This window comes from Polyodon spathula, chromosome 5 (assembly GCF_017654505.1).
Source record: "Polyodon spathula isolate WHYD16114869_AA chromosome 5, ASM1765450v1, whole genome shotgun sequence".
Classification (NCBI taxonomy): Eukaryota; Metazoa; Chordata; class Actinopteri; order Acipenseriformes; family Polyodontidae; genus Polyodon; species Polyodon spathula.
Window position 1 is genome coordinate 28,613,473 of NC_054538.1, and position 72,089 is coordinate 28,685,561.

General features: G+C 39.2%; 1 protein-coding gene and 1 pseudogene across 5 annotated transcripts; one reads left to right on the top strand and one right to left on the bottom strand.

Annotated features, from left to right (window-relative positions):
- Positions 1-1,323: 1,323 nt before the first annotated feature.
- LOC121315801 (tumor protein D53 homolog) lies at positions 1,324-47,477 on the top strand. Of its 5 annotated transcripts, XM_041250227.1 has the most exons (9): positions 1,324-1,456; positions 15,916-16,031; positions 16,963-17,111; positions 35,571-35,672; positions 39,078-39,110; positions 41,973-41,987; positions 44,583-44,621; positions 45,236-45,296; positions 45,871-47,477. In XM_041250227.1, exons 1-9 carry the CDS (start codon positions 1,438-1,440, stop codon positions 46,018-46,020), a joined length of 684 nt encoding a protein of 227 aa, XP_041106161.1. In that variant the 5' UTR covers positions 1,324-1,437; the 3' UTR covers positions 46,021-47,477. The 5 variants fall into 5 exon arrangements, with proteins under 5 accessions (XP_041106161.1, XP_041106163.1, XP_041106162.1 ...); XM_041250229.1 differs by lacking the exon at positions 44,583-44,621; XM_041250228.1 differs by lacking the exon at positions 39,078-39,110.
- Positions 47,478-48,311: 834 nt separating this feature from the next.
- Positions 48,312-51,812, bottom strand: LOC121315276 (annotated as a pseudogene).
- Positions 51,813-72,089: the final 20,277 nt, after the last annotated feature.

The following is a 72,089-nucleotide window of genomic DNA, read 5'->3' on the forward strand; positions in this document are numbered from 1 at the left end:
TTGTAAGCTACAGTATTCGTCTGTTTTCACCATGTTTAGGTGATTCAAAATGGTGACTCATCTTTTCTGTTTTTTGTCATTAACTGCTAGATAATCAATAGTGGTAATTATCTCTAAGTAATGACCACTGCAAAGGATGTTAAGGCTGTTAAAAACAAAATACATGTTTTGTGTATAACAGCATTTTTAAATTGTGTAACATATCTTGGAAATGGAATGTACTGTTTAAAGTGACATTCAAGATAACTTGTGTTTGTCCATACAGTGGCTGTGGGATAATGACTGCTCTACATGGATCCTGATATGCTGAGACGATCTGTGTGGTTTATAATATGCAATAGATAGTAAGCGTAACCATCATTTTTAATAAGTGGCAATATAATAAATTACCCAATAAATTGCCCTTACATTCATTTCAGTTGTCCACCACTCCCTTACATGGTCCTGCTCTTTGTAGTGTTCAGCAAAGTTTTTTGCTGTTGACCCAGCAACGTAAATGGCATTCTACAGTGTATGTATTGTACATAAACAGTTTATGTGGAAAGTCTATCGGTCTGGGCGGTTTATAGTGCAAATGTCAAAACAGCTAATGTTGTTTGTTTGTATAATTAAACCTCAAGATAGCATCAGTTGAAAGGTTCAGCTGCTTGAATGACATTAATGATAGGTTAAACCTGTATACATCAGTTATTATTAAACACCATGCATTACAATCACTGGCTGTATATCCCGTGTAACCATTATGTTCTTCTTCATCCTTCACTCAAGCCTGTAAATTAAATAAAATAATCATGTAAGCATTTAGCATAATATATATATATATATATATATATATATATATATATATATATATATATATATATATATATACACACACACACACACACACACACACACACACACACACACACACACACATTAAACTTTATTTATGTGGATTGCTGGGTTAATTATTCAATATACAATATTTATAGAAATGAGTAGGGTACTAATACTTAAAAGTAAAAAATAAATAAAAAAAATCATATCCAATAATTATTCCATACAATAGGTTAAAAAATAACCCTTTTAAATACATAATTTTCCTAAATAATTAAAACTTCATACAAATAAATACATAAATAACTCAAGGATAAAAATCTATTTCACTGCAGCTACTAGACGGACAATTTTCTTTGATAAAGTACAGTGCCTAATTCAAACGGTTATTGCAATCTTGCATGAGCGTGACTTCTTTGCATTGCTTGTTTCTGGTTTGTTGATGCAGTCTGTAGATCCACCCACTAGGGGCGGTCACGTGAATGACAACTCAGAAGTAAACAGGAGTCAGGGATAGAGGCTGGGGACAGCTGCTAGAAGGATTCGTTTCAATATATCTGCAGAAAAAGGAACAACATTTATCTAATAACAGGAACCATACACTGGGAAAACACTGAGATGGAGGCCAGGCAACAGGGTAAGATGCGTTACAAATTCAAAATGTTTTAAATAAACTTTTTTTTTTTTTTATTGCTGTTGTGCTAGCATGTCAAGTTTACAGTAACATATTTCCACCAACATATTTCCACCTACTTGTTTGCTGGCTCCAGCTCTCAATGTTAACTAGGTAATGTTTAGACATAAGTGTAGTTTTTACATCGTCTGATTTGATACATTATTATGGTGACATACAAGTTGCCGTGTTCTTGTTTTCTACCTGCGGTTACCGGTGTACGAATTTCATTTACTTTGTCGTAGGTTGTTATAACCTACACGCTAAAACCACATTGTTTTGCTGTATTTGTATTATTTCACTTAAATAAATATTTGGTATATTATGGCATTGTGTTTTTGTGTTCATATACAGTATTTCATAGATGCCAGTTGTTTCTTCTTGTGTAAGTCAGTACATTTCAAATGACGTTTTGTTCTCTTACAAATTAATGCAAAGACGCTTAAGATATTCTAATGATTCAGCAGATTTTTTGCTTTGCTTTGCGTTTTCTTTTCTTTTTTAATTGGAGGGGTCTCGTGCAACGGGAACATACTGAGAACAAATCCAGTTCTGTTCATCTTAAACGAATTAGGACATTTTAACCAATTAAACAACTTAAATCTGTAGGAATGTGATCATGTTCTCCTGACTTTTTGTGTGACTTTTTTTTTTTTTTTAACCCATCCCCCCGTCGTTTGTTTTCTGACACTGGCTAAAAGCATGGTATTCGAAGGAAATGTGGGTGCCAGGTTTTGTCATGTGGCTTATCCCATCTTGTGACTAGCAGTATTGCATTTTGTATGACTTTGTATCATAGACTAATGCAACATATTTGCATATGCTGGTATTGACCAATGATGGAATAACAGTATTTGCATACAGGTACCTGTTTATTAAATCAATCAGATACCATGCCATGGCCCAGGTTTTGCCAGATGTTCCAAAGAACACCCTTAAATTCCTGAAAATTGACAGAAAAAGGATTGAGTTGTGCTCCTATAACTTTTTAAAGTCACGTGTCCATGCCTGCTTAAGGCCAGTTTTCAGATTTTGTTTTAATTTAAGAGCTTGAATTTTAGCTCTTTTAGCTTCATGGGCCAGACTCTCTGGACTCTCTCCCAGCTTTAGTGCGTGCAGCTCCCACAGTCGCTCGCTTCAACTAAACTCTCAAGACTAAGCCTGATATCTGTAATTATCTGTTGTCTAAATTGCTATTTCAGGTTTTTCACTCCATCTTATTTGTATGATTCTGTATGATACACACATCCACAATGTTTAGAATTCACATCCTAGCCATGTATTATGCATTGTTCCTCACTGTCTTGTAAAGCGCTTTGTGATGGTGGTCCACTGTGAAAGGTGCTATATAAATAACGATTGATTGATTGATTGAATTGTGAAACATAGTAATAGCACGCAAAAGACAACCTTGACTGAATTTGACTTGCACACAGCCTGGATATGAAATTCCATGTATTTTAAAGCACTTTACCCATATTCTGAACAGATACCAGTTGCACTTATGAAACCCTCACTTCCACCTGATGACTTAGCAACCTATCATTTGAATCTATTCCATCTGTGCCTCTATGTTTCAGGAAAATGTGTTGGCAGCACAGCTTTTGCTCAACTTAGTCATATTAGAAGCATTTTACATGATCAACCATATCACACTGCTGTAATCTCTTCCATGCTGGTCTTCCATGATTTGCTTAGGACTGGTTGTTCAGGGATGGAAGCAGACTCACTTTGCATAGTAATTTGATCCATTCCATTCATGATGCTTACTGAGACACTCATAGGATGTTATTAATTGAAGCACTGTTTTTCTGAGCTTCACTAGCTTTTTGGTGTTCTTGTGGTCTTTTATGCTTACCACAGACATCATTCTTGCTCCCTTGTCCCACCATTAAAATCAGTCTTGCATAATTTACAGAAAATATGCCTTTTTCTAACGTTGCTTAGGATTATGTAAGAATATGTTGTTGTCCAAGAAACTGGAAATTTTCATCAATATTTTATTTTATTTATTTTACCGGGAGGACTTATCTCATGCAAAGTCATCATAGGTTGGCAAGTATGTGAGCTTGCCTCACACACTGAATGGAGGCCTACCACAGGGCTCCCCTGGGTCCTAAACCCTGCTCAGTAGAGATGGTGATAGCAGAAACCACACACCGTACATGACTTTTGCAGAAATTAAAGGTTTGTTAACATCAAGGGGTTTAACAGTAGAGTTTTGAGCAAAATATGGGAGAAATCTGTCCCAAGGGTTGTCTGGGAGAAGTGTTCAAAAAACAGAATAGTCCCGGCAATTAAGGGAGAGTTGACAGCTCCAATGCCCAATTGTATTATCATTACAAAATGTCCCCAGGTATGCTGCTTAACAACTGTAACACAGTGGGCAGGAATCACAAGATTAAGCAAACTAGAAAAAACATGCAAAAAGAAACAATGATGTTAAACAGCCTCGGTTTCAGACTGGGAGAAGCTTCTCCCTAAACAGGTGCTCCATCCCACCCCTTTAGGCTTTATGAGTATCAGTCAGCAACAGGAACTTTTTAATTGTGCTGATTGACACACCAGGAAAATGCCACTGACATAATGGCATGGTATTCCGGTAGCTTGCTGTTAATTAGTTATCCCTCACATTTACCTCAAGAGTCGTGGGCAGCAATTTACTATCCTTCCAGCACTGCCGGTATTAAACATAAATTAGGCCCTTTCATCATCTGGACTAACCGTCTACTTGGGAAAAGCAGGAGGAATACCCTAGACAATATATGACCAAACTATGGGACAGCCACCTTTAGCAATCATTATTTGAATTTGCTTGAGTAAAGCATTTTTTTATGATTTGGGAAGGGAGGTGCAGTTTCCGGTAATCAAGTGGCTAAGTTATAATTATATTCTTGCTTCTTCACTTAAAAAAATGAATGAATATATGTATGATTAAGTGACTTATGAGGGAGTCAGTCTGTAAGATTAATAGGGAGACTGCTGTAGTCCAGCATATCATCAGTGTATGTTGCCTTCTGTTTTCCTTTACATGATACAACTAAATTGAATGAATGCATAATTGTGCATGTTCTATTAATAGTCAGTGGGTTTTATTATTTGTCCCTTAAATGATGGGTCTTGTTTGTCTTGAGAAATCGGTTGCCTAGTAGCATAATTACAGATCCAAGCCAGTGAGGACACTTTCTTGGTATAAATCCTCAGGATTAATGTATGATAGACAGCATCTTATTTATTACCTGTAGTTATTTAACACAAATATTTTATTGACCAGTGCTTCTGTTATGGCACTATCAGAACCCATCAATGGAATGATTCAGTACAAAAAGAGGTGGTTAGAATAGCTAAGGATTTGAATAATGCAGTTTCATTGCAAGCATATTATGGAAGTAAAATATTAAGTACAATGAACACATTTATATCTGCATGACACCTCCACCTTATCCCCATCTCAGGGGATTTCACCCCCAGTGGGAAATATGTGTATATATACACTGAACAAAAATATAAACGCAGCATGCAACAATTTCAAAGATTTGACTGTGTTACAGTTCATATAAGGAAATCAGTCAACTGAAATAAATTCATTAGGCCCTAATCTATGGATTTCACATGACTGGGAATACAGATATGCATCTGTTGGTCACAGATCCCTTAAAAAGGTAGAGGCGTGGATCAGAAAACCAGTCAGTATCTGGTGTGACCACCATTTGCCTCATGCAGCATGACTCATCACCTTTACACTGAGTTGATCCCGCTGTTGATTGTGACCTGTTGAATGTTGTCCTTCTCCTCTTCAATTGCTGTGTGAAGTTGCTGGATATTGGCGGGAACTGGAACATGCTGTCGTACATGTCAATCCAGAGCATCCCAAACATGCTCAATGAGTGACATGTCTGGTGAGTATGCAGGCCATGGAAGAACTGAGACATTTTCAGCTTCCAGGAATTGTGTACAGATCCTTGCAACATGGAGCCGTGCATTATCATGCTGAAACACGAGGTGATGGCGGCGGATGAATGGCACAACAGTGGGCATCAGGATCTGGTCACGGTATTCAAATTGCCATCGATAAAATGTAATTGTGTTCGTTGTCCGTAGCTTATGCTTGCCCATACCATAACCCCAGCGCCACCATGGGGCACTCTGTTCACAACGTTGACAACGCTCGCCCACACGACGCCATACATGCTGTCTGCCATCTGCCCAGTACAGTTGAAACTGGGATTCATCCGTGAAGAGCACACTTCTCCAATGTGCTGAACTGCAGTCAGGTCAAGACCTTGGTGAAGATGACGAGCACGCAGATGAGCTTCCCTGATATGGTTTCTGACAGTTTGTGCAGAAATTCTTTGGTTGTGCAAACCCACAGTTTCATCAGCTGTCCGAGTGGCTGGTCTCAGATGATCCCGCAGGTGAAGAAGCCGGATGTGGAGGTCCTGGGCTGCCGTGATTACACGTGGTCTGCGGTTGTGAGGCCGATTGGACGTACTGCCAAATTCTCTAAAACAACGTTGGAGGTGGCTTATGGTAGAGAAATGAACGCTGAATTCTCTGGCAACAGCTCTGGTGGACATTCCTGCAGTAAGCATGCCAATTGCACGCTCCCGCAAAACTTGAGACATCTGTGGCATTGTGTTGTGTGACAAAACTGCACATTTTAGAGTGGCCTTTTATTGTCCCAAGCACAAGGTGCGCCTGTGTAATGATCTTGCTGTTTAATCAGCTTCCTGATATGCCACACCTGTCAGGTGGATGGATTATCTTGGCAAAGAAGAAATGCTCATTAACAGGGATGTAAACAAACTTGTGCACAGAATTTGAGAGAAATAAGCTTTTTGTGCATATGGAAAATTTCTGGGATGTTTTATTTCAGCTCATGAAACATGGGACCAACACTTTACATATTATATATATATATATATACAGTACTGTGCAAAAGTTTTAGGCAGGTGTGAAAAAATGCTGTAAAGTAAGAATGCTTTCAAAAATAAACATGTTAATAGTTTATATTTTTCAATTAACAAAATGCAAAGTGAGTGAACAGAAGAAAAATCTACATCAAATCAATATTTGGTGTGACCAGCAATAAAATTTGGTATAGTAGGTTGGTGATCGTCCAACCGCATTGTTCGTCCGACTCGTATGGTTTGCACGACATTTTTACATTGGTGATACACATCTGCCCCGGCCACTAAGTGTTGTTCTAGATGCTCTGAAGCGTTTTCTTCGCATGGTCCTGGCTTTTTTTTTGGTTGAAGAGACGACGAAGGTAGGTTGGCCCAAACATCTTGGAGAACTAACCACAGTTCTTCTGTGGATTTAGGCAGCCTCAGTTGCTTCTCTCTCTTCATGTAATCGCAGACAGACTCGATGATGTTGAGATCAGGGCTCTGTGGGGGTCATGCCATCACTTCCAGGACTCCTTGTTCTTCTTTACGCTGAAGATAGTTCTTAATGACTTTCGCTGTATGTTTGGGGTCGTTGTCATGCTGCAGAATAAATTTGGCCAATGAGGCCAATCAGATGCCTCCCTGATGGTATTGCATGATGGATAAGTATCTGCCTGTACATCTCAGCATTGAGGAGACCATTAATTCTGACCAAATCCCCAACTCCATTTGCAGAAATGCAGTCCCAAACTTGCAAGGAACCACTACCGTGCTTCACTGTTGCCTGCAGACAAATTTTGACTGTCCAGAGCACCTGCTGCCATTTTGCTGCACCCCAGTTCCTGTGTTTTCGTGCATAGTTGAGTCACTTAGCCTTGTTTCCACGTCGGAGATATGGCTTTTTGGCCGCAAGTCTTCCATGAAGGCCACTTCTGACCAGACTTCTCCAGACAGTAGATGGGTGTACCAGGGTCCTACTGTTTTCTGCCAATTCTGAGCTGATGGCACTGCTGGACATCTTCCGATTGCAAAGGGAAGTAAGCATGATGTGTCTTTCATTTGCTGCAGTAAGTTTCCTTGGCCGACTACTGCGTCTACGGTCCTCAACGTTGCCTGTTTCTTTGTGCTTCTTCAAAAGAGCTTGGACAGCACATCTGGAAACCCCTGTCTGCCTTGAAATTTCTGCCTGGGAGAGACCTTGCTGATGCAGTATAACTACCTTGTGTCTTGTTGCTGTGCTCAGTCTTGCCATGGTGTATGACTTTTGACAGTAAACTTCAGCAACCTCACCTTGTTAGCTGAGTTTGGCTGGTCCTCACCCAGTTTTATTCCTCCTACACAACTGTTTCTGTTTCAGTTAATGATTGTTTCAATCTACATATTGAATTGATGATCATTAGCACCTGTTTGGTATAATTGTTTAATCATACACCTGACTATATGCCTACAAAATCCCTGACTTTGTGCAAGTGTACCTAGAAGAATTGATGCTGTTTTGAAGGCAAAGGGTGGTCACACCAAATATGGATTTGATGTAGATTTTTCTTCTGTTCACTCACTTTGCATTTAGTTAATTGATAAATGTAATCTATTAACATGTCTATTTTTGAAAGCATTCTTACTTTACAGCATTTTTTTCATACCTGCCTAAACCTTTTGCACAGTACTGTGTAATCTATATATATATATATATATATATATATATATATATATATATATATATATATATATATATATATATATACAACATGTCAATGTCATGTGTAACACTGCTGTGTACACGTTAAAAAGATGAGATTTACTAATGCTCGTAGTTGCCAAAAAGAGAGGTTTCTCAGGAGCTTATACAGGAAAAGATGAGAAGATTTGTCGTAACTACGTATTTCTCCTCTGTACTTATTGCATTGAATAAGAGAGTTGAACTAACTGCCATATCAGCGCGTCAGTGAGCTAAAAGTCCCACACCGAAGGCTTCGTACATCATCTGCCTTGTTAGACCACTTTTTAAAACTTTTTATTTGCATTCCCTGCCTCAAGATGGCTTCCCATATACCCGTATGGACCTCTCAGAACTACATTTCCCATCATCCTCCTGCTCACTGGTAAAGCCATTTCAGTTACATATGTGAGCAGGAGGAGGATGGGAAATGTTGTTCTGAGAGGACAGTGTGGGTACATGGGAAGCCACCTTGAGGCAGGGAATGCAATTTAAAAGATTTAAAAAAATGGTCAAAATGTAAAAAACAATAAAACAATACACATACCTTATGTAAGCAGTTGTAGCAACACATGGGAACATGTAACACAATAAAATAAAAAGGTCCTTATGTGCCCTTTAGTCACTGTCAATTAAAATAAAATAAAGAAAAACATAAAAAACTAAATCGTCATATGGCATATAGGTCTGTGGTATTTTATATACATTCTTTTTCATTTCCGAGTTGGGACAGTGTCAGCCTGCCGTACTGTAGAATGCTTTATTGTTGTTTAATGGTTAGCCCTGTATAAAAGAAAGGGGGATGATGAAATCTTGCAATGAAAGTAAAAAAATAAAATTTTATAATACCCTGTATATTTGAAGCAATCAGTGAGGTGCACAAGAAAGACGGTTATGCTTTCATCACGGGATGTCAGCTTTCTGAAATTGAAAAAGAAACACAAAACAGTCTGAATTTTTTTTTTTTTTTTTTTTTTTTGTATGCTTTGGGTGCACCAGTTAAAAGGCCCAGAGTACACAAATCAGTTTTGAATCTGAGACACACAAATATTTCAGCCAGTTGCTTGAGGGAGGCATCATTTTTCAGTTCATTAAATGGGCGTACACTTCTGCTGTTCTAATTCCAGCCTAGCATAACTGAAAAACTACAGTATCTGTTCCCCTGGACACTTCTGAAAGACACTGTCTATTGTACTTGGGAATATGAAGTACCATATATTTTTAATGCAGTGACATGTTCCCCACTTACAGTATAATTAATTAAACTAATTTTTTGGTGCCAGTGAGACTGAAAGTGGTATACTTTAAAGGCAGAGTTTCTACCCCATCTGGCCTTGACAGTAGTTATCTAATCACATGTTTCATATCACAGTCCATTAATCCATTGCTTATGTAACCAGAAACCAGATTATTTTTTTGTATTACTAATAACACTTTGCATCACACTACATTCTATATTCTCATAGGAAACTGCTCTGTTTGACGTGTAATTTAACTGTTATTACCCCTGCTGTTGTAACGTTAACCAAAAAACAGACATTACAAAAAGAGCATCTCTTCACCTAAGTGACCATGACACATTTGTTCCCCTGCTCTGAGGCTAAGTACTATAAGAAAATTACATTAGCCTCATCTTCAGTCAAGTATATATATATATATAATATATAGATATATATCATATATATATATATATATAATCACTATATATATATATATATAGATACACACACACACACACACACACAGTGTCTATACAAAATGTCTACACCCCCTTAAACTTTTTTCACATTTTGTTGTGTCAGTGCCTCAGAGTTTCATGCATTTAACTGAGGATTTCCACTTATCTACACACCATACACACACACACACTGTTAAGAGGATGTCACAAAGACGGCCGGTGTGGGTGGCATCAGACCAGAAACAGGAAAATAAACAGAGAGGTGGAGTTTGGTTGAGCTGAGCGAATGCTTTTGCTCAGCATTTAATAAATAAACAGAACAGAAAATAAACAGTGGTAATAAACAGAAACACAAGGACACAGCACATGCAGCCAAAACAAAGACACAAACAAAACGGACTAATACTAAACAAAAATACGGTGAGCAGATATTTTCCTAATATTATTATGATTGCAATTACTAACTCCATCTCCTATCCCGTTCTCCACTCACCGAACACCCAACCCCGAGTGAATAAAACGTGCATCTTTTTTGTGGTATTTTACAGACCATTTTATATGTCATGAATACACTTAACCATATGACTGCTGCTGAATGTGCCAGGTAGGTCCTCCTTAAGTAATGCAAAAATATTTTCTACCCTCCTTTAAAATGTATTTATTTCCCATCAATGAACTTTAATTCATTGTTTTATTTAACTTGAAAAATGGTTTTAAGGTGGATTAAAACTCATATGTCGTTGGGAGGGGGGATTCTGAAGTGATTTTTATCCATAGCCATTCATACTGTACTATTACGGAAGCAAGTGTCTTAAACTGACAGCGATTAACTTCGTGAAACGCCGCACAGAGATGAAACACACTGACAATCCTAGTTGCTGTAGGTGTTAATTAGTAATAAATGTTAGTGTAAAATAAATCAATTCACTTTTAGGCCTTAAACGGAAAAATAATATAAGGGGTGGCAGTCAAGGGGTTAAAGAGTGTGGTTGTTCTGAGAGAACCCACTAGTCTGGTGGTTGAAATCACTTGGCTGTGTCTCAGGCCTCATTACGCACCCAGGTACAATTTTTTCTTATAAATCAGCTTTCAAAAAGTACAATACAATGCAATGTAGATTCAGACAATTTACTGACTTACTGAATGAAACATAACTTCAGTTGATTCAAAGGTCAGACATAATCATTAAATAAGCTCCAGAAAAATATAAGTGCTCAGGTATGTGTTTATACTAAAACAGTATTTCAACATTTAATCCAGGACAGAGTTCTGAAAGCAGGTCATGGTCAAACTTCATCTTTATTGTGACAAGCAACAGACCTGCCACAGTGACACAAAGCACACACTGGAAAAGACAAGCCTTTTTTTTTTCGCTCAAACAATGTACAAGAGGTACAGTGCATGGTCCTACCCACTGTTAAGGCCATACTGTCATTTTTTGTAAATCAAATTAAATAATAGCTGTAATAGAAAAGAAAATTCAATCATTTAATTTGGAATATTTCTGAAGTTTGGAGCAATAAAGAGAATAATAATAATATAAAGAGCAAGGTTTGCTGACAGTGGGGTTGTACAGTACAGTAATACACCTTAATCACACCTTCACCATCTTCTTGAAGAAAATCACATGAAGGTGCATTCTTATTTTATATGTTACAAGTGTTCGGTGGCCATTACGTCAAAATAAAACAAAAAAACTGACAAAAAGCTGATATTAACATATTTAATCTATTTGTGTAGATTCTGTTGCAATTTCAACATTTAGGGGGTGATGTAAGGATACACGCAAAGTGATTTTTGGGTGCAAACCCCCCATAATGCTGCCGTAACTCGTGTTTAGCATCTGAATTAAAGTCTGATTTTACCGGCCGCTAAAAATACGGCGTATGTAAAGAATGGTGTACACCTGGCATTCTGCACCCGATATGAAATTTGCATTTTGCCATCATTCTTTGTCATTGACATTCTAGGGGTGCTATAAGTATAGGCGCAGTGCAGATAATTGCAGATGCAAAATTCAGATTGCATTGCGGCCAGGCAGTTATTTTGCACCGCACCCTATGTAAGCTTAACAGCAATGCAAATTACTCAACACGCACAAATAATGATCCGCAATTATGATAATGAGGTTCTCAATGAGCGCATCTATCTATTTAGTCGAGTTAGGAGTACAGAGAGCAGTAGTCGCTGTATGACGTTTTGTGGAGCACGAAAATACAAACCAAAACAAATGCCAGAGGAAGGGCAGCAAAATCTTCTTGGTGCACTGAAAAGAAAAGTTTTTTGAGAAGGAGCTGAGAGTCCTTACAGCTGAGGTCATTCAGCCTGAAACAGAGTTGTTTGGAAAAGCCTTGACCAACATCAGTTATGCTAGTATCCTTAGGAAATGATACGTATTGGCCTGGTGGATTGGGCTATCCTTCCAGACATTCCAACTGCGGTGAAGGATAGTGGTCCCTACACTGATGCTGCGGTCAAGCTCATCCTTCAATTCAGCTGTTAGGTCAAGGCTGACCTGCAGAGTGAGACCGTAACGCTTTAGCAGCGCATCCTCCGTCACCCGAAACAAAATGACCCAGGGATTGAATATGCAGGGTCTTCTTTGTCTTGCCCTTCTCCTCCGAACGTGTTCCTATCTCAGCTCAACAAGAGCCATGTGTCACTGCATCAGGAAGTATACCACAGCAGCCACCCTGAAGCCAATGACAGGTCTCTGTAGGTGTGTGCTTGTATACAGCTCTTAATTACTTGCTTTTACAATAGTTTACAATTCATTGATTTCTTAGTCAAACGATTATAACATTATTAGCATACATGGTTAATATACTAATATCAATTATGGCTGATCACAAAGTGTCTACTTTGCATAGTATTTTCAGTACTCGTTTCTCGTTGTAATTGATCATTACAACTTCCCATTCAGAACGGAATCCAACATTCCAATAACTAATTTATAAAATTAGTTTTACCGTGTTAAATTAGTTTAGACGTGATCTAACAAAATAAGCAATATGTTATCAATATCAATTACTGGGGCAATGATCAAATTCTTTTCATTTGAGGTAAGTCCTTTGAGTTAAACATTTCAACAAACAAAATACATTTCCTACATACTCTAAAACAGGAAGTTATATTCTATTCATAGAACAATGTATCCACTATCTTGCTACAGTTAATTCCTTGAGTCATAAATTGTTTAATATTTATAAGTTGAAAATATCGATTTTCAACAAAAGAGTTAATCTTCTTTGGTGATGAACACTGCAGCTTCTTTCTCTGGATCTGAAGTTTACTGAAAGTAACAGAGACAGTCATTCTTGTCGTAGGATTGTGTTGCGTCGGCTCTCAGCAAACTATAGTTATTTCCAAAGGACATAGCTTGTTGATTTCCAATAGTCTTGCAACATTATCTTCAACTTGTTGGAAGGTTTCTGACTGGAAATAGTTCAGTTGATTAGAGGTAAACTCACAGTTTAAAGAGTGTGGCTAGTATGTGACCTTAGGCCCAGCTGCTGGCTATGCTTCAGTTTGTTTTGTGCAGCGGCATAGAAAGAAACAAAGACACTTTCTTAGAGCAAAGAGCTAGGACCATGTTCAAAGCTGATTTCAGCCTTCTCAGAACATGATTTTCACCAGTCTTCAGACCATAGATTCTCCCATATCTCCAGCGCACTTTCACATTGCTTTCTCCTAGCTTCAGAAACAGCTGAGCTTCCATTTCATTTCAGACCTCAGAACCACTTCTCTTCTTTGCTGGTCCCAGTCTTTTTTAATTAAGCCGCGACCCATCTTGGTCGAATTGGTTGAATTCATGGGCGGTGTTTAACATCATGCAACATTCTTAAACACTGGTTAGCTCATCTCGAAGCCACTCCTTAAAGGGGCCCACTGCTCATGATTGACAGTTCAACCAAATTTCCTTTGACTTGTCAAAAGGTGATTGACGGCTCACCCTTGTGTCGGTGTTTTATTAAATTATGCTAGAATGGCCTGTGCAGAGATCAGTTTGTGAGAATGCTAAATAATTGTTATGACTCATTTCCCTCTGACCAAGAGAAAAGGGGAAGAGAAAAAAAAAAACATTAACTTGCAACTGTCAAAACTAGTTTAAACTGTTTACTATCCAGCAAGTAATGTGATTTGATTGTCTTGTATGCTAAAGCGCCTTGTAAGAAGAGGTGTCAAGTTTTAGTATCGCTTAGTACCAGATCCCGCCCAATTCCATGCTCTTGACTTCATTTCAGTGCATTTCAATATAATTTTAATGGATTAATGATGGCAAAGTGTAAATTTGTTTAGCAGTTTACGGCTGCTAAACATCTTGGGTGTTTTGAACCCGCAAATCACTTTGCACGTATCCTTACATCACCCCCTCTGAGTGCCCGATCCACACTCTCAGTTAAATTATCTATTTAGCTATGCAGATGAGTAAGAACATGAATAAGGAAATGAATAAGATCATGAATAAGGAATTGGATAAGGAAATTAATAAGGAAATTAATAACAAAACTACTTTCACATCGTACTCGCCATGTAGAGTACAAAATATCACAATACTCCCCAGTAAAAGAAATCTCTGATTCCCAGTACTGAATCAACGATTCTAATGGTCATGAGGTACCAACATGATAAGTGCATTTGCTGCTAATAGTGTCCATTGGGGACGTGACTTGTAATTAAATGTATTTTTAATTTGAGAGCGCTTCAGTGAGCTGCTGCTTTTCGTCTGTGTGTGGGAGGGAGAGTGTTTGAGTGTGTTGCTTGTCAGATTGAAGCCATACAACAAAGGGAGAAACAGTTGATTTTACACAAACATATTATATATTTAATTGTACAGTCCGCCGGGTAGGTTCATGATGGAATAAACACTGTCTGTATTTCAGCCAGATTTCCAGGTTGACTGGAAAAAAAAACAGAAAACTGCTATAATATTGTATCTAGTCAGTGTATATACTAAGCTGGGGAAAGGAAAAGCGTTACACTTTTTTCGGGCAGGGTTGGGTCGGGTAAATAATTGTCGCATCGTGGCCAGGTCGCGTTGATTAATTTGGACCCGTGAAGACCTCCATAGTATTCTCAGCAATCATCTCCATACTTTCCAGACCATGGGTACTCACCTACAACAGGACCTGAACATGCCTGTTTCTTTTATGTATTTTTTACTTATTACTTTACCTACAATAATATATTCTGTGTGTTTCTCTTGTGTTTCTGCGTAGATTAATTACCATGATCTATTCCATAAAAAGATTTTCCAGGTAGAAACAGTATAAAAGCCATTTTATAAACTGTCATGCAAATTCTGGCAATATGGTAGATCGGTGCAAGGCAAAACATGTTATGATAATAATTTCTAATATTTATCAACTATGTAATTTTCGGAGATCACTGATGTGGCTGTTTGCCTTCAAATTCATGTGCAGCAATGTTCGTTGAAAATATTTCAGATAGTTTGTCCATCTCACTAAAGAAAATTATTATTACTTCATAATAATCCAGATTACTCCATTTCTCTGTTTTCACGTTGCACTGCTAAGGTCTTCTCTCATTGATCAACAACACAAAGTGACACAAAGCGAAATGGGCCGAGATTGTGACTCATGCCAAAATTAAATCTGATTAAAATGAAAGCTCGGCCAATCAACATGCAGTGATTATTTTGACATTAATGGTGGCCAATAGCAGCTAACAGAAACAAAAGCAGTATGAGGAAACAGAATGCAAGCAGCACAAACTGTGCTGAATGAAAGCGCATTTGAGAAACTTTGTGCTAGTGGACTGTGTGAGTGGATAGAAGGTATCCGCTTTGGATGAAAAGCAAATCAAATAAGTCCTGGTACCGGCATAACAATAAGTTCTGCTACTGAGTACCAGTGAGTACCGGCAGAATTTCACCCCTGGTTGACAGTGTAGCATGCAAGCGATACGCATTATCCAATAGATGTACTCTGTAACTGAATGTAGCTCTGTCTTGCATGCTATACACAGGGTGCACGCTATATTTAAAAAAAAAAAATAAATAAATAAAAAATGGTATGCAATATGTAGCATCTCTTTATGGAATTACATTTCCTGATGAAGAGTGACTTTGTGATTAAATGTTTTGGGTCACAAGGTGTTTATATTTTTTATTTAGGTCTGCTGGAGACACAACCTCTGCAAGAAGTAGATGAAGACATTGTAGCAGAGGTTGACCTGAGCAACAGTGTTTCTGATGAAGAAAGAGAAGAGATGCAAGTAGAGCTAGACAAGGTATGTGGTGAACTTTGGTATACTGTGGGGAGGGGAGGCATTGAGAGAAAAAGAAGGATTTTGCTATAAATGGTCGAAATTAGATTTCTTTTTTAAATTAATATAATGATATCAGAAATATTTCTAGAGTAATAATAATACTAGCCCCAGAGAAGAACTGGGTTTAGTATGCATATATGCTTTACTCATGAATATTTACATATTTTAACAATTTTAAACTTGGTATATTTCACAAAAGGTTATTTTCAAAACATTTACCCCTTTTTTTAATTTAGAATTGTTAACTGTTATTAACTGCATAATTCACTTGTGTTTCAAAGTTATTTCTAACACTCTGTCTTTAAAAATGAAGGTAGAATTAAAACACAATTGCATTTTTTTTTTTTTAGCTCTTTGTACAGTATCCTGATTTTCAGGTTTAATTAAATGCTCAAGCTGTCTATAAAAGTGAGTGCTATTTTGACAAGAACATGGCTAAGAAGAGTATATAATAAGTGCAGTTACTACAGTATAATTTCTCTACATTTCCATTTGTGGAATCATTGAGACTATGTTATATCCCTCGCCCAGTTTGTTATATTAAATTCTATAGCCGTGTTCTCCCTGTATTGTTAAAGGGCACAATATGTGCCTTTATCATTATGTCTCATATTTTTCAGTATTTTTGTGCTGTAGGCATTGCAGCTTAATTCAACTTTCTGTTGAAATAGCTTGCATTAAAAGCTAAAGAGGCTGATGTCTATACAACTGAAAAAATCATTTTCATTGAGCATTTTTAAACTTGCCAATTGTTGTAAGGAGCTGTACTTTAAGCTGACTCTATATTTGGTCAGTTCAGTATCTTATTCAGTATTCCTAATGTCAGTAAATTAGTAGTCTTAACAGTTGGTTATATTCTTTCAGCTTAACCCATCTGCTCTTTCCTTCCTAGCTAGAAGAGGAAATCGCCACATTGAGACAGGTTCTGGCTACCAAAGAGAAGCACCACGCTGAGTTAAAACAGAAACTCGGACTTAACCCACTAAGTGAATTCAGACAGAACTTTAGTAAAAGCTGGCATGAAATGCAGACCTCCATAGCGTAAGTACAGAACTTTTTACATGCAGCTGACATTATTATCTCTTAGGATTTCATAATAGCAAAACCAACAACAATACCAAAATATAAAGAGAAGTTAAAATACCAATGCTGACTGAGCATTAATTATTGTGAATGGTTAGTTATTTCAATAATGAGATGAAATATGTGAGGACAAGAAGGCAGATTGTAGGCCAATTGTCATTGGAAGGGTGGAAAGACTTTTACACCCTAAAACAAGTTGCTGAGGCACTGGTAGTGGGGATTTAGAGAGTCTGCAGGACAAGCTGTCAGTGCAGCAGAAAAAGTGAGTTGAATACAATAGTGTGGCAAAGTGGCTGGTAAGGGGAACAGGTGTAGTGGTGATGCGGTGCAGGAGTGATAACCTGACAACGGTGATTCGGTGAACAAGTGTTTATTGTGTCTTTTTCCAGGACTGGTGACCGTCAAATAATAAATCTCCGGCAATGCACAACAATGTGTAAAACACAGGGATGATGACAAACAAGGCACAGTCCTGAACACAAACAAAGGCACGGTCACCAGTCCTGGGTGAATGCAAACGTGCAGGTGCTCTGTGCAGTGGTGCTCCAGATAGTGCTTTCGTTGCGACAGCTCCAGAGGAGTGCTTTAACTGCGACAAAGAACAGACAATTACGGACAGACAGAAATAACACACAACACGTATAACACTTTCGTTTTCACTCTGAGAGCTCCTCTCTCAGTCTTTCTCTCTCCCACCGTTCAACCCAAATGAAGGAAAAGACCCTGGCCCCTATATGTACTCCCGCATGACATCTAGGTAAACGGTTGCAGCTGCCTTATTACTTGCAGCTGCCCCTCATTTACCTTTCAGGTCAATACAGTCTTACAACAGAGTCTCGCTTCTTTCCAGGCTGACCGACTTCCCGGTCCTGGAAACGAACTGTCAGGCCAGCCCTTCCAGATACTTCTCCTCCGGTTCTTTAGCGCCCTAACAGGTCAGGAGGGAGATTTATCACCAGAACTCATTGATTTTCTTTCACAGATAGCAAGGAACGATATATAATTACCAGCTTGACCTACCATGTTCTGATTGACTAGTGATTTAGAGTTTTAGTATGTCTCTTTTTTTTTTTTAGGGGATATAGTTTAATGAAAGTAGAAACCAATTAATGAACGAATAAAAAATAATAAAAAAAACAATAATGAACGTTTCTAAAATATGCACAATGCCAAGTGTGCCAGAGATTGTATTGAAAGGGAAAAATAAATAAAATATTACATTAGGACTATGGTCACGTTTACATAGCCTTTCTTTCAAATGCTTTCACAAACTCAATACTATAATATTGTGGGCATAATGAAAACATCTTTCTATATTATTATAACGTTCTATGAAATTATTCAACTAGATTGACATTATTATTACAGTATTCCATACATGCCAACAGTACCTATATGGTCGGGACAGCCTCGATTTCCTAGCAGATGTCCTGCATCACGGTGCATAGCAAGAAAGTGCCGATATTTACCCATAGAAAAAATAAATAAAATTCTTGTGAAAAGGATGGCTGCAGGGGTGGCGTCAGACCAGGGAAATGAAACCAAAACAAGGATTGGCGTGGCAAAACTGAGACGCTTAGTGCTTTTATTAAATAATAAAACAAAACAAACGGCACAAGGGCCAAAATAGAACACAAAACAATAAACAAGTGTATTTTAAATGTATAGTAATTGTTATATTTCTCCAGACTCACATCTCTTGTCTCGCCTCTGACACTCTCAACTACTGTGCAGCCAAACAGCAGGTCTTTTATATTATGGCCGAGGGGTTAACTAGCTAGTAATTATCTTATTACCCCTCAGCCATGGCCTGCACGAGTTAAATAAGGATGCGTGACTGTCAGCTAGCTAAATAATCAGTAGCTGACAGTCACGCAGTCTCACAAGGGATTTCTTAAATAAACACAAAATAACATGGCGGACGGCACCTTGCTCATCCTGCCATACAATAATAAAATACAAAACATGGCTTTTCATCATCATATATATTTACATAAATCATAATACAATAAATCATAATAATGGCCCACAAATATAGAGTTAGCGAAAACCACGCTCTGTGCTCTTCGTGCAGCTGACACATCTACTATCTTATTATACAAAGGTAAGAATGCTTCATTATGTCAATTTTTACTGTCATGATGGTAGTGTAGTATTGAGTTGAGGGGATACGGCTATTATGTGATAGTGAGTGTTTTTTGCGTAGGACCCCTCTGGTAATCTGGGAATGTAATTGTCAAATCTGTCATCCAGCAGAAGAGATAAGAAGGATGAGATTGCTCGATGAAAGGTTTTTATTTCTGTACTGCAGTGAACTTGGGTTTATAAGCGTTGACATACAGTATAATTCCTTAATTCGTACTCTATTCAGTTTTATTTTATCTTGGTCCACATCTCCTAAGGTCCATTCTCTAGTGTCCTGTGACATCTAAAACATAAAGTCACGGCATGAGGGGCGCCACTTTGCGGATGCATTTCAGACAAACAAGTGGCGCAGCAAGAAATAGAATTGCTGCATGGTCACAAGAAGTGTCAATAACACTTACATGGTCTATTCATTGGACCTGGTAAAATCCTCTGTGCTTCATCATTTCTGCAGCACATTATACACATTTTCCAAGGTATGTGTCTGTCAAGTGATTAAAAAAATGTATTGTGATTAATCTTGCGATTACCAACATAATTTTTAGGAGTTCTCGTTTTTTATTTAATGGCAGTGCCATTCTTTTTCTCCCCTGAGGGAGCTGTTGAGTTGGTTGCAGTTTTTATCTGTTAAGTTTGCCCCATGCTGCTGTGTCTTTAAGTATTTGGGCACAGCCTGTTCTTTTAGAGCTTTTCAGTAAATCTTAGCTTACATGTATTGCCATTTTTTCTAACGGTACCTGTAGAAGGGAAGGGTAGGCTGACAGATGGGAGAGACACAGAGGTGGCGTTGACACGTATCACATGAGCGCAGGATTTATTTACACAATCAACCAACCCTGGACATTATCCAGTAATGGTAAGGCACGGGTGACAATACACAGTGTAAAATGAACAGAAAATGAAATACAAAAAAGCAAAACAAAAACACTGTGAAAACAAAACTACAAACAAATGGTTGCTGTGAGACCTCGCTATACTTGCGGGATTTAAAATCCCTAAACTAATCCCAGCTCCAAATCAGCAAATTACAATCCCCCAACCCCAGTTCCGCACACAGTGGTCGAAGGGTTACGTTTCTTTGATTCTGTAGTGATCGGTTTGTTGTCCAGGGTAGCATGGACGAACCTGGCCTCGCCTGCAGCAAGGAGGTGTGTCAGCAGCAGAGATTCGAACCGAATCCAAGTTGGCTATTGTAATAGTGTTCATAGGTCTTCATTTTCTCGAATTAAACGAAAAAGCAGAATTACAGTTAACTCCGGATAGCTTGGCACTGTAAGGGAAAATTGTGTGACAAGTTATCTGTATCAATAAATGCACTTACTTCCTGTCCATAGAAACAACAACACCTATGTTGCCTTAGAAAAAAGTGGCAGCAGTCCGCATGTTTTTTTTTTTTCTTTTCTCTGTTGTAACTTTCTTTTACCTCAGTTCAAGTTTACAATTTTTTTAAACAATTCGAAACAACGATATTTCCCAACAATCTCGTTGGGTTAGCGTCCTTACATTAAATGTAATAACCTAATGCGATGTATGTCTGAAATAAGTTCAGCAGCTAATGAGATATGCCACTTGCTTTTATTTTTCTCTGTTCTGTTCCACCTTTTAGCTTTGTGGTGTTTAATGTTAAAAAAAATACAAATAAATTCACGGCTCACACATCGGCAGTAAATTTGAAAGGTAATACCAAAAAAGCATTTTTGTGACAAACATCTCTTCAAAAGCACTGTATATTTACCTTAACCTACATATTTCTTATTGCATAGCTACTCTGTATTAAACAGAAGATATGCAGAAAAGATACCCTCCAGGTAATCAATTACATATGAACACTCTTTATTATTAAGGAACATTGTTATCATCAGTATGCACATTTAACAGTAAGATATACAACAAATGTAGCATTTACACATGTGTAACTTTTGGCTATAACAACGAAAAAGAAATAGTGAACAATTAAATCTTGAATCAATAAATGATTAGGAATACAACAAAATTAATTTGTTATACGGTCCGTGTACATTCCAGCCAATCGTTCATGCATTCAGAATCAGAAATCGGAAAACCAGAAAACGACTTGTTTTTCATTTTTCAATTTCTGAGTTTAAAATACAAAAACGGATTCAGGCTTGTTTTCCCATTTTTCATATTGCTTTTTGCGACAAAGTATTCGAAATGAAATAATCTGTAATACAAAAATAAATAATAGACCATTAAAAAAAAAAAGTACTAAGCTGTGCTCTACTCGTATCGAGTGTGCCCCGGTGTTATGACGTTTTCTCCATCTATATATTGATATCTGTATCTACAGATGCACCCCCCCCCCCCCCCCCCCCCCAAGTGAAACAAATTGGATACCCATGAAAGGGGAGTGCTAAACATATGTGAGCGCCCTGGACAAATGTGCTATGATAATATAATCCAGTTAAGTTTATAAAGTTAATTTATAAAGCCGGATATAAATATTAAGAACCGTACCTGGATATGAAGGCTTATTATTTAGTATTATTATAATGCATTATACCTGAGTGATACAAGGATGATTATTATATTAACTCAAGAGGACCTACAGCTGTATTGTAATACAGTATTTTGTAACAACTGCTAAATAAATAAATAAATAACGTTGGTAAACAGGTGCGAAATTATTGCATCATCATCACAGTGAGACACAGAGAGCTGGCTGTGCCTGACCTTTTTTTTAAAGGTCTTTAAGGAGCTAAATAAATGTAAAGATATTAAATGTTGTGTAGTGTTTTCATGCTGCAGGGGGTCCTTTTGTAACAGAATATGGTGAAGGGAGAGAGGAAATGTTAGCATCTTACAAATTTAATTTCAAATATTTTGTTGTAAAAACCAATATGAAAACAAACCTGAATCCGTTTTTGTATTTTAAACTCAGAAATTGGAAAATGAAAAATGGGTTGATTTTTGTTTTTACCAAAATAGAAAAACAAGTCATTTTCTGGTTTTCCGATTTCCGATTCTGAATGCAAAATCGATTGGCCGGTACACGGATCTTATACAATAAACATTGCTGTTTTCTCAAGTCAACGGTAAAATGTCTTAACTCTTAATATCCAGGAATATAACTAGCAAACCTCTGATTTATTAACAAAGCACCTCACTTTCCACACATACATTTATAGCTTTTTTGTGTACTTAACTTAATAAGTTAATAACAGTACCTGTTTATTTTGAGCGAATACAAGACTGATCACGTACGTTGATCCAGCATTTAGCTGACCGCAAGGTTGATGACTATTTAATTCGCTGGCTTCTCCGAAAAAGCAACCTAAATGTAATGTTGAATTTCATTAGCTGGCTGTGATCTAATGCTTTATCGTTGACCACTGACGTGTAAGACCATGGGAAGAGGACTTTTTTCAAGTTAGTGTATGTTTGAAAATAATGGAAAGAGAAAAAAAAACGTTTTCATTCCAGAACATATTAAATTAATTTTGCAGGTGCAGGTGCAGTAATCCAGTGAAACAAACAGAAAACAAAGTACTGGTGAAATGGTTTGTTTATAATCCAACTGTCTGATTACCAACCAGTAAATAATAAGGCGCTTGTAATACACAACAATGTGTATTGCAGATTAATAACAAAGGGTTGTAGTCCCATAAATAATAAACACAGTACCAAACACAGTTAGACACAAAACACGGTCACAACTCCAAAGTGTGTGCTGTTGTGCTTGTGGTGAATATGTAGTGCAATATTGTCCGGTTTTAGTGCTGGCCATAGGCGACAGCTTCGGATGGTGTTAGCCGTCTAGTCTGGTGAACCGTGAACAATCAGAGAGTTTTTAGACAGACAGACAAAACAAACAAAACACTCACATTTCTCTATCACGACAATACAGGTCCTTCCAGTTTCAGCGTAACCATAGCAAGGAACAGATCACCTCACTACATCCCCTTTATATACCATCAACTATGACCCCTTGGTAAACGGGCGATTTAGTGTATCATAGCTCAGTCCCCATATTAGATAGCCGACTTCCGCCTAGCCCTGGGAATGACCTGTCGAGCCATCCAGTCCAGGATACTCTGTTCCCTTTATTCAGTGCCCTCACAGGTCGGGAAGGAGATCTAACAGCAAGCTCTGTCACACTGTTCCATGAACAATTTTTTTTTTCGTTTATTGTTCCGGTTACGTTTTCGAATCCCAGGTCAGCAGTTCCTTTTATTACAAGACTCTGCCAGGACATGCCCCCCTGCTGGTTAGGGATCCAGTTGCTTTTCCCGGCAACCAAACACAGCAGGTAGCATGTCCCAGACAAAGTGTCTGATTCTAATTCACAAAAATAAACAAACATAAAATTAATTAACGATTAATAAAATAAATAAATAAAAGCACACTTTTCATGTGCAGTGCCTCAACCCTTCCTCAGTCCCACATAATTGTATTTAAAAGATTATGGGAAATGTGTTTTTTTTCTTCCAAATCCACTCATGAACTACATTTACTGATCACATTTTCCGGATATTTCCATGCTGCATTTCCTTGTGTCCTTCCTTTCCGCTTCAAAAGCTTACACCTGAGCCATTTGAAAATCAGCAGTTGGTTACTGGGAAAAGAGAGACAAGGCATGTGGTTTATATGAGTCTTGAGTTCATGAAAACAACACTGACTAACTCACCTGTAACCAACTGCTGCTTTTCCAATTGATCAGATGTGGAACGCGGGTCTGATGTCATCTTTTTCACAGAGTAGCCAGTGAGTTAAAGATTAAGACAAGCCTCATTGTCTATGCAGATTGATCTTCACTTGATATAATAAGCAGATCATTTATTTATTTATTTATTTATTTTTAAATTCTTTAACCCTTTACTGCCGACGCGCTCTAATTTCGTAATTTTTGTTACGATGACGAAACATAATATCTCTCAGCCGTCCAATCAACTAACTTGTGTTTTTCATTTAACCATAGCTACAGCTACGGTGAATATCCCCATGTAATTGGTTTAGGGCTGAGGTGGGTGCAGCATTTTTTATTTGTGTTTCATTTTTGACTCTGCCATTTTCTGACTTCAGTGGAAATTAGTATTCACACTCTCCCGTTCTACAAGACTAAAAGTGCTGATTTATAACTCACCCGAAAGCTAAGAACTGGGACTAACCTGTCACTTTTTTATTTTTTTATGTTATTATTAAAAAATAGCTTTATATATGTTTTTTTAAAAATTACTTCTGGAATGTTTTTCGCCCCGCTCTGTGTCTGTGTGTGTTTGCGTGCAACTGCAGGGCACCTCAGATGCCGACTGAGACAAAAAACTAATTACTGAAAAGACATCTATGATATCCCTCTTATAAATGTTTTACTGTTGTTTTTAATTATTTATGTTTTTATTTAATTTTGTGTCCTGATTTGAAAGTGTTTCTCGGGATGGAGGCGAAAGTAAATATGACATCTGCCTGACCTCTAACTTAGTATATTTGCCATGTCAGTGTCATTATTTTATTTATTATTATTAGTGTACTTTGTTTCTGTATGAGTAAACAATGGATAAGTATTTTGCTATAGTCGTTACATTTATTATTTAGCTGTTTATTATTGTTTGTTTTTTTGTTTTTTTGTTGTTTTTTGTTTTTTTTACCCTATACGGTATTCGCAAGTTTCTTCTTTTATTTTAAAGAAAGAAAGAAAAATAATAATAATAATAATAATAAACATACTCAACATCTTTGGTTGGCATACATATTGAGACCTCTACACATAAATAATTAACTTTAATCACAAACGGGACTATATTATATTTCCAGGTTTCTTCAGTTTCACTTTCAGTTCTACATCCACCATTTCGGCTCTTTTATGCAAATGTCTTTTGCATTACAAAACCTTATGTAGCTCTGCAACTGTACAAGCAATTTCAATTCTGATTAAATATTTGAAATCCTCATAAAATTACACATCTCCCATATACTCTAACTTTCTTCTATATCGTTTGGGAAAATATGAAAATTTGCACATTTTTTTAAATAATATTATTCATTTTTCATATTTCAATATTTTTTTGGAGACAATGCTTATAAGACAAAAACTATAAAACACCCTACAACAAAACAGATGCTGTCATTGGAAAGGTCTACTCAATAACGTTCTGTTGATAGGGTTTTAAATGGTGAATTAAGGTTATTAAACTACAAGCGCAAAAATAGAAAGTTGTTGGATATATGCACAATTTATAGTAATTCCTAGTAGGCGACATAGGGTTAACTGGGAAAAAACCCATTGAGACGAGGACTCTTTTACAACAGTGTCCTGGCATTGCTTACCATCATGAGTGTATTTTTCTCAGAGCAATTACTGCAAGGCAGTCAGCTCTTAATAGCAGAGCTCAGTGTGACTCAGTAGGACTGTTGTTGTTGGCAGGTTCTTTGGCTGGACATCCCTTTATTCCTCCACAGCACCTTCTAATAAGCCTTTCCTTTGAGAGATCCCTGTTGCCATGGAGAGGCTGCCACATGCTAGGACAGCCTGCCAAAGTCAATCCGGCTGAGTTGTTAGATCACTGACCCAAAGAAAGGTTTTAGTTGTAATAAGTAACACCAGTGCTGCCGGTACTTTATTCAGTAGCTGATTAGCTGACGCAGATTATATCAGTGCTAGCATTTAAGCTGTTTGTCAATGACTATTCCAAAAAGACTACATAGACATTCATTTGTAATATTCTATGTCCACCGTCCCCACACCACAGGTCACAAAAAAACCCAAAACAGATCCAGCAGAGGAATTATTATCAGTAACCTGCATATTTTAGCCACCACATTCAAAACAATATTAGAGCTATATTAGAGAAATAACTTGAGTTATTTCATGGCGATGGGATGAACAGTTTTTATTGATTTATTTATTGCATTTATATAACATTTTTTATACAAAAGTATGGCAAAGCACTGTACAGTATATAGCAGAAATGTTGACCCTAGAAATAACCAGAAGCCCGCATTCTGTGATCTCAGAGTGCGGTTTGGAAGATACAGGTTCAGTAACTCCTGCAAGTAACTAGGTGCTAATCCATTCAGGGCATTATAAGTTAACAACAACATCTTAAAATGAATTCTATATTGCACAGGGAGCCAGTGTAAAGAGGCCACAATTTCACTTTTCCTGGCTTTAGTCAGAATTCTATGGCGGTATTCTGAACAAGCTGCAAGCGGGATACCACATGTTTACGGACACCAGAAAAAAGTGCATTACAGTAATCAATTTAAGATGAAATAAAGTCATGCATTAGTCTCTCAGCATCAGATACAGAAATAATTGATCTAAGTTTGGCTGTATTTCTCAGACAGTAAAAAGATACTTTAGTAACTTACCTAATAAGAGTCTCAAATGACCAGGATCAAAGATGACCCCCAAACTCTTAATATCTAGTTTAAGTTTTGACTACAAGGGTCAAGTTAATGTAATCCCACATTTCCTTTTAGATGGTTCTGTGAGCCCACTAGCATAACCTCTGTTTTGTCTGAGTTCAACATTAGAAAATTCTGTGACATCCAATACTTGATATCTGTAAGCCAAGTAGCTAATAACACCCAGGCAGAAGAAATTCCTGGATTTAGGGACAAATATAGCTGGGTATCATCAGCATAGCAATGACAGTTCACTCGATGTCTGCGGATAGTGTCTCCTAGCGGTAGCATATATAATGAAAACAACAAGGGACCTAGAATGGAGCCTTGTGGAACACCACAGACAACAATCCGATAATGCCGATTTTACCTCCCCAATAGGGACAAACTGTAACCTATCAGACAGATAAGATTTGAACGAGGATAGGACAAGGCATGAAAACCAGACTGAAACTTTACGAACATTAACAGTTAGACATTTTTGTAATTGAATTGCAACAACTCTCTCTATCACCTTATCTAAGAGTGGTAGTTTGGAGATTGGCCTATAGTTATTGAGGACTTTAGAGTCCAAATTGTGTTTCTTAAGCATGGGTTTTACCACAGCGACCTTAAGTGCTATACCGGAGGAGATGTGAACCATTTGTAATTTTCCTGAAACTCCCGGTCACAGTCTGCAAATAACATAGCCTGGATACGAACCAGCAATCTCCAGGCTACAGGGCACATCTTGCACTCCATGAGGAGCGCCATTTACTCGATGCGCCATTCGGGAGCCCCTTGGAATCTCATTTCTGATGTCTAGCATTTTATTTTTAACGAAATGTAAGAAGTGATCACAGCTAAGAGAGAGGCCAATGTCAAGGCTAGGACTCTTAGGGGAAGGATTAATTAATTTATCTAGAGTAGCAAAAAGAAATCTAGGATTATTTGTATTTGTTTATATTAAATTAGAATAATATGATCATCTAGTCAACGACAGAGCCTTCCTATGTTTATCTAGGTGGCCCTTCCATGCGATGTAATGAACATGTAGTTTAGATTCCCACCAACTCCGTTCTTGATCACTACAGAAAACAGTAGCAAGTCAACCGCCCAGCCCAGTAGAGCGAGCTTTCTGGAAAAAAAGAATAGTTACTTGGACAAGCCTCAATCAAGGAAATATTGCCATTTGGCCCAAGCCAAGTTTCAGTTAAAGAGAGAATATCAATGTTGTAATCCTGAATAAAGTCACTAATTAATGGACCTGACATTAAGTAAACCTAGGCGTAAATTGATCCAATCAAGAGCATGTGATTGAGCAGGGGTAATAGGAATTTGATGAAGTTACCGTAGCACACACCTCTGTGTTTGCTCAGCGAGTAGCGGGAATGGCAGGATGCTTTAACTTGAATTTTACATGTCTATTTAGGTTCCCTCCCCTCCTCGGTTCCTAGTTTAAATACCTTGCTAGGTGATGTAAGATTGTTATCAGCTAGCCTACTTGTCCCTGACCTGTTTAGTTCCATTCTCTAGATATATGTAATGTAACTAAAAGTTTAAAAAAATATATTATTCATATTTTTTCAGGTAATCATATTTGCTTTTCATTATTTGGGATGATGATCGGTGATCGGAAAAAAGTACATATAATTTAAAGTTAAAAAAAAAACATAAATGGACTTAATATACTGCATTCATTATTAATCATCTAAACTCTCAGGCTATTTTCCTTTTTATTTGTATCTGTTAGTATGAGTCACTATTCTGAAAGTGCTTAGCAAGAGGAAAGTTTTTGCTGGACATTAAAGGTTTGGTCTTATTTTTCCTTGGATAAATATTACTAATATTTATGTAACTAGACAATACAAAACGAGTACCATATCCGACTGGCAGCAGATAAAATAGCTTGCTGCTATGAGTTTGGCAAGCTTGCAAAAACCATATACTACAGAGCATTATTATACCTGTGGGAAATAATGGGTTAATTAATCACTGAGCACTGCTTTAAACTAAAACTGTCAGGTGAGGTGCTTTGTTTGAACTAGCTCTGGTAGGTGATATGAAATGGACACATTTGCCCGCTTAGAACCATTATCAGAAGGGAACGAGTTTCACTGTAATCAACATTTACTCTGATTTCACATACCTTTTTTTCTATCAATGCTTTAAGCAGACTTAACATGGAATGATTTAACCGAGCATCTTATCAAGCTACACCGGCACACAGAAGAGTGATTATACATACAAATCTGCAAGTTAAAGGATTTGTTGAGTGACATTGCAGGTACACAAACAGTTCAGGTTCATTTTATTTGTTTGTTTATTTTATTACAGCAGCACTGGTCTCTAGGTAGCAGTGAATGTGAGCCAGTATCAATGACATTACAAAATCATCTGTGAGTACAGAATATGTGCCCTTATTACTCCATAAAAAATAGTACTGGCTATAGCATGAAAGACATTGACAAGATTTAGTTTTAGTTTTACTAAAATAAGCTAGTGCTGAACAGGCCAGAGTTTGTACTCAAAAGCATTGTATTGTGAAAAACCCCAGGGCTGAGGTTATCCAAACCACAGTCTTGAGGACAGATAGATGAGGGAGGAAACCCAGCATGAAATCAATAAGCTTTGTTTTTTTTTAGACATACTTACAGACAGACCCGTTTATATGTTTACATTTCCTTAGTTATTACTATTAAGATCATTTGGTTTTATTAGAATCCATTTTGAGACTATGAACATTATTATACACTTTTTAACACTCACTATCAGTAGTGTTCCTTCACTGTGCTGCTGTTTCAACTTAATTGCAAGAGCACTAAAATGAAAATCCAGTATTTGATATGCTGTGAAACAATGAGCACTTTTTGTCGTTGTAAAAGCGACATTTAGGTAGAGCTCTTTTTAAGGAATAGGACCCCAAAAAGGGGGCTTTACCATCTGGTAAGGCCTGCCTTGTGCAGTTAAATGTCCCTGGCCAAAGTCCTATTGTTTAAATAAAAAGTGGGACACAGTTTAAAGGATAACATTTGAGGCCCTTTACTGGAAGTAAGTCTTTTTTTTGTTTTTGTCTTAATAAATAAATCAATAGATCTGCTGAGGTATCTAAGCTAAGTCAGCAGTAAACATAAATAAAATACTGTCCTGTGGTTTGGTAAAGTCTGTGCTTCCTAGTTTACTGAGTCCCAAAGGAGCTGTAGATTCTAAATGGAGAACTGAACTTTCTCTGTTCTACTTTAGAGGTTTGCATTTTGGATGTTCATAATGGTACCTTAAACACCAGTGTGAAGTAAGATTTTCAATATCAGCAGTCAAATTAAAAAGAAAGAAAGAAATCAGCACATAATCTGAAATAAGTGGCTCCCAAGAGACAATTATTTTCATCCTTCCAGGTATTGTGCAGTCCATGATGATGTATGTGAGACAGTAATGTGTTTTGTGTCGGATTCTTATATAAAACAAAGTAATTAAATAACTAAATGAGGCTAACTAATGACGAACTGGGTTACTCAAGTAGCAGATGTTTTAAAACGTATTATGTTGATACTGTGAAATGCTGCAGCTGTCTACATTCTATTTTTTTTTCATGCCACTTGTGATTCTCTACATTTTTGGCCGCATGTTCTGGTACTCTGTCACTTGTTGCTATTGAGCTTTTACTCTCAATGCGAAAAAGCCAGTAACTGGGCAAAATAGGGGCATGCAGGCAGCTATACATCACTAACATCAAGAGTCAAGTGTTGCATTTTATAACATAGCAAGGAACACTCTTCTCATTGGCTTACAATTGTTCTAACCTGTGCAAATATCTCACACTTTTTAATCTTTCTTCTTCTCCTTCTGTAAGAAACCTAGATGTTATTTTGGACCCTTCTCTCTCCTATTCTTAACACATCTCTTCACTAACACATACTTGTCGTTTCTTTCTTGGCAGCATTTTTAGAATCCACCCTGTTCTATCTACTTATTCCACTCAACCCTCATCAAGCTCTTGTTCTTTCCTCGCTGGTCTCCCGGCTTCAGCTATTGGTCCTCTTCAACTTTTTCAAAATTCTGCTGCTGGTCTGGTATTCTCCCAACCCCACTACCCCTCTGCTTCACACTCTCCACTGGCTAACTATCTCTGCTTGCATCCAATTTAAGATCATTGCTCTATTCTTGCCTACTGCCCCTTCCTATCTCCAATCCCTCGTGTCTCCTTCTATTCCCTCTCGCCGTCTCCGCTCATCCACTACTGGCCGACATGTTATGCATTGCCTCCTTCCTTTCGCGCTCGCTCCTTCTCTTTACTTGTCCCACTGTGGTGGAACCAGCTACCGGTTATCCTCAGGACTGTTCAGTCTTCTACTGCTTTCCTCCATCTTCTCACAACCCACTTATTCAACCTTCATTTGTAAATTCCTATTTATATATCTTGTTGTATTTTCCTTTATTTAGATTTATTTTGTATATATTTATGTGTTTGTTTTGCATTTGTATTGCCTGTAACTTATATACAGGGTGATTAGGTTGAAATGGTAATTGAAATTTCTAATCACCCTTTTATATTTTGTTTAATTTCTGTAAATCACTTTGGGTAGAAGCGTCTGCTAAATAATTTATGATGAAGAAGAAGAAGAAGAAGAAGAAGAAGAAGAAGAAGAAGAAGAAGAAGAAGAAGAAGAAGAAGAAGAAGAAGGTGGTGGTGGTGGTGGTGGTGGTATGGTCCAATATCCAGTGTTCAGCACTATTATTCCTTTCACAACTGAAAATGCATATTAAGGACAGATAAAGTACAGTAAAGCGCAGGCAATCATGGTAAAGGTCAGAGAATTGTAGTAAAGCATTTTGAATGCATGAGCATGGCAAATGTGTAGTAAAGTGTCAAATTACTTAGCATGTGGTAACATTTTACATTTTATCCAGCTAAATTTTGTATGTGGGTGTGACAGAAAGATATTGATTTCTGGTTGTAAATCTCCCTCCCGACCTGTGAGGGCACTAAGTAGTGAAAGGGGAAGCCATTGGACGAGCGGGCCTGACAGTTCATTATCTGGGCCGGGTAGTCCGTCAGCCTGGAAGAAAGCGAGACTCCTTTGCAGGAACTTATTGACCCGGAAGGTAAACAAGGTATCAGCTGCAGGGAATAGAGGCAGCTGCAATCGTTTACCAAGGGGTCATACATGATAGCATAAAGGGGCTGGAGAATAGTAAATCTTTTCCTTCGCTTGGGTTTTGACCATAACCTGGAAGAACTGTGAAAGCCGCAGTAATGACTGCTTAAAATTAAGGAGAACTAAATAAAAGAATATTCATGAATGTTTTGTTTGTTTGTGTCTGTTGGTAACTGTCTGTGTTTGAAAACTACCAGTCAGCTAACATGTATCCAGAGCTGTCGCCTTGGGCCAGCACAAGCCAGATCAGCACTGCACTACAGTCACCAAATAACCTGTTTATCACCCACCACGAGCACGACTGCACGGTGACCATGTCCAGTATTGTTGTGGGGCGGATAATTTGTGCTTATTGTTTTGTCTCCTCTGTGCATTACACATCGTTATGTATTGCTGGGGTGTATTGTTTGGTCACCAGACCTGGATTACAGTTAATAAATGCACTTTCCAAACCGGATTACAGTCGTCTGTGATTATTCCTGCACTGCATCACCTCTGCACCTGTTCACAATCACCAGCCACTTTGCCACAGGGGGATACAAGTTAAGCACTTTATTCCCAAAAAGTGTGTATGTGAAATATCTATCTATCTATCTATCTATCTATCTATCTATCTATCTATCTATCTATCTATATATATATATATATATATATATATATATATATATATATATATATATATATATATATATATATATATATATCTATATATATATATATATATATATATATATATATATATATATACACACACACACACACACACACACACACACACACACACACACACACACACACAGTACTGTGCAAAAGTTTTAGGCAGGTGTGAAAAAATGCTGTAAAGTAAGAATTTTTTTCAAAAATAGACATGTTAATAGATTATATTTATCAATTAACTAAATGCAAAGTGAGTGAACAGAAGAAAAATCTAAATCAAATCCATATTTGGTGTGACCACCCTTTGCCTTCAGAACAGCATCAGTTCTTCTAGGTACACTTGCACAAAGTCAGGGATTTTGTAGGCATATAGTCAGATGTATGATTAAACAATTATACCAAACAGGTGCTAATGATCATCAATTCAATATATAGGTTGAAACACAATCATTATCTGAAACAGAAACAGCTGTGTAGGAGGAATAAAACTGGGTGAGGAACAGCCAAACTCAGCTAACAAGGTGAGGTTGCTGAAGACAGTTTACTGTCAAAAGTCATACACCATGGCAAGACTGAGCACAGCAACAAGACACAAGGTAGTTATACTGCATCAGCAAGGTCTCTCCCAGGCAGAAATTTCAAGGCAGACAGGGGTTTCCAGATGTGCTGTCCAAGCTCTTTTGAAGAAGCACAAAGAAACGGGCAACGTGGAGGACCGTAGACACAGTGGTCGGCCAAGGAAACTTACTGCAGCAGATGAAAGACACATCATGCTTACTTCCCTTTGCAATCGGAAGATGTCCAGCAGTGCCATCAGCTCAGAATTGGCAGAAAACAGTAGGACCCTGGTACACCCATCTACTGTCTGGAGAAGTCTGGTCAGAAGTGGCCTTCATGGAAGACTTGCGGCCAAAAAGCCATACCTCTGACGTGGAAACAAGGCCAAGCGAACACACAGGAACTGGGGTGCAGAAAAATGGCAGCAGGTGCTCTGGACTGATGAGTCAAAATTTGAAATATTTGGCTGTAGCAGTAGGCAGTTTGTTCGCCGAAGGGCTGGAGAGTGGTACATGAATGAGTGTCTGCAGGCAACAGTGAAGCATGGTGGAGGTTCCTTGCAAGTTTGGGGCTGCATTTCTGCAAATGAAGTTGGGGATTTGGTCAGAATTAATGGTCTCCTCAATGCTGAGAAGTACAGGCAGATACTTATCCATCATGCAATACCATCAGGGAGGCATCTGATTGGCCCCAAATTTATTCTGCAGCATGACAACGACCCCAAACATACAGCAAAAGTCATTAAGAACTATCTTCAGCGTAAAGAAGAACAAGGAGTCCTGGAAGTGATGGTGTGGCCTCCACAGAGCCCTGATCTCAACATCATCGAGTCTGTGTGGGATTACATGAAGAGAGAAAAGCAACTGAGGCTGCTTAAATCCACACAAGAACTGTGGTTAGTTCTCCAAGATGTTTGGGCCAACCTACCTGCCAAGTTCCTTCAAAAACTGTGTGCAAGTGTACCTAGAAGAATTGATGCTGTTTTGAAAGCAAAGGGTGGTCACACTAAATATTGATTTGATGTAGATTTTTCTTCTGTTCACTCACTTTGCATTTTGTTAATTGATAAATATAAACTATTAACATGTCTATTTCTGAAAGCATCCTTACAGCATTTTTTCACACCTGCCTGAAACTTTTGCACAGTACTGTATATGTACACACACACACACACACACACACACACACACACACACACACACACAGAGTAGTTAGTTGTCTCTCCAGATGAAGTGATAAATTAGATATACAATGAAAACAGATATGCAATTAAATCATCATCCCTTAAGCAGATGGCTTCCGGGATGATGATGATGATGATGTGTGTATGTGTGTTTGTTTGAGTGTCTAAAAGCTCTGTATCCAAAGCCTTTGACTCTGACACAGTCACAGTGGCTTAACATGCAGAAATACCATGCTTCAGTGCCCATGGCACCTGCACTCATGCACAGAGGGCTTAAGCTAGAGCTCAAAGCCATTGAGTGGGTGGGGTACTCTCTGTGGGGTTATGAAACAAAACAACAATATATAACCCAGCATCAGCACCAGTCTGATTCAAGAGATTGTGTTACTAGTTTTTGAACAGGTTAATGCCGTTTCAACTAAAATAAACATTGGAAGTCTCCTTGCATCCCCCTTGTTGCTCTAAACACATGTAGTTGAATCGGTAGAACAGTGTTACAAAACACAAACCATTGGATGGCAGAGGTGAACAGATCTGCACTTTCACAAACAGGTATATTTTGAAGGAAGTCAGTTTAACAGGATAAAAAATTACCATGGAATTTTCACACTACCCTTGGTTAAGCTAGTTCCATGTACATGTCAAGGGTGTTGTGACTCCAGCAATTTCCCTTTGATATAAATTTATTATTCTCTTATTTTTCTTTTGGATGACATATGTTTAACAGCAGAAACCAAATGGCAGTGGCATATATATTTTAAACAATGCAGAAGTTCAAAACAGCCACATAAAATTGTTTAGAAGAAATATGTACACAACTAAAATGAGACAAATTGACAGGGCTCTACTGTGTTTGATTTTTCATTAAACCATTAAATACAGTAAAAAAAAAAAAAAAAAAAGTATAGTATATTGATAACTGTGGCAGGCTGGCGAATGGATAGAGGCCCAGAGACAGACTGCAGTTCAAAAAATATATACTTTTATTATAAAAACACAAAATAAAAAGGCACAAGGGCAAAAATAATGATGGTTAAACACAAATAACCAAACAAAAAAAGCAAAACTTACAAAAATAAAGATTTCCAGGCTGGGCAATGCCTTCACTGGATTTAGAAAAATTTAGACAACCAAACAAAACCAACCTGCTTCCTCAGCTCCCTCCTCCCAAATGAGAAGCAGAGGCCTCCTTTTATGTCAGGTGGCTGGGCGCTGATTGATCCTTAATTAACCTAATCAACTAGCCACCCCAGCCACCTGAACATAAAAAACACAGGCAGGTAGGGGAAATTAACCTCATCCCTGCCAATTTAAAAAGGGCAGAGCTTTACTCTGCCACAATAACTGACTAGTATTAATTGCTTTTGTTTTTTTCAGGTACAAGAAGACACAGGAGACCCTAAGCACTGCCGGACAAAAGGCGTCAGCAGCTTTTAGTAATGTAGGCAATGCAATCAGCAAGAAGTTCGGCGATATGAGGTACATACTATCCAAGAATTCAGCACTGTTGTGAACAAATGAAACCACAGTAATGTTCTTAGAATTATTTACTTTTCTCATCTGTTTGTAGAAGGCCTTAAACTAGTAACATGTGCTTACATTAGTAGAAAAACATTCTGAAGAAGGTCTAGAAGAAATGTGCCATTGGAGCAGTACTAGATTTCTAATTTAAATTACCAGCCACTGATTAAACAACTTGAAATTACTAAAAACATGTGATTTCTGGTAGGGTCATGATTTTGTTACATGACTTGGAAGGTTTAATCGGCTTGCAGTGGGCCTGGTTTTAATCAGATGCCGGCAGTCTAGGATTAGTGCATTAAAGTGAATTGCAACTCTCTGTCCCTACTGTCATCCCTACTCTTACCACTACTGACATATGGGTCATTACAGTAAGGTTTCAATTGCTTTACTCTACGTAAGAAGTCTTTAGGAAAAATATAAATGATTCATTATGAACATTTATTTGAACAGAGAAAAAATAGGATATCCCTTCCCTACTGTCAATAGATTTTTGACAACTCCACAAGTCTGTAAACCACAAATCAAATCCTGACAACCCATCAATCAACTTAAAATTCTGAAATATCACAGTTTTACATTGTGTGTGTGTGTGTGTATGTGTATATATATATATATATATATATATATATATATATATATATATATATATATATGTGTGTGTGTGTGTGTGTGTGTGTGTGTGTGTGTGTGTGTGTGTGTGTATATATATATATATACACACACTGAACAAAAATATAAATGCAACATGCAACAATTTCAAAGATTTTACTGAGTTACAGTTCATATAAGGAAATCAGTCAATTGAAATAAATTCATTAGGCCCTAATCTATGGAGTTCACATGACTGGGAATACAGATATGCATCTGTTGGTCACAGATCCCTTAAAAAAAAGGTAGAGGCATGGATCAGAAAACAAGTCAGTATCTGGTGTGACCACCATTTGTCTCATGCAGCGCAACACATCTACTTCGCATAGAGTTGATCAGGCTGTTGTGGAATGTTGTCCCACTCCTCTTCAATGGCTGTGTGAAGTTGCTGGATATTGGCAGGAACTGGAACACACTGTCGTACACGTCGATCCAGAGCATCCCAAACATGCTCAATGGGTGACATGTCTGGTGAGTATGCAGGCCATGGAAGAACTGGGACATTTTCAGCTTCCAGGAATTGTGTACAGATCCTTGCGATATGGGGCCGTGCATTATCATGCTGAAACTTGAGGTGATGGCGGCGGGTGAATGGCACGACAATGGGCCTCAGGATCTCGTCACAGTATCTCTGTGCATTCAAATTGCGATCGATAAAATACAATTGTGTTCGTTGTCCGTAGCTTATGGCTGCCCATACCATAACCCCACCGCCACCATGGGGCACTCTGTTCATAGCGTTGACATCAGCAAACCGCTCGCCCACACGACGCCATACAAGCTGTCTGCCATCTGCCCGGTACAGTTGAAACCGGGATTCATTCGTGAAGAGCACACTTCTCCAGCGTGCCAGTGGCCATCGAAGGTGAGCATTTGCCCACTGAAGTCGGTTACGACGCCGAACAGCAGTCAGGTCAAGAACCTGGTGAAGACGACGAGCACGCAGATAAGCTTCCCTGAGATGGTTTCTGACAGTTTGTGCAGAAATTCTTCGGTTGTGCAAACCCACAGTTTCATCAGCTGTCCGAGCGGCTGGTCTCAGACGATCCCGCAGGTGAAGAAGCCAGATGTGGAGGTCCTGGGCTGGCGTGGTTACACGTGGTCTGCGGTTGTGAGGACGGTTGGACGTACTGCCAAATTCTCTAAATCAACGTTGGAGGTGGCTTATGGTAGAGAAATGAACAATCAGTTCTCTGGCAACAGCTCTGGTGGACATTCCTGCAGTCAGCATGCCAATTGCACGCTCCCTAAAAACTTGAACATCTGTGGAATTGTGTTGTGTGACAAAACTGCACATTTTAGAGTGGCCTTTTATTGACCCCAGCACAAGGTGCACCTGTGTAATGATCATGCTTTTTAATCAGCTTCTTGATATGCCACACCTGTCAGGTGGATGGATTATCTTGGCAAAGGAGAAATGCTCACTAACAGGGATGTAAACAACTTTGTGCACAAAATTTGAGAGAAATGCATATGGAAAATTTCTAGGATGTTTTATTTCAGCTCATGAAAATGATGTAAACCAGCACTTTACATGTTGCGTTTATGTTTTTGTTCAGTGTGTGTATATATATATATATATATATATATATATATATATATATATATATATATATATATATATATATATATATATAGGGCTGTAAAACTGTGATATTTCATAATTTTAAGTTGATATATAAAATCCAGGGCTGGCAATGGGACGTGAAACAAGCAATGTGAATTGCAAGTCTCTGTCCCGAGCAAGGTTCCAGCTGTCCGTATATTAGATGTATACGGACAGTTGGAGCCTTGTCACATATTCAAAATCACTGCTCTGCCTCACAGATGTACAGCTCTAACTATGAAACAGATTGACCAAATAGTAAGTAGACATGCCATTTTGGATGAAGAAAAATTAAATGAACTGGAAGATAGCAAAAAAAAAAGAGTATACCAACAAAAAAAATGCTGTCTTTATACTCAGTCACCCCGACTTTGTCACTTAAAATAATGTTTTTTTAGCAGTTTGTAAACGCTACAGAAAAACACAAAAAAGCACTTCTCCACATTATCCACCATTTAGACACAGACCTTGAAAACTTACTGAAATCCGAGATGTTGTATTTATTTTGATTCCTCCCTCCCATCTGTTCTGCTCAGTGTGTCTGCAGTCCTGGTGTATCTTTTCAATGTCCACAATATCAAAAATACAGGTGTACTTTCTTTTGCATGTTCCAATAAAATGTATTTACTCAGATTAGCTTAGTGTGTAGTTCAGTTATAAATGGGACTACTTTATTGGTGTAAGGATATTTAATTTAAAAAAAAAAAAAAAAAAAAAACTATTAATAATTTTTGGCCCTAAACACGATTTATGCTTTTTGGTCTTCAAATCCACTGTTTTACCTGAATTGTAAATGCAATGAGGCCCTTCAACGCATCCGTATACATTGAATACACAGACTTCTCAGGGACTGGAGGCACTCAAGTTCGTCTCATGCCTCACAACGCCCTGAGGCATCTGTATATTTGATGTATATGGACGTTCTGTTGGGCCCTATATATATATACTTACATAATTATTTGTGCTGACAAGTCTTGGTACTGATTAGTTAAAGAAACCGGTTTGGGGCTGTTGCGGTCATGTTTTATTGGTGCAGTCATGCAGTGAAGTGTCTCATTGACATAATCATGACAGTTTAAAGAAAGTCAACTTTTTTTTTTTTTTAGCATAAATGGCCTTCAGAGTCTGTTCCCCAAAAGGTGAGGAGGAAACAAATGTGTATGTATGTATGTTGTTTGGAGTTCAAAGGCTTGCTGTGGCTAAGAATCATTATTTCTGAGCATGCTAGCAATACAGTGCTAATAGAAACTGATACCTTTCAATTTCAAAACAGATATGGTATCAGTGATCACTCTGCTGTAACAGAGACTACTAGGAAAGTAACCGATACACATTCTGAGTTTAAGAGTTATTTCTTCATTCTGTGGTCTGTATGAAGTTTGACATTTTCAGCCTAGAGATCATTTGCAGTATAGAAGTGGTGGGATCAGAGCTCATATCTATGCATCTTACATTCCACACATATAAATTAATTAATGATGACTGCCCCCTGCAGTTTTCAATTTGGAATGGCTAACTGATAAGTAATAGGAAGATTTACTGTTTAATAACATTTTATATAAATGTATTCAGTTATTGTGTGGCAATCATGGTTTTAAGATAAACTTCAAAGATAGCTACATTGCAAAATCAAAGTCTTTCAAAATTCTCCAAGTTTCTTTTCTTGCGTGAGTTTGATGTGTTTGTGGTGGCATGCAGTTGTGTGGCTTGATTAATTATTTAAGTATATACTCCTAGTGCCAAATGACTTTTATCTACTAAGTTTTATTTTTTATCTAAAAAATTATCAATGTTACTCCTGTTTGTTCTACCAAATCTAAAACCAAACAAAAGCAATGGATGTTACCAAACTACTAAACCCTGAAGGCAAAGGCACAGCCTGAATAGATCCTCATGGTCTTGTTGGGAGTCTGATCAATAGTGGTCGCTGGAACATACCTTTTCCAGTTTCACCCCTAAAACCTGTAAGAATTTAAAGATCAAAGCAGCATTCCCTGCCAGTTGCCGATCTTGGCTGAGGACCTACAGGGAGTGTTGCATTGGCTTTTGTGATTATTTAAGATCCTAGTTGCAATGCTAAGGTAAACTTATTTGTTACACTCATTAAATTAAAGCTTCATTTTTTGTCTGAACTATATAAAAACTGTACTAGTGGCTGTATGACTAAAGTACGGTCAGACTGTATTCATGCCCAGTGACATAAGTGTCCACATTTAAATTGAACATTTAATTTCTGTCCTACCAATGCCTAGCTAATGAACTCTAAGTTAATATATTGACTGCAGTATGGAATTAGTAAGCAATGTTTGGAACTCATGTACAAGCTTGTAAATTAGTCACTCTGTGTATCACTTTAAATGAGCCAACTAGAGTTTATACTTTAGTAATGTCACATGTTTTTTACTCAGCCTTTATGATGAATGTGAAGACTGCATTTTTATTTTGCTCCTTATTACAAAAGTTAACTGTATTCCCCTCCACTGTGCATATAGTGATATACAGCGTGTCCAGGTGTTATGAAGCTTACTAAGGACATGCTTTTGATTTACTTAATCTTAATTAGATTATTCTGATTTTCTATTGATGGCCATTTTAAGGGATTTCTGCTACTGGTATACTTGTTTGTTTCTTGTTAAGCCTTGGTCATAATCCAGCTACCTGTGGACTGTGCTTCGTCTGCAAGCACATAGTAGCCTGGTCGGTTTAATTTGATATCTTCAGCTACAAGGACATTGACCCAAACGTGCATGACCTGCTACTACTTACAATACCTGTACTTGTAGAATTGAAAACTTGGTTGCTTTTCTGGAAAGGAGAATCCGCCCCTAACCAACATGCCATCACCAAGCGCCATAAAAACCCCATGTCCCTTTCAGTCATGTCGATTCTTTTGTTTTGGCCTCTCAGTCACACGTGGTGAAGCCAAAGCAGGAGATCTTAGGAGGTCTTAGAGCCTGGAGGAAGGGCTACCCCCAGCCATGCAAGCCTCCGCGAGGTTTCCCCCTACCATAAAAAACTAATTAAAATAATGTGAGTAGGGATTTTTTCCCTTAACTGAGTGCTGAGCAATTCGTGTTCAGTTCTGCAAGGCGTATTTAGTTCCCCAGTGCAGTCGTGCTCTGGGGGATGGGTCCGTATCTCAGCTGCTTCACTTTCATTTATCCTTTTATCATATTTTTGGGGGGTAGGTGGCAGTGCGCCACTGTGACTCGTTGCATTAGTTATTCATCAGTTATTATTGTTATCCATTCATGGTTTGGCTGCCTCATCTTTTGGAGGGAGGTGGCCGTGTATGCCACTTCCTATCTGCGGCACTAAGATGCATGATATCATTTTGTGTTTTCTCCTAGCTGGCCAACATGTGGGTAGCTGTCAAGCACCCATAGACAAGGTCCCATCATTAATCTGTTCAATTGCAATTCAGTAAATCATCACATTGCAGATTCTACGTTCTGAATTAAAATAACTCCTTTTTATCTGAGTTGCTGCAGGGGGAAAAGTCTGAAAATAGCAGGTGTTCTGATGAAGCTTTTGGTTCATCTATTGGGCTGACTGGGCATGGGAGTGGACAGATGTCCAGATATATGGAAAGTCTCTGAAGAAGTTTATGTTTAAAGTAATTCAATGTGAAAGGGTTTACATGTGGTCAAAGCATATGCAAGAAATCATAATTTAAATACCTGACTTCATCAGTTATCTTTATTATTCAAAACAGATGCAACAGGTGCACTGAGGTCCAGATATTATGTGTGAAGTACTGACAATCCTGTCAACTATTTGACCAAACTGTTTGCAAACATTGTATTTTTTTTTTTTTTTTTTTCTAAACAAAAGATGTCTAGGAATAGCAGTTTCTGGAAAAGCCTTTGAAGGTCTAAACACTGGCATTTCAATGCTTTATACGGTCTACTGCTTTGAGTAAAGTTAATAAAAACTGTACAAGCTGTTGATATCTGTTGTGTTCGATCCTTTTCTACCTGTCTTTCCTCATGCGGCCATAGATCACAGTCCATTGGGTAAGTTACAATTTTTCAATTAAATGGGTTAAGTAATGTTTTCTGTTTTATGATGTTATGCTACATTTTTTCAAGCAAGTTGTCTGATACCTTACAGTGCTGGCAAATATCCCATAGTCTTGGTCATTTAAGAGATTTCAGCATCTCTATAATAGGGTGTACATTAAAAGCAAGATGTAATCAAAGTATAGTAAAGAAGCTGCAGTTTTAGAAACACTTGTTTAACAATTTTATGCAAAAACACAAAATACAGGAATATTTAAACAAAATGCTTATGTAAATAGGTCTCTTCTAAGTGTAGCTCAGAGCACCCCTTGATAATGCAGAAGTTCAGGTTTTATTTTCCCACAAAACCCTTGTCACTAAACAACAGTTTTTGGTGTTTTTTTTGACAGCGGGGGTTGTAAGTGGGTTGCCACCGATGGAACCTGCGTACAAACTATTTTCTATTGCTTGGGGAGGCTGGGCCCCTCTCTAATACTAGGCTGTGCTGTATTAGGCAGTGCACTTGTTTTGTGCAAGATTATGTAATGGGATATAATTAATCTTACCTCCCAATGTAAATGGATCTGACCCTTTTGTACTCCCTTGTGGTCCTTGAGGTTTCCAGTTCTGTTACATGTGCGTTTCAGTCATAATGTTGCAATTGTGGATTGGGTTTCAAACTGAGATCCACTAATAGTAAACTGCTTCCCTTCTCAGAATATGCTGTAACCAATCTTCCTGGCTTGCAGGGCAGGAACCCCCATTTAGATTTTTGTTTTCTGTGTCGTTAGTTAAAGGCTGACACCAGAGGCCTAAACCTAAAGTCAGCTATTTATCTTAAAAGTACTGTTCCAAGGTTGTGTGACTGTCTAGAAAGACAGGAGTTTTGCAACAATATATTTCTTTAGCAACTGGTGAATTGGTTTTTATTTTCTAATCAGCACAAGAGCAGAAATGTTTTCTGGGAGTTGTGATTAATTATTTACCTATCCCTATCAGAAACAGTGAAGCCTCTTAGACCAAGTTAGTAATTAGGCTGCAGTCTCTAAAGAATGAGGGGTAGATGTACTAAAGTGTTGCGGCTGTCGCAATAGGCTCTGTGCACAAGATGGCGTCAGGTGATGTGAACAGAGAACCAATGTGCGACGTTTGAACGTCATTTGATCCTCTGACGTCTAAACGTACCTGCTGTACCCTAGGATACAAAGTAGGGCTGCTTATTACAATGTTGGAGTCAAAGTCTTAGAAAATAGTCCTGGGAAAATATTGAATAATAGACAAAAACCAGTAGAATTTGGTAAAAAAACGAGGTTCTGTTAAAAAAAAAAAAAAAAAAAAAAAAAAAAGATTTTTCAGGAAAATTCGGAATAAACCAGAAATGTTGGAACACTGTGTATACTGTATAGCGTAGTGTACAGATTTATATTTTTACATAATGTAATATGTAGTCTACCCAAAACACATTGATGTTATTTCAGCACAATGATTTATACATTTAAAATACACTGACACTTCCTTATGTCGGACAAACATGTCCGGGTCAGCAAGGGGCTACTGTATGATTATGAAAAGCTGTTTGATAGAAACACAATTTTATTTGGGGTGAAGGTGGGGGCCCCACTATAGAATCTGATGGGATGTCACACGGATTGCGAATTGTCGAAAATGCAAATCGCAGTATGTTTGCGCTTGACTGGCCCATCTTAGTACATCTACCCTTGAGTGTTTTAATAAATCATTAAATTATGTTAAAGCTAAATATTTAATCTTGTGTTTTTTCGACAAAAATTACCTAAATTACTTGTACGCCCATTTTTCTTGACAGCAGAAAAAAAAAAATCACAAAACAACACACAGAACTTGCTAAACTAAAGTTTTAATCTCAAGAGGTTAGCTTAAAAGTAAAATGGGTTTGCTTGTGTTGTTACAGTAGGACATGATCACATACACACCCTGAATGACAGTCTTCACTCTTGGGATGCAATATTATGATACCACTGTAGAAAACAATGACTTCCTGTATAGACTTCACTAAAAGTGATGTTTCGGTCACATCAGTAGTGGGTTGAAGATGAACTTGGCATTACATATTGCTGTGGGCAAAGGGGTGGATAATGGGGGGAAACAAATGGAATAGACTTGATACAGGTCTGAATTGAAGAACATGGGAATACTGATCCTGGGTCATAGATTCACTGATTCACCATCACAGACACTTTTCTGTATAGTAATAATATGGCTTAAAGTCTTATACAGTTTATACAGCCAGAGACTCCAGTTTAACCAGAGTAGATCTGGACTAAGGACTTCTCAGACCTTAGTTAAATATTCAGTTCTAGTGACAGGAGAAACCTGACTGTCATGGTGCCAGACAGTGAAATCCTTTTGTGTCCATTTGAATTCCAGATTGTATGTTATGTTCTGACTGCAATACAACGATTCTAGTCCTAGTATATAACGAAGAGAATCTTGTAAAGCATTACGAAAGCTAATGTTTATAATCAGGTTTGCTACACTTGTTTATGAATGCTTGTCCCCTGAATCATCATCTTTTTGATAAACTTATTAATGCTGAAATTCTCTTACTCTGTTAATGCATTCATGGGGCAGCTACTCTGTCCATCATTCAATGAGCCTGCCGACAATGAGGTAACAAAGCAAGTCATATATGTGTATCTTCAGTGTGTAGTCATGTAAGAATGTCTTAATAGTGAAACTGTGTGGTGTCTTTCTATATACTGAACACACATCATTTCATCTCTGCCCTCCTGTTATTCAGAAATATGAATTGTGCTGCGGTGTCTTGCATTACACTTTCAGGTACAACATATTTCTAGACTGAATATTGTTCTGTGGTAAGGTTATTGGTTATTATATTGAGGCAGAGACTTTTTTTCCCCACAGATGCATGGCTCACTACAACACTATAATATACATTCATATTTTTGAGAAGGCAATACACTAGACTCAGAACAGACATAGATCCATAGGGAGAGTTAGACAAAACTGAGATATGCATCCAGCCCAGTAGATTCTCGAGGTAGGGGCTTTCCTAATTGTTTTTTTTTTTTCTGTTTATAAGAGAATGAAAGTGTGTCATTGTTAAATGTATTGGTGGATCTTTCAGAAGGATCTGACTTATAGCTTTCAACACTCCAGTCTTTGTTGATTAGTTATATAGAAATATATCTATCAGGGTGTACTTTAGTAAACTGAATTATGCAAAACCTATAGATAGATTGAATGCTATTTTGTCTGCACAGGAATTCCCCTAGTTTCAAGTCCTTTGAAGAGAAGGTTGAAAGCACTGTATCCACTTTAAAGGTAAGTATAAAGCATGAACCAGTCTGTATATTGTTGTATTTCTAGTATGTAAATAACATGACATTTTAGTACACAGATAAGTGTCATTTCAATAATATTTCAGGTAACAGATACACTTGCCTTGTAAAAATAATTTTGCTGTTGATATTTTAGTGTCAAAGACTTCTAGTGTCACCGTGATATTAATTAATGCCTTGGGTATTGCACTTTAACTTCTTACAATTTGGCTCAACAGTGCCCCCTAGTGTATAGTCCAGTTCTTAACACTTTAGGAATAGTCCCCCTCATAAATTAGCTTAAGTAGATCATATGTCAATAATACAAACCTAGATCAGCCTACATTAAAAGTAGCACTAGAGACATGAGAAGTGGTGTTGGACTGATGTTCTAAAAATTTAACAGCAGCAAAAAGGATTATGATGCAGTTATTTTGAATTTTCTGTTTGAAGGGGCAACTGTGGCCTGTATAATGGATATCTGGATTGTATAACATGGCAAGTGTGGTAATATACAGGGTAGTTTCAGGCAAAGGTTTATATACAATCCAATTTGTGCTTGTTTCTTGCATGACCAGTCCAAAGTGGGAGTTCCAAGCAACAGTGGAGGAAGTTTTGAAGAGGTCCTGTCATCCACTGCTCATGCCAGTGCCCAGGACATCCCTGCTGCTCCTACCAGGCTGACAGAGAGCAGTGAGCAGCAGTCTCCGAACACCGGCTCATTCTGAGCACAGTGGGGTGGAGAATCCCAAGAGAGACGAGGCCTAGGGGTTCAACTGACAGTAAAACTACTTTTAGAGGCCTGTATTTTCAAACCTCACTGCTGGCACTTACAAAGGATCATAAGAGTGAATAAAAAAACGATTGCTTGCATCAGGCTCACACATATCTTTTAGAAAGTGGCCTCAAAAGCAGTTCTACTTAATATGTTTATAAACACAATTGTGCAGTACTTTGAATATGAAATGTTTCTTAAGTGGTCCTATCAGTATAAATTAATATTCTAAAAAAACATTCCTTTTTCAGTGCAAACATGCATATTTAAAAAAAAAAAAACGGGAACAAATGTTCATGATCTAATTGTAATAATTTATCAGTCAGAAATCAAGTGTTGTACAATCAGTAGTTTTGAGCATGTGATGAAGTTTTGCTGATATTTTTTTTGTCCAGAATATGAATGAGAACATTCACTACAAATAACTACTAGTTGCTTTATATTGCTCCTATTATTTGATTGGAGAATCTATGAATTAACATTAGTGAAATATATATTGATACACAAGTTAATAGTTTGTAGTAATCAGCGCTAGTATTTAAAAGATTTCTATGTAATGCTTAAAGTATTTAGATATGAATTGTAACTTTTTTCATATTTATTGAAGCTAAGTGCTGCAGAGAAAAAAAAACATGTGTTTCTACAAATTATTAAGTCATAAAAACATGAAAAAAAATCACATAATTTTACATTTGTTGGCCCATAGCCTATGTCCAAACATCACGCTGACAGACTGATTATGGTTATGAAGTGGCTAAACCAATCTGGGACGAGAAGTCAAAGCTAGCCATGCATCATGGTAGTGAGACAAATTAGGTAAATCAAACCAAAAAACAAAAACTGTGAAAAGTGTGTAAATGTGCATTCTCAGGCTTGTGGTTGCACCTAAACTGGGCTTGAGAATGGTCCCCAGAGGTCTCTAATTATCACCAGACAAGACTTTAAAGCCTTATAGGTTTCAACAGGTTATTAGCTCGTAAAAATGTGTTTTTTTTTTGTTGTTTTTTTCACATTTCTGTATATTATACCTAGGTTACCTGTCCCAATACTATTGTCTAGCAAGGATATTGAAAGTAGCTCACATTATTTTATTGTTGTATTTATAAATCTGTCATTTTACATTCAGGTTTTATTGTGGTTTTACATGTGCTTGAACACTGGTTACCTCTAAATGTTTTTTTTTTGTTTGTTTGTTTTTTACAATAATCTATTTTAGGATTGCAGATAAGTTTGCACTTGTCCTTATTATATTGTTGTGAAGATCAATAGACTTTGTGAGCACAAATATATGTTGTGGTGTTATTTAAAAAAAAAAACATAAACAAAAAAACTTGTAGGTCAAACCATATCAATTCCTGTGCATAAGCTGTACAATATGCAGTTATAATAAAGTTATTAAAATATACTGTACATCACAAAGGTATTGACTAATAATTAAAAAGGGAATTCGATCTATTCACACCTTACGTCCAAGTACGACAATAAATATAGCTTGGCAGTTAATAAAAAAAATTAAAATAGGATGAGTTGCTCCTGCAATTGATGAGCCACCTGGACAAAATAAAAACATGGCCACTGTGGCCTCTTTGTTTTGCCTCCTTGTTCCTGCAAATAAACCAAAATATGTAGTAAACAATTATCAAGGTTATGCAGAGGCACTGCAGAAAAACATCATTATAAATGAAGTGTTCACATTTTAAAATAAGTGTATATTTACTGCATGGAGTTAATCTTGTTTAAGGGTTTAATATGAAGAAGTATCATACCCAGTAACATACCCGCCACAGCTGTAAATTCAAAACTAGAGCTTTCATATTATGAAAACGCTGATGACCATGATATATAACAACAGTATTACAGAATGCTTCTAATAAGAATTAGCAGTGAAATGTTTAATCACAATTTGATAAGCAGTTCTCCAGATTAATGCAAAAATATGTCATACAAACGGATGGATGAACAGACATACAGACACCCCTGTGTATCTCCAGAATCTGACACTCAATAACTTAAGCTAAATACTATTACTACCTAGTTTCATAACAATTGGATAAGCAGTTCTTCAGATATATGCAAACATGTAACTGAGACATAAAGATGGATAAATGTACTGACAAGAACCCCTCCATAAATCACCAGGATCTGATGTTCTTAAGCTAAATATGACAATGACAATTGCATAAGCAGTTATCCAGACACATGTACAAATGTGTGAAGTGTGATATATGTACATTTGACCGCCTCCACTGTATCCTCTTCGCGGGGATCACAAGGGGAATGTTTCTGTGAATAGCTGTTTACAGTGCATCGTGACTAACAATAACTCAATAGATAATTCAAATGAAATGATGCATACAAGTGTAGCTTTATTGTGGCCCCAGAATCAATGTGCAAGGTAAGTTCAGTTCAAAGATGGTTCTTTAAATGAACCACACCATTATTCTTAGTAGCATAGCTTGATCTCCAGCAAAACAAATGCTTTGCTACAGAAGGTCCTAGCTGCAAAAGCATAAAAACCCTGCTGAAACACGTTTAAAATGGCAAAAGCATAGATGATTCCATGCCTGTGCAACTCAGTAACTGGTGTTGTGTACGGAACAAAATGCAGACTAACATACACCACAGAACACATCAAACTAAATGCAGTATTAACTGATTCTAGCCACAAAAGTCTGACATTCATCATTTTATTTTGACCAACAAAGAATTTGGGGAAATTCTACTGCCTTTACATCTCCCTTTTTTGTATATATTTTTTTTAACCAGTGACAGACATTATTACTCTGCACTACAGCTTTTTAATAGAAGTCATAAAATAAAACCAGAAATTTCACTGTGCTTTCTTCTTATACAAAATCCAACTTAGACCTGTCTGCATCTTATTGGCCATCAAAATTTTGATAATGATCATGCTGTATTTTTTCATATATAAAAAAAATGTTTTAAACATGCAAGATTGTCCCAACATCAGGACAGTACACTAACTAGCTCAAAACTTTACTTTGCATGCAGGTCATGGAGGATTGAGCACACAGATGTGTGCAATGTATTTTGACAAACAACAGACATGCTATTGTAGCCCAAATAAAAGAAGTCTGGACAAGACACATGTTTTTCCTCAACAAAAATGTGCATTGTGGGCTTTGGTCGCAGGTCACCAGTTTTGTGGCCAGTCTCTGTATGTTGACCTACATGAGATGAGTGGGTATCATGAAGGCATAGCATTCTGCACTGTCCCATATAAGCACATTATAAATACTGTGGATATAGTAAAAAGATGAGATTGCACGTAGACCTTTTGTGGAATCGAAAAACTCTTGCAGTCACCCTGGCTTCTTCTCCTGATTCTCATATTCATATGCCTGAAGAATCATTTCAAACTGGTTCTTTCACTAGCTTGGCCTCTGGGCTGGATTGACACTCGTATTCCTGTAAAAAGTTGCAGTTTATTAATCTAGAAAGCATTAGTATGTTTCAATAGTCCAATACTAGTATATACTAAGTAAATGGTGCAATGATTATTTCAATCAACATTAAATATTTCCTGTAATTTTAAGTCAGTCCAGGCAGATTCTAATTGAACAGTACTATGTAAATCTTAGGTTTCAATTAATTTCAAATGTTGTACTTCAGTTTTCAGTGTGGTTTATAACTTTCCATTTTACAGGCCTGTGAAAAATATCAACATTAACTATACCCCAAGTTGTTCACCTCCCATATCTCATAAATCTCTTTTTTAAAATCTTCACTTAGCAGCCCAGTTTCATTGCTTCCTGAAAAACAGCAACATACAATAAAAAAGTAAAAAATTTAAGTGTGACTTACATACAGATAATTTGTACTAAAAATGTTCTAACCAACAACTGGATAAGCTGTTCTCTAGACTCTAAAGTGTGTGACATAAGAACACTGTATGGAGGACTCCACTATTTCCCAGCAAGGTAGATTACACAAACTCAGATAAGTATCATAATAGACACCCTAAATAATTTAGATACAAATTATCTGATTCCTTATCAACATTTAAATCAATTAACAGTTAAGGCCCTTTCACACTGGCACTTATGCCCAGGTCACAGTCCCGCGCAGTGTGAAACCATGTACCTGGGTCGTACCCAGGTTAACCCGGGTCACAGCTACCCACCTCAGGGTGTGGGTCGACACGCTTTGACCCAGGTGGAGCAAGACAAAATGCATGACAGCCGTTCATAAGCCAACACAGTAACAAACAGCCACGCCTGTGTGAAGGTTTCACTTCCACAAGGAACACTTCTGTATAGCTATATTTTTGTTGATCGAGACCCAGCATAAGCCAGATTGCAACAAGGATGAAGAAACATTTGCTCTAATCAACATTTGGGCCGACGGAAGCATCCTTAACAATACAGCACAGGATAATAAATACTTACTACTTCTCTTTTGTGTTTTTTTCATTTTTGCTGATATCATCTGCTGGTGCTATATCACCAACAATACATTCTGCCATATCATGAACCAGAGCCAGTTTTACACATCTGAAATATATCACATACATAAATTGTCAACTAAGTATATATAAAGTATGTGTAGAGCAGCAAATAATATTGGTCTTATAAAAATAGTAAAATAATAACAAAATACCAAACATAAATGAGTCAATGACTAATGAAAATCTTTGAAAGTGTACTACTGTGTGTGACCCTGAATGCCACTGAGACCTAAATAAACTCAGACAGGCATATACTGTAGACTGGGCTGCTTATTTTTACACCACAAACCTATTCTGTAAAGATAAGATGCAACAACCTTGTAGATGCTGGCGGGAAAGACATTACCTGACTTGGGTTGAAAGATCGGCATTAAGTCATCACCAACCCACAGAAACCAAACTAATGATTCATGCACACCTGTCTTTGTTGAGCTTTGTGTCACCAATTAAAAAGGCCATCATAGCCATCCTGTACATGTCACCAGATACAATCTCTGGTTTCTCCACATTCCTATACACCCACCCTGTCCTGGGTACTCTCTGAAATGGGGAAAAAACAAACAGATGTGTAATGTTAACATTTTCACTGTTTACTATAAGAACACGTATGAAACCACACACAGGAATAATTCAAAAGACAAATAGATTACACATAGTACATGACAAATATACAAAATTAACAACATGTTAGTAATCACGAAGTACATCTGAGACTATGATTTTCATTTATTCAGCAAAGGCTCCCATACTTTACAAGAAGTGTTTCCTCTCTTAAAATAATTGCAGGTTCAACAGACATATAACATGGATTTTATTATTTATTTACTTATTTTCATTTCAAATAAGATTCTTGAGCAATATGAAAACATCAAGTAGTAGACCCGGTTGGATATTAATATGAGAAGATTTATTTACCTCAAATTAATTGATCCATAAACAATTTTGATGCTAATCTTAAATGATTTCGGTTACAATGTCACACTGTAGTATTTTTAAACGTATGTTGTGTACATTATAACGGTGTATATGCTGCTATTTAAAGGTGAACAATCAAGGCTAAAAAATAATCGTATAGACAAGGTCGTAGTTTTTAGGTTTTAATGAACATATGTTTTACAAATCTGGACGTACACAATCCATTCATTGCTCATTCTTTCGCGCATGAATTTCCATATAAGACAAACGTTTCTCTAATTCGCCTAATTTAGCGAGGATCTTTATTTATTATTCACCTTTAGCTGTCCTGTAAGTTTCACAAACTGCAGCAAATTCTACATACTGGCTTTGCTAAGCACCGGAAATAAACATTACAGTCTGAAATAGCGGGAGACTCGCGTGGATTCGTAGTTGGACACTAGATGGCACTGCAGACGACAATATACCATGAAACATCAAGAAGCGAGGGATAGAATCTACCTGTCCAATGTGACTGTACAAAACACGTTTTCTAGTGGTATGTGAACTTTTATTTTTAAAGAGATAGTAAGCTTTTGTTTAAATTGTTCAAATGTCCCCTGCAGAGAAGAATCTTCAGACTATCTTCGAAATATTAATGCTGGACCCGGTGCCTATCATGCCGTCCCTATTGTAACACATTCTGCACAAGACAGGTAATGGCTGCTGTTTATATTGGGTGTACTGCATAAGCATTCATAGTTAAATAATAATAATAATAATAATAATATATAATAATAATAATAATAATAATAATAATAATAATAATAATAAAACTGTAGAGTGGATTTAACAACATATTTCAATACTTTCACAATGCAAATCAGCCAAAAGAGACTTTGTTTTAGTTAAATGAACACAATAAATAGTGCATAGTAGATTTTGCTCCAAACTGTCAATCTGACCTGATAATATGTTCACATTTTAATCATTGTTGTTATGTACTAATCAAACACAAAAATGATTAATTAGAAAGTAATGTGTCTTCTATTATCATTTTTACCTTGAATGTAAATGGTTGCAACAAGGCTGTGGGGTTTGTTGAACTGAATAATTAAGGACATGGGGCACACTGGAATGGAATCGTCTGGACTGGATGAGTCACAAGTGAGTACCACCCTAATTGACAGTACAGCACAGGGGTTTGGATTATGATTATTACATGAGCATAATTATTACTTGAAAGGCAACTGCCGTGAAATTATATGTGCCTATACAGTGGTTCTATATTTTGGTAATCTATTTATTTATTTTTATTATTTTATTTTACGATATTCGTTCTATTTCGATCAAAACAAATAACGAACCATACTGATGCAATTCTTAATGATTTTACCTGTGTAAAATCGATGTGATCATTTGATTTCAAGGGCTCAGTGTGAAAAAGTGTCAACATTTTTATCAACAAAGAATAGACCACGAGTTGCATTCTTGTTGTTAGAATTCAAAACAACTAAGTGGAAATGTGCCTGTAATTAGATTACATATTCAATAAGAGTTAGATCACAAGTGCTCATGTTTAGCAATACACAGTGTATTTCTGTGGCAGGCTTATTACGGAGAGACCGTTTTTTTTTTTTTTTGTTTTTGTTTTTGTTTTTTTTATGATGGCACATGGTTTGAGGTTGCATGTTTGACATAAGTCTAGCGCATGAGACGGAATTCTCACAGTTTTAACTTGGTGGGGTTCCTGAAAATATAGCGTTGTACGATACCACCTGTCTAGTTCTATTTAAATGCCTAAAAGGCAAACGTCACCTCCAGCCGTCATTTGCGACGGCTGGAGGAATAAATAGGCATTTAACTAATTTTAAAAGAAAAACCAGAAAAAAGACTGTAAATTAAATAAGAATTGTAAAAGGGGAGGTGGTACATAGCACGCCCCCTAGAGTCCACTGGTCAACAAACGATGCCATGTCGCCAGCAGACTTCGCGTGGGCGTGCTCTAAATTAATCCGGGAACGGAGGAGGGCCCTGAACGTGGCCCCGCAGTCAAAGAGACCTTCCCCGCTCATCTTCCGCTTCCTGGTCTTGTAAATGGCCAGTTTAGCAAGAGCCAGGAGCAGATTGACGAGGAGGTCTCTCTTTTTGCTGGAGCCACGAACAGGGTGCCCGAAAATGAGGAGGGTGGGTGCAGCCAGAACTGCAGCAAGAAGTTCTTCAGCAGCAGGAAGAACGGCTGCAGCCTGGCGCATAAAAAATAAATATGAGCCACCGACTCGGACTGACCGCAGAAAGGGCATGCGGCGTCCGAGTCGGTAAAGTGACGCAGGATCTCTCCTGACGCGAGCGCTCCGTGCAGGACCCTCCAGCCCAGGTCCCCAGCTCCCCTGGAGACCAGCGGGGAGTAAAGGGCCTCCCACTGGGGACCGACGCCCTCCGGCGGTCGGAGGGTCTCCCGCCAAGCGGTGTCTCGGCGGGAGACGAGGGCGGGGAAGTGGAGGGTGTGGAGCGTCATCGCGTACAGGGTCCTCCTCGACGCCGATGGCAAGGGGGTCGAGGAGAACTGCGAGATCCTGCTCAGGTTGTTCTCGAGGGGGGGCCGAGGGGGGGCTCGGGCCTTGGGTTCGATCAGCAGGACCGGAGAGCCGGGGGTAGGGGTAGATGGCTCGCCGGTCCTGAGAACTCCCTCGAGATACCTGACAGAGTCTGGGTGCAACGCTGCTTTGCACTCCCGGATCGCTCGGCCGGCCGTCCGGACGGACACCCGAGCCGCCCTGGCGACGAGCGCCTCGGGCGCCAGCCACGCCGAGCGTTCGCGATCCAGGAGATCCCAGACTCTGGTCACCTTGGCCGAGATCAGCGCGCGCCGCACCGAGGGGGACTCCAACGCCTGCGCACCTAGGTGGGGGTTGTGCAGCAGGGGCTCCAGCAGGAGTCCTTGGCCCTCGGTCGGCACGGCGTCTCGGCCGACGGAAAACATGCTCCGGGTCCTGAGCAGGTCCTGGTAGAAGACCGGCAGCTCGGGGAGACGGATTCCCCGCAGGTCGATCCAGAAGAGCTGCCGGTCGTAGCCCAGGTCGTGCAGCTGGCGCAAAAGGAGGGACGCCAGCGTGCACCACTGCGGGGCCGGGTCTGCGTACAGGTATCTCTGCAGGGTCTGGAGGCGGAAGGTGTGCACCTGGCTCCTGATGCACACCAACCCTTGCCCCCCCTCGGCGAGAGGGAGGCTCAGAACCGCCGCAGAGACCCAGTGCTTTCCGGCCCAGAAGAAGTCCGTCAGCTTCCTCTGGACCCTGGCCACAAACTCAGGGGGCGGGCTCAGGACAGTGAGTCGATGCCAAAGCATCGACGCCACCAGTTGGTTAATGACCAGAGCCCTTCCCCTGAAGGAAAGCAGTTTCAGCAGACCCAACCACGACCTCAGTAGCGCAGCCACCTTGTTCTCCAACTCCGTCCAGTTGGCGGCGACCGAGGCCTCCGCGGGGCTCAGGTGGACTCCCAGGTATTTGAAGCTGTCCGCGCTCCACTGGAACTGCTGGAGCGCGGCAGGGAGGGAGTCCGCCCGCCAGGGACCCACCAGTAACCCAGAGCATTTAGTCCAGTTGATCCTGGCAGAGGACGCGGCAGAGTAAACGCTCTGGCAGCTCCGCATTCTCTCCAGATCAGCCAGATCCGAGGCCACCAGGAGCACGTCGTCGGCGTAAGCCGACAGGACCACCCTCGTGTCCGGCGCGCCGAGCGCCAACCCCGTGAGCCTCCCGCGAAGGAGGCAGAGGAAGGGCTCGATGCACAGCGCGTACAGTTGTCCGGACAGAGGGCAGCCCTGACGTACTCCTCTCCTGAAAGCGAGGGGCGCGGTCAGGGACCAGTTGACTTTGATCAAGCACTCGGCAGAGGCGTACAGCATCCGGAACAGGCCCACGAAGCGCGGCCCGAATCCGAATGCTCGCAGGGTTCCGAAGAGATATTCGTGATCCACCCGGTCGAACGCCTTCTCCTGATCCAGGGAGAGGAAGGCGACCGACCGACCGGTCCTCCTGCAGTAGTGCAGGAGGTCCCGAACCAGGAAGATGTTGTCGAAAATCGTCCGGTTCGGGACCGTGTAGGACTGGTCGGGGTGGATCACGTCTGCCAGCACGGACTTGAGCCTCAGGGAGGCGGCCTTGGCCACGATTTTGTAGTCCGTGCATAGCAGCGAGACCGGGCGCCAGTTCTTGAGGCAGCGCAGATCCCCCTTCTTGGGCAGGAGCGTGATAACGGCCCGCCTCATCGAAAGGGGCATCTCCCCGGTCTCGTAGGCTTCCGCCAGGACCCGCGCAAAGGCGGGCCCCAGCAAGTCCCAAAACTTCTTGTAGAACTCCATGGTCAGCCCGTCGATGCCCGGCGATTTGTTGTAGGGCATCTGACTGAGGGCGTCGGTGAGCTCGGCCAGGGTCAGGTGGCCCTCGAACTCGTTCCGCACGCCCCCGCTGACCGTGGGAAGCCCGTCCCACAGAACCCTGCACGCGTCGGAGTCGACGGGATCCGGAGAGAAGAGGGCAGAGTAGAAGGCCCTGGCCCTCTCGTTCACGCTCTCCGGATCCGTCAGAAGGGAGCCATCCTCCGCCAGGAGGCAGGTGATGTTTTTACGGTCTCCCTTCTTTTTCTCCAACGCTTAGAAGAAGTGTGTGCTGCGGTCCATCTCCCGAAGGAACTGGACCCACGAGCGCACAAACGCCCCCCGGGACCGCTGGAGCTGCAGGTCCCGCAGGGTGCTCTTCTTCTCCTCGTACGCGCTCTGCTCGAGTTGGTCCCCGCGAGCCAGGCGGCTCTCCAGATCGAGCAGCTCCCTTTCCAGCCGCTCGATCCGTGAGTCCCTCCGCCTGCTCGCGCCCCTCGTGTACTCCTGACAGAGGATCTTGTTCTGCGCTTTCCCCACGTCCCACCACTGACGCCACGTGGGGAAGCGAGATCGCCTGCCGTGCCAGACCGTCCAAAAGTCCCGGAAAGACCGCTCAAAGCGCTCGTCCTCCAACAGGCTGTTGTTAAAGTGCCAGTAGGCAGCGGCGTGCCTAGCCGGCACCACGGCCACCGTCACGGCCACCAGGTTGTGGTCCGTGAACGGCGCCGGCCTGATGTCGGAGGCGCGAACACAGTGAGCTTGGTTCCGCGAGACGTAGAACCTGTCGATCCGGGACTGAGACACCCGCCCCTCCCTCACCCGGGTGTAGGTGAAGGCCGAGGCGTCCGGGTGTTGCCACCGCCAGATGTCCACCAGAGAGAGCCGAGCAATCAGCTCTCTCAGGGCCGCCGACGAGAGCGGGTAGGGTTCCCGCCCCACCCGGTCCGCGGCCTCGAGGGTGCAGTTGAAATCCCCCCCGAGGACCACGAGCTCGTCGGCGCTGATGGTGTTCAGGTGGGCGGACATCCGGCGGAAAAAGTGGACCCTCGCCGGACCCGTGGACGGAGCGTACACGTTCAAGAGGTGAACGGTAGCGTCCCCGTCCCGGATCCGGTGGTGTAGCAGACGGCCCGGCACGACGTTGGCCACATCGAGTACCGTGGGAACGAAGGACCTGGAGAAGAGCGTCGCCACCCCACAAGATGTCGCGGTGAGGTGGCTGAACGACACTCTCCCCCCCCACTCCAGCAGCCAGTTGGCCTCGGCCTGCGGAGTCAAGTGGGTTTCCTGCAGGAAGCACACAGAGTAACCTCCCTTTTTCAGGTAGGAGATTACCTGGGCCCTGCGGAAATGGTCCTTACACCCGTTGACGTTGACGGTACCGATGGAATACATGGTCCTCCGTCAGGAGTAGTTGGCGACACTCACGGGAGATCCTGAGACCTCCCGAAGTTCACCAACTGGTCGTGAAGCTTTCGGGCACGAGTGTGCACGCACGTGCCCGAAGATTTGTTGCCGTGGCTGGCCCGGAGGAAGGATCGCACAGAGCTTAGAATTCTCTGGAAATCCCCCCATTTGTCCAGGGCCAGCTGTACCTTGTCCCTGCGGTGGATGGTGGCCTCCAGGAAGTCCAGGAGCTCCGCCGCAGGGATGTCCGGAGAAGGGGTGGACAGACCCTCCGAGGCCACGCCACACGTGGCCTCCGAGTCCTCCTCCCCCTCCTCCGGTTCTCCACCGCTCAACTCGCGGTGGAGAAGCACAACGCACTCACATTGGTGGGTGAGTGCGCTGCGTCGTATTTTGAATTTCACCGAGTCTCCCGGCGCCCCACCCCCAGGGGACGCGACAGGAGACATCAGTGGAGGGACCCTCGCGGGCGCCGTCTGCACCCTAGATTTAGGGGGCGCAGACGGGCGTTCGGCATGTGCCGCCGAGCGTGACGGCTTGGGTCCCTCTTTCGAGGGCCGAGGCACGGTCTCAGGCCCGTCCTTGGCCCTCGGAAGGAGGGGATCTACCCTCTCGGGTTCTTCCCCTCCCTCGGTCACGGCCAGCTCTTTCGAGGGCTCCTCCTGCGCCCCCTCGCTGACCGCAACAGAGACCGGCCCCTCGGTGGTGGGTCGGGAACCGGTCTCGCGGCTCCTTTGCGCTTCCGGGAGGGGATCTACCTCGAGGGCATCACCTTCTGCCCTCTCTGGTTCTTCCCCTCCCTTCTGCGCTCCGGCAGCCGATACGAGCGCGGGCTCCTCGGAGCCCGCTTCTGCCTCGGCAGGTGTTTCACTATCCCCCTCCGCAGCAGCACGAGAGCCGGAACTCCCGTCGCCACAAGAGAGGGACGCCCGAGGCAGCTTTTGCTCTTGGGAGAGGGGCTCTTCGCCCCCCTCCGGCCCCTCGGCGGGGGTCTCTTGCATGGGCTCCGCGGAGCCCATTTCTGCCTCGGAGGCCGAGTCCGTCTCCTCCCTGGAGACGAGTCCTGAGGTAGCTTTTGTTCTTGTGGGGGCGGTTCTTCACCCCTCTCCGGCCCCTCGGCGGGGCTCGTCTCAGCCACGGGGGCCGAGACAGCCTCCACGCCAGAGAGAGGGACCCGGGGCGGATCTGTCTCCGGGAGGGGTGGTTCTTCACCCCCCTCTGATGATATTAGGGAAGCTGATAGCTTTTGACCTAGCACACACTGCAAACTATTCACTGCTTTGAATTTTTATCTGGTAGCCACACCTCATACATTTTTTTTTTTTTTAATTATACAAATTAAATAGGGGCGTGGAGTCCCTTAGATAAGACCCTTTTGATATTGATGTTTTAATACATGTAGCTGCTCAAGATAACAGTTGCTGAAGACCAGTTGCCCTCAAATCAAAACCTTTTTGAGTCTAAATGTGAATTTACAAGGATAGAAATATCTATACCGAGCAGCAGTCTTCCAGCAACTTGGCATGTCGTTTTGCATCCCCTTAGCGCTAAGACACTGTTATATATCCCCACTTTGTAGTTAGCACACTTTGTCCTTGATTTCAACTGAACAAAATGTATCATTGTTTTGTAGATTACAGATATCCGGCGTTCAAAGCTCTCTTTAAATAAGTGTAGAATATTATTGTATTGTATAAACAGCAGTGATCATATGGACCTTAATTGTTTTATTGCAAGTCTCAGGCTTTGGACCCTACACACACCCTACACTAATACTCTGGAACATTAGGGAAGAGAGAGCTTTGGACTGAATTGTTACATTTCAGGTGCTGTTGTACAGAATAGGTGTTTGACACGAAGATACAGATGTGGTTCCTACTAAAGTATGTGGGAAGTGGAAAGTCAAAACTGGTAGTATACAGTATGTAGAATAATAGATCTGCATTATGTTTATATATTGTGATAGAGGTTATTGTGATGGTGACACTAAGACACCTGGGCTGAGGTCATCACAAATCATTGCACTTTTTCTGTCACAACAGACCTTGGTTCTGTTTGACATGGTACACTAACCTAGAGGTCAAAGGCTTGATATCCAATTCAATCCATCGAGTCCCCCAGTTGGTTATGCTGTTGTTCTCTCAGCTTATGCATGTTGTCACACCAGTTTTTTTTCTTTTAGTTTTCAATATTCTGGGTTTTTGAGGCAAGTTAAAAATGGTATCTTTGACCGATCAACTGTTTGCTTATCTCTGCATGATAACAACTTAAAGGTGAGTTTCCAATATTCATTGTCAGATTTTATTGTTTGCTTTTGTTGCCTAATCTTTTTTTTTATTATTTTATTTATTTATGTATTTATTTTGCTGCTGTGTGTGCACTACCCATACCCTAAGCTTTGTGTCATCCCTTCAATGTGGATATGATATGATTCACTGATATGGATTTAGACAACTTCCTTCTGGGATGAGTTCAGCTGTGCTGCTATTTGTGGTGTAATTAGCTGTCTGTCTCCCTGGCTGGTTAATTTCATTTGCGGCTGTCGACCCTGGATGTCAGCTTCTTCCTCCCAATGTATTCAGCGTCATTCTTCCACCTTATCTCTGGAATCTGCTGCAACTGGTGCTGAACACCCTTCAAAGAAACTAGGGTCTTCCTGTAAATATTTTCCAAATTACAGGCTTTGACATCTTGTTTTGTCTCATTCAACCTCATATTTTCATTGACTAAAATAGGCTGCAGGTAGCTGATGTTATAACTCTTGAAAAATGTTTTGGTGACCTTTGGTGGCAGTCCCATATTATCAAAAGAAAAGTGCAAAGCAGACTGTGATTTGAATAAGAGGAGCAGCTTTATTTACAAAATCTGTCCATGTCCAAATACTGTAAGAATTATAAGGCACTGCTAAAAATAGATTCATGAGCTAATTTAAGTGTGAGTTATGTCTAATTTATTACACTTAGAACAACTATATTTAAAGATCCATTTTAACATATGAAGCCTCAAGGCTACCTTACATGCTGATTGACTTTCAGATAAAATGCATTGCATGAACTAACAAAGCAGATACTTGGCCATATTGATGCATAAATAAACACAATTTTGTAATCATTTACAATAGGAAAATTAACTTACAGAAAGAAGGGACATTTCATTATTGTTTATTCTAAAAATGGTTAGACTGAAAAATGGTTTTCAGTGTAACCGTGAGGGTTCCCTTTTACAAGTAGCATTTGTTTGTAATTGAACTACAGCAAAGAGCTTACCGAGATAATCTTTATGGTTTCTAGACCTAGTACACTACTTTACCTATTTTCAGTCTTATGAGGGAGAAGGATAGGGTTGGCATGGTGATTAAACTGCTCTCTCAACTCCTCCTTAATAATAATAATAATAGTAATCTTTATATAGCACCTTTCATAGTGGACCACCATCACAAAGCACTTTACAAGATACGAGACTAGGGTGTGTGAACTATGCATCAGCTGCAGATTCACCTACAAGAACGTCTCACCTGAAAGAGGGAGCACAAGTAGGTTGAGTGACTTGCTTGGGGTCACATAATGGCTGAACTGGGATTTGAACAAGGGACCTCCTGATTACAAGCCTGTTTCTTTAACCACTGGACCACACAGCCTGGATTATGCTTGTGTTGCTTTGTAGCAAAAGGCACATTTCCACTGCTATCGTTGCTGAGGTTAAGAGGGCAGGAGTCAGCGTTTCATGAGCACCAAAATCACAAAAAAGGCTGCTATTATGGAAGATAATGAAATCTGTTGAAACCTAACTCCACCATTTTTGCACTCAGAAAAAAAAAGGATTAAAATTTCTCCAGATGAACCATTTGACACATTTCCTACTTCAAGATTCAGCACGTTTCTTGCTGAGGCAAATACTTGTTCTAAGTAGTTATCAAAACATGGGTTGCATTCCTTTAAAGCAGCATCTGCTTAGATTTTCATTTGACACCAAGAGACATTTAATTTAAAAGCATAAAGGTTTCCAGAGGACCCTTAGGATATATTCATCTGCAGGTTAAATATGACGGTAGTCATAAGTGAGAGAAAAAAAAAATCCTCTGAGCTTCCGTTGTCAAAACAATGATAGCTGTAATTTTCTCTCTATTTACAGGAAACAAGCTGTTCCTTCCTATCGTCTCCCTGTGGCAGAAAATAGACAAGCCAGGGAACCCTGAATGGTAGCTGGCTGTTCATCTTACAAGATGGCTGGAAGTCACAGTATTGTCCTTTCCTATTTTTAACATCTCGTTTTGTCCCTGTCCAACCTTTACCTCCCATCCTTGACCCCATTTATGCTAAAATTGGAAGTGTGCACTGTAAACGGCCTGGGAAATCGTTTGTAGTCTGTGTTCTCAAACCATCTTGATACTGCTTCAGCAGATTTGTGTGACGTTGATGGTCTGATGTTGCTCAGTTTCTCATGAGAATCCAATAACGCCTCTGTTCTTGTGGAGGATGTTTATTGTGATCGCCCAGATCTTGCTCACTTCACTTAAGTTACCGTTTTATAGACCACCGCAGACCAGCAATAATGTGCTAGTTGTTGTTCTAACCCTTTGTCCTCTGGACTGCCTGCTTATTCATCATGCTGTTTATTGACTGGATCTGCCTAGCTGTACAAAGTAAAGACCAGTCGATGTTCTTAACCAGCCACTGAAAACCACACTTTTACTTTACTGCAGCCTGCCCCAAAAATAGATCAATGTCTATACAAATCATCACTAACAGTCATTATAAGTCACGTCCCCGCTGGAACCAATTAGCAGCAACTATATAATTTCGCTGAGCATGTAGATGTCACCCTCAGACCTGGCACAGCAAAGAGTGCACATGAAATAGACTCTCAATTTGATTAGAGGTAGCTGCCGAACACTTACAACCACACAATCAAAGGTCTGTGACTGCTGTCTATAGGGCTCAACAAGACATGTTCATATTTTTCTGATTTTGATACTTAGGGCTCAATATTCCACAGGAAAAAGTCATCACTAATTAATGGTTTGAACATATAATTGAGGACACCATGTGTTGGGGTGGGCAGTTGAGAGTAAGAATGAGAATGCTGAGAGAAGGAAATAATGTATTTTGTATGTGCACTTTTTGTTCAGTGGTGGGAGCGCTGGGTTGGGAAGCACAAGATAATGGGTTTGCCTTGCCCATGCCCTTGCCCAGAAATCTGCATAAACCATGTAACAGTTGCAAGAGCGTTAAAATGTGTTATCTCAAGATGTTTTCAATTTAAGACCATTGTCAGTGGTCACACCATTTCATGAGACTCGGCATGTGCAATGCTGCTGAACTCTTATACTGCTGAATAGTATAGGAATAAACAGACAGAAAAATGCTAGTAGTTATGGTAACAGTTAATACACTGCTTATCAAACCCTTTTGGGACAAAATATAAGGTTGGGATGCTTGGGTAATTCCAATAGAACAGTGTTTATGATACATTTGCCTCACAGGCTCTCTTCTTAGAGCAATCATACGTGGTTTCACCTTTTTTATGGATCGTTAGAAAACATTGCCCAAAGATAAAAAAAAAAAAATAGTTGAGCCTTCTAATAACGTAATATGTTAGGTAGGATAAGTCCCTCAACTGCAACTAAGTCTTAAGAAATTTAAAAATGAAAAAAAATCTACATTCAGTAGAAGGTGTGGCTGCTTAGCAGAGAAGGACAGGAGGTGAAGGGGGCATGTTTTTACAATAGATCAAAGCAACACATTTGTAGTCTGTTACGCTTTCCATTCATCCACAGTAAAATTATAAAATGAACACATGTTTTATCACCTGGCAAATGCTCGAGACATGGGGAAAAAAATTATGAAACTTTTATCCTCAGTGTCAATTAAAGCAGAATGATTTGCATGATCTATTCTGAAAGTTATTTACCACACTTCTGAAGTTTATTCTAATCAAGGCAAAATGAAAACTAATGCAAGCTTCTTTTACAGTGATCTTCTGTATTTATGATATAAAAAAGCGTGTCTTTGGTTTCATACTGTACAAATAATGATTGAGTATTTTTAAAGAATGTGCAAGTTAGAAATGCGTATACCGTCTGTCGCACTATAAAGTTGCTGATATGGCATTTGGCATCTGATCTGTGATATTCCCTATTTAACAGCGTCAAACAGACTGCTGGCAAATATTGCAACAACAAGTAAATAAAGCATATATCCATTTTGTCGGTTGCCTGGGCAACAGGTAATAGATCCACTACACTGGAATCTGCCCAGCTGCATGCATTTGGTTCTGGAGCACACTATTTGCCAAATGGAGCTTTGTTTCAGTGCTGATGCCGTGGAATTTGTGGCAAACAAATAGACATCACTTGCACTCCCATGTCAGCTCATTGTGTGGATATGCTGTCAAACAGCAGAGTCCTCTGTTCCTGTGGGTCGTGTGAATGGAGGAAGGTTAGGGTTAGGGCAGGTGAAACACGAGGCACTGTTTGGTGGTCGAGTGCCCTGCACCTCAAAGGAGCAGGACCTTGAAGCGTGTGACCTTGCCTGGTCTAAAGACAGTTCACTGCGGAACAGGATGCATTTATCTCCTCAGGAAAGAGGGAGCTTTTTTAGCTTTAATGACACATGAAAATAGAACAATGAAGGTTGCAATTTTACTACCCCTTTTGTTTTGTTTTTGTTTAGTTTTTTTTACTCCTCTTGAGAAGGCATGTACAAAAAAAAAAATTCTGCTACTGTCACAGTGTTATGAAATGTTTACTGTATTTCTAATTGTGTAATGTTACACTTCAGCTCAAAATCTTTAAAATTAGAAAATTAGTTGTTTTATTCATCAGTAACTAATTGAATAAAAAAATGTAATATATATATATATATATATATATATATATATATATATATATATATATATATATATATATATATATATATATATTTATTTATTTATTTTTTCTGGAAAAGTCCCAGACATTGCACACTATGTGTCCCTATGAAGGACTGGGGTTTTCTTGCATTAAATAAAACTATCCAACTAAATGTGTATTTTATTATTTAAAGTAAATGCATTGTTCAATTACTACAGGCCAAGGTAGCCTATTTCCTGCACTGCTATAAGACTGTATGCCTTTCCTACCACACTTTGGGTGTCAGTGCTACCCAGTTCTGCTTAACACGCCTAGAATACTCACAAGAACATTTTAAACATTATCGAACTGAACAAATATTACTGCATGGACTATACTATCTGAACATATCAGCTACATGTATTACATAACTAATTGTTACATTGATGTACCGTGAAAATATAAAATGTAATCTATTCACCATTACATGAAAGGATGCTTACCTTTTGAAATGAAATGTCACCATTGATGTATTCAAATTAAGTTTTGTTTTTTGTTTTTTTTAATTATTATTAATATTTAAATATATGGTGTTTTCCAACACAAAAAGTTTTAAAGTCTGCCTTACAGTAAAGGAGAAATTCAAAATAATACTACAATAAAAACATTAATGTTTTTATTTATCCATTTATGTTAAATTGACTTAAATATAAAAAACCATCTGATATTGAAAGAGCTTATTGCCCTCCAGCTAATCATACACATGTTCTGATGTATCCTGAAATTGTATTTTAAAATAGTTCAAGGAATTATATGGTTGTTTTCCTATCAGAATGCCATATAATAAACAAATGTATTTTATATTAATACTTTTCTTGTATGATATGATACTGTACTAGCCTTGCTCAACAGCTTATATTTTTCATCCTTAAAAGGTAACTTGAATGTACTGTTTTAGTAAAATAAAATCTGATGCACCAATAAATAACAAAAACAAACGCATAGTGATAGACATACAGTGGTTTTTGTTCATGTTTGTTTTTTATTTATAGATACATCTTTGTTGAACCTTTCAAATAACATATTTGATGTAAACAAAAACAGTTCATCCATCTTAGCAGAATCAACTGTAATTCTATCTTTGGCAGTTGTCAGTGACCCACTTCTTAGTTTTGACTTACAGATAAAGGGAAGAAAAGGAGTGTCTCACCAGGCAATCACCCTTTCAAGGTCTGCTCCCACGGCTTCATTCCTGACAGAGCGCACTGTTCCCAGCTTGGTGCCAGCCCACAGGGTTGAAACCTAGCCCCAGGCTGCAAGTCTCCCAGCACTGCTGAAAGAGCCTGCCCCATGCTTCCTGCTAAGTAGCACAGAGCACCACTGTTTGCCAACCCTCCTGGCTTGGACCACCAGTTTGCATAATGCGTTGGCTATGTGGAGGCTTTTTCTTATAGAAAAGGAGGGGTTGGGTAAAACCGAAATAGACCAGGGAACAGAGACGTCCACGTCTGAACATGTCCCTACAAAAGAACTTCAGACCTTGGGAGAAACCTGCGGACTACTACTTCAGAGGTTTAGTCTGGAGAACAAGTCAGACTTGTGTCTTGGAGAATACAATAACAGAGCGTGACTACTTCACTTTCTTAATGCAGTGGTTAGGCATGACCATGTGATCTTTTGTAATTACAGTACTGTGGTTGCTGAAAGCAAATGTTTGAATACACTGCAGGACATCACCATTTTGGCGATAAACCGTTCAGTTTAGGATGGTGTTAATTAATTGGATGCTTGCCTTGGGGAAACAGTGTAATTAAAGGAGACATGTTTCCCTCAATACTACCACTGCAAAGTGGTTGCACCTACATTTCTATTCTTATTGTTACTGTTAGTTATCTTTTTATGGGGTGGTGTACTGTACTATCTATATTTATTTCAACACATTTCCTGTATACTACATGACTACAGGAAATACTGAACTTGTTATGTGTTTTTATATCTGGTGCCCTTTGCTTGTCTCTTCTGGGGCGATGGTGAAGCGACTCCCTGTCAGCAATTTTGTGCCACAGTCACGGCCATCTTAAAACTGAGTTCAAATACAGTACCTTGCTACAATACGATATGAATCAGGACTGAACTTGCGGTGCTCTATACTGCCCTTTGTAGACCTTTGCTACTGCCTTGCACAACTGAAGTCCACCATAGAGCTTGTAAAAAAAAAAATATCCAGACGCCTTCATCGAGACCTGGGCCTTTGTAAAGGCATAAACATTGCACTTTTGGTCAGTCAGACCTGGGTCCGTTTCTGCCAAAGAGCAGTGGCTAACTTCAAGATGAAAACTCACTTACTGATATTTTCCCAGAAGAAAATCATTAAAATGACTGCTATGGTAGTTCTAGTTGAAAGTGTAAGTTTCTTTGATGGCTGTTTCATGATCATGTTCTTTAAAAGGCACCTTTTAAAGTAATTGTTAGGAAGCTGTTGTTGTTGATCGTCTTTAAAAGAAATACAAATTCTTCATAGATATTTTAGTATACAATAAAAAATATATACACTATTAATAAACAATAGAAACAAACAAAAAAGTTAAAGATTTAGTAAGCTAGTTGTGAATAATTAATAAACAATTCTCCCATACAATATATTTATTTTCATTTTAGAAAGCAAAGGAAACCTAAAAAAATATAACATCAGAGAACACATGAATGAAAAAGATAGAAATTAATGACTCCTCATACTTGGAGGAAGAGAACAGGAGATTGAAAAAACGAAAATGATAATTTAAAAAGAAATATCTGAACTAAAACAACTAAACTATGCATTGCAGAAAGGTCAATTTGATTATTTTTGATTGTGTGTTTTCTTTCTCTGGATTAATTCTGAAGGAACTGTTAGCTCCCACTAGAGTAATCACTTCATGAACATGTGGTTGAAAGTAAATTTAGTAGTCTTATTTTTTTTTTTTTTTTTTTTTTTTTTATGGAGCTAGTAAACGATTAATAAAAGAAGCTGTGAGTTTGTATCCATTTGTTTGTTAAATTTTAAATACATACTCTGTTTACTCAGGTTTTATAACGACCAAAACAGGAAAGATCTCTCCCTGCAGAAGAGATAACAGGAAAAGATAAAAATCTACAAATTATTATTATTATTATTATTATTATTATTATTATTAATAAACTTTTAAAAAACATAGAAAATTACATGAATGTATGTTGTTAACAGGTTTTAAAAGGTTTCTGACTTAGTAATTCGCTAGTGCTGGCTTGGTTAAGGATCTTGCTGTGGCAGTGTTTGGACGGGAGACCTTGGCAACACATGGTCTGTCAGGAAAAAAGTATCAATGCAAACAGGGATTCAGCTGCCAAACCAGCTTGTGGCAAAGAAAAAGTTACGCTTATTCCTGGTAAGGATGATGATATAAGTATATGCATATTCATTTTTAAAATGCTGATTACAAACACCTTAACTTTGCTTAGTAGCCTATTGCAAATGTGATTATCATGATGTGGTCGTATGATGGAAACAAATGTCAAACTGGACAGCAATAAGAAATTGCTATAACATGTATTATTTCTACAGTATGCTTATTTCTACGCTATAACCAGTAAAATATATCTGTATCTCTGTCTGTCTATTTGTCTGTTATTATATTATCTATTTATCTGTATTGTAAGGTAAAGCACCATATTTCATTCAACTTTTAAAGTTCTGACCATGTGCATCCGTAATACTGTTTGTTACTTGGTGCAATGAGATTTTTGAGCACAAATCAGGCTTGAAACCTAAAAGCTAAATTTTCTTTACTGTTCCAATATATATATATATACACTGAACAAAAATATAAACACAACATGTAAAATGTTGGTCCTGTGTTTCATGAGCTGAAATAAAAGATCCCAGATATTTTCCATACACACAAAAACGTTTCTCTCACATTTTGTGCACACATTTGTTTACATCCCTGTTAGTGAGCATTTCTCCTTTGCCAAGATAATCCATCCACCTGACAGGTGTGGCATATCAAGAAGCTGATTAAACAGCATGATCATTACACAGGTGCACCTTGTGCTGGGGACAATAAAAGGCCACTCTAAAATGTGCAGTTTTGTCACACAACACAATGCCACAGATGTCTCAAGTTTTGAGGGAGCGTGCAATTGGCATGCTGACTGCAGGAATGTCCACCAGAGCTGTTGCCAGAGAATTGAATGTTTATTTCTCTACCATAAGCCGTCTCCAACGTCATTTTAGAGAATTTGGCAGTACTTCCAACTGGCCTCACAACCACGCCACCCCAGCCCAGGGCTTCCACATCTGGCTTTTTCACCTGCAGGATCGTCTGAGACCAGCCACTCGGACAGCTGATGAAACTGTGGGTTTGCACAGCCGAAGAATTTCTGCACAAACTGTCAGAAACCATCTCAAGGAAGCTCATCTGCGTGCTCGTTGTCCTCACCAGGGTCTTGACCTGACTAAAGGTCGGCGTCGTAATCGATTTCAGTGGGCAAATTCTCACCTTCGATGGCCACTGACATGCTGGAGAAGTGTGCTCTTCACGGATGAATCCCGGTTTCAACTGTACCAGGCAGATGGCAGACAGCATGTATAGCGTCGTGTGGGTGAGTGGTTTGCTGATGTCAACATTATGAAAGAGTGCCCCAGGTGGCGATGGGGTTATGGTATGGGCAGGCATAAGCTACGGACAACAAACACAATTGCATTTTATCGATGGCAATTTGAATGCACAGAGATACCGTGACAAGATCCTGAGGCCCATTGTCATGCCATTCATCCGCCGCCATCACCTCATGTTTCAGAATGATAATGCACGGCCCCATGGCGCAAGGATCTGTATGCAAATGCAAATGTCCCAGTTCTTCCATGGCCTGCATACTCACCAGACATGTCACCCACTGAGTATGTTTGGGATGCTCTGGATCGATGTGTACGACAGCGTGTTCCAGTTCCCGCCAATATCCAGCAACTTTGCACAGCCATTGAATAGGAGTGGGACAACATTCCACAGGCCACAATCAACAGCCTGATCAACTCTATGCGAAGGAGATGTGTTGCGCTGCATAAGCCAACAGGTTGAATTTGGTGGAGCTGAGCGAATGGTTTCGCTCAGCATTTAATAAATAAACAGAATAGAAAATAAAAAGGTTGTAACAAACAAAAAAACAGAGGACACGGCACATTCGCCAAAACAAAAGAGACAAACAAAACGGACTATACAGACAAACATGGTGAGCTGATTTAACAATTATTATTATTCTTATTATTCTTATTATTACCTCCATCTTCAATCCCGTTCTCCACTCACCGAACACACAACCCAGAGTGGTTGAAAACATGCAGCTTTTATGCAGCTGTGTCTTGACTTGATTGCTAATCAATCATTCAATTGTAGTCATGGTACAACTGCACGTGAATTAATGAAGTGCAATTCCCCATGCTCACATTTTACATTTTACGTGCACGTGAAGTGCTGTGCGGTCCTCGTGCCTAAATACAAATATACATTTTAAACACTCGTGTTACACAGACCCGTTTATATCCTGTGTACCAATGACTATACACCAACATTAACACACAACACAACACAAAATACACACAGGGGCAGGCACTTTGCCACATTGTCACACCAGATCCTGACTGGTTTTCTTATCCACGCCCCTACCTTTTTTTTTTTTTAAGGTATCTGTGACCAACAGATGCATATCTGTATTCCCAGTCTTGTGAAATCCATAGATTAGGGCCTAAGGAATTTATTTCAATTGACTGATTTCCTTGTATGAACTGTAACTCAGTAAAATCTTTGAAATTGCTGTATGTTGCATTTATACTTTTGTTCAGTGTGTGTGTGTGTGTGTGTGTGTGTGTGTATATATATATATATATAAAAATAATGTTTGTATTTTGGAATTGTAATGTTTATGTTTTTGTTTTTATGTCCTGCAGAAACAGTACAACAAAAGTTTCCTGACATCAAAGAAAACTGCTTTAAGAGAAAAACCTAATGACGAGCATAAGCTAAAAAAGAGAAAGAATTTTGCTAATAATTAATCAACCATGATATTTTAATTGTTATTAGCATAATCTTGTGTCATCATTCCACTGCTATTTTTTTGCATGACTTTGTAATGTACTTTGTGATGGTGCTCACCAAAAAAAGGCACACTGTAAAATAGATTGATTGATTGCTGGATTGATTCACTGATGGTATCTGGACATAGAAGATTTTCTCTAAATTGCGATTTTACCCTGCGCAGGAAAATTCCTGCAGGACATGGACTTTTTACCCTGTGTAGAAAATTCCTACAGGACATTTCATTTACATGCAGGACATTTCTGCAGAAAATCCCACAGGAAATTGGCTTTAAAATACATATTAGTTAAATTAAACATTGTCAAACTAAAACTGACAGATAAACACTTTTTGAGGGTATTGTTAGCACAGCACAGAACAGTATTCACTTTCCGATCACCAAATAAGGCGCTTGCTAATTCACCTTCAATTTCATGAATGTTACCCTGGATCCAGTTGCTGTATCCTTTCTGTTGTGCTTTTAGGAATTTTCCCATCATTATTCACCCAGTTATCGATTTCTTCCTGCTTTATTGGAGGTACACAAATAGCTTGCACACCAAGCCTCGTTTTCAAATCCAACATGGTCGCTGCGTGAATAAAGTCCATTGTCATGAAACTTGGTATTAATATTATTTAGCAAGTTATCTGAATTAAACCTGCCATTGTATGCTACTGACATACTTGTTAAAAATCTTCATTGCCCTTCTTTTTGTTTTATGTATTAATGTGACGGAATGTCTTTAAACCCTGATTTAAATATAGAGGAAACAGAAAGACACCAGGTTACCAAATTACCTAATCCCTTTCAACTCCTTTGTTTTTGTTACAGTATCTTTTTGAACAATATCTGAAAGTGCTCTGAGCACATGAAAGAAAAATGGTTGTGTTATTCCAGATGTCAGCCTTGGGTCTTTCAGCTGCGTCTTTTTAAGATGGGGCTAGAGAATGTGTTTTGGTAAGGATTCAGCAAAAATAATTTTTGTTTTTTTTCTGGGAACTGCAATTAGTCTTTTTGGAATTATCCCTTCACCATTCGCTAATTACTTTTAATTGACGCATGCATAACATTGTACATTCTATAATTATTCCATAACAAAAGTGTCATTGTTTAGACTTGTCTATCTCACTATAATGACAATATGGAATTTGTTGTGGATCATATTCTGTGCCAGATGTGTGTGTGGGTGAGTGGGGGGCATTAATAATGGCACAATGTGGCACAGCAACTAAATGGTAGTACAGCATCTTATCTAAAAATAAGGTGACCATATGGCTCTGTGTTCAGCGGAACAGTTTGGGACAATTCAGGCTTGTCAACTCACAACCCCAGGTGCATTCTGGTACGTTTTACCTGTCTCAGGTACCATTCTTTTCTTTAAGAAAAGGATTACGCTTACAAGAATGCATTGGGGTTGTAAGTTGAAAAGTCTAAACTGTCCCGTTGAACATGGAGCCATATGGTCACCATACCTAAAAAACATATTTTGATAACATCATTGACTAAAACAAATTAATCTCATGAAAGAAACAAAAATAAACCATTAAAGGGGAACTGTACTGTACTCTTAATACTCTGTATACATAACAAATGCGTCTCCCTGCATCAATTTTGTTAAAAAGTGTTTGGCCAGTATTTTTGTCAGCTTTCTGGGTCTGCTGGAAATGCAGGCCATAGCCATATTGGAACCTTTCTGGCACAGTTGTTACGTCATGTTGTTGACAGCCACCCACACCAGTGAACGCCTGCAGGGTGAATTATATTGGAATGCAAAGCATTCGGGTGCAAAAAAATAACAAAAGGAAAAACAGTAACAATAAGTATTTTTGTGTGCCTAAGCCTTTAAACCAATAAAGGGCGTCCATAACAAAACAATGGCTACATAATATAGGAACAGGACATACGCTCAATAGAGTATTATGTGTGACTATAGAGCGAGTCAACGACAAG

Bases quoted from the DNA above. Each gene is read 5' to 3' on its own strand.
- LOC121315801 (XM_041250227.1), top strand. The intron at 16,032-16,962 runs GTATGTGGTGAA...TTTCCTTCCTAG, and splicing joins TGCAAGTAGAGCTAGACAAG to CTAGAAGAGGAAATCGCCAC. The intron at 35,673-39,077 runs GTACATACTATC...TTTTTTTTTTAG, and splicing joins AAGAAGTTCGGCGATATGAG to CATAAATGGCCTTCAGAGTC.